The sequence below is a fragment of the Salmo trutta genome, chromosome 14 (assembly GCF_901001165.1).
Source record: "Salmo trutta chromosome 14, fSalTru1.1, whole genome shotgun sequence".
NCBI classification, from domain to species: domain Eukaryota; kingdom Metazoa; phylum Chordata; class Actinopteri; order Salmoniformes; family Salmonidae; genus Salmo; species Salmo trutta.
This window is the reverse complement of record NC_042970.1, coordinates 86180444-86252532: the sequence shown is the minus strand read 5'-3', so window position 1 is coordinate 86252532 and position 72089 is coordinate 86180444. Positions and strand designations below refer to the sequence as shown.

General features: G+C 42.7%; 4 protein-coding genes and 2 long non-coding RNA genes across 8 annotated transcripts in view; 2 read left to right on the top strand and 4 right to left on the bottom strand.

The window, feature by feature from the left end:
- LOC115147794 (mitochondrial dicarboxylate carrier) overlaps positions 1 to 12755 on the bottom strand; it is a gene marked incomplete at its 3' end in the record, with an annotated part of 13535 nt that extends 780 nt beyond the window's left edge. The window contains 4 exon segments of the mRNA XM_029690090.1: positions 113 to 161; positions 1259 to 1373; positions 4128 to 4247; positions 12350 to 12755. Of these exon segments, the coding sequence (XP_029545950.1) occupies positions 113 to 161; positions 1259 to 1373; positions 4128 to 4247; positions 12350 to 12439 (374 nt within the window).
- A 6513-nt stretch (positions 12756 to 19268) lies between these two features.
- On the bottom strand, positions 19269 to 21389 carry LOC115147795 (claudin-9-like). The gene is made up of 2 exons (XM_029690091.1): positions 21041 to 21389; positions 19269 to 20782 (listed from the first exon to the last, which is right to left on the bottom strand). Exon 2 carries the CDS (start codon positions 20383 to 20385, stop codon positions 19732 to 19734), a length of 654 nt encoding a protein of 217 aa, XP_029545951.1. The 5' UTR covers positions 20386 to 20782; positions 21041 to 21389; the 3' UTR covers positions 19269 to 19731.
- Positions 21390 to 28924: 7535 nt separating this feature from the next.
- LOC115147797 (uncharacterized) lies at positions 28925 to 30590 on the top strand. The gene is made up of 2 exons (XR_003866507.1): positions 28925 to 29173; positions 30021 to 30590. It is a non-coding gene; the product is annotated as an uncharacterized LOC115147797 (long non-coding RNA).
- Positions 30591 to 38855: 8265 nt separating this feature from the next.
- On the bottom strand, positions 38856 to 41612 carry LOC115147796 (uncharacterized). The gene is made up of 3 exons (XR_003866506.1): positions 41504 to 41612; positions 39983 to 40053; positions 38856 to 39186 (listed from the first exon to the last, which is right to left on the bottom strand). It is a non-coding gene; the product is annotated as an uncharacterized LOC115147796 (long non-coding RNA).
- A 1685-nt stretch (positions 41613 to 43297) lies between these two features.
- LOC115147792 (GTPase IMAP family member 7) lies at positions 43298 to 59458 on the top strand. Of its 3 annotated transcripts, XM_029690088.1 has the most exons (8): positions 43972 to 44033; positions 46606 to 46787; positions 47942 to 48105; positions 56811 to 57141; positions 57225 to 57373; positions 57447 to 57508; positions 57696 to 57851; positions 58406 to 59458. In XM_029690088.1, the coding sequence occupies exons 2-8, from the start codon at positions 46782 to 46784 to the stop codon at positions 59272 to 59274; spliced, it is 1737 nt and encodes a 578-aa protein (XP_029545948.1). In that variant the 5' UTR covers positions 43972 to 44033; positions 46606 to 46781; the 3' UTR covers positions 59275 to 59458. The 3 variants fall into 3 exon arrangements, with proteins under 3 accessions (XP_029545949.1, XP_029545948.1, XP_029545947.1); XM_029690089.1 differs by lacking the exons at positions 46606 to 46787; positions 47942 to 48105; positions 56811 to 57141 and adding exons at positions 43298 to 43478; positions 43648 to 43719 and having other exon boundaries at positions 43890 to 44033; XM_029690087.1 differs by lacking the exon at positions 43972 to 44033 and having other exon boundaries at positions 46223 to 46787.
- A 7551-nt stretch (positions 59459 to 67009) lies between these two features.
- LOC115147926 (GTPase IMAP family member 7-like) lies at positions 67010 to 69412 on the bottom strand. Its single transcript, XM_029690173.1, has 3 exons — positions 69030 to 69412; positions 68760 to 68831; positions 67010 to 67965 (listed from the first exon to the last, which is right to left on the bottom strand). Exons 1-3 carry the CDS (start codon positions 69037 to 69039, stop codon positions 67010 to 67012), a joined length of 1038 nt encoding a protein of 345 aa, XP_029546033.1. The 5' UTR covers positions 69040 to 69412.
- Between the last annotated feature and the right edge of the window lie 2677 nt (positions 69413 to 72089).

The window sequence follows — 72089 nt, the reverse complement described above, 5'->3', positions numbered from 1 at the left end:
TATATTAGTTAAAACATCACAATAATATACACCATACAACCTAACTATTACTATTGAATAACTATCATAAAATGCAAGAGAGTTGTGTGTGTTAACAAGGTGTTTCTCTCACCTGACGTTCACCATGTCTGCAGGAGTGCCAATGAACCCGCCAGTAAAACCTAGAAGCATGACAAAGTTTAGTGTGTGTGTGTGTGTGTGTGTGTGTGTGTGTGTGTGTGTGTGTGTGTGTGTGTGTAAGTGTTTAACCAGAAGTCCAAATGAGAATAATAAAATAACAAATATTTGACCAACTGGGGACATTTTGTTTGTCCCCACAAGGTCAAATGCCATTTCTAGGAGTTTGGGGTGAAGGTTAGAATTAATGTTAGAATTAAGTTAGGGTTAGGAGCAAGGGTTAGTTTTAGGTTTATAGTTACAGGCTGACTACACCGCTCGCGCCGCGTGCGTGAGCGTTGCAAAATACATTTAGAAATCTATATTATTCAATTATTGCACCCACACTGCTCGCGTGCGCCAACGAGCTCTGTGTTGCCAAGCGATAAAATACAAGTCAGTTCTATTGGTGACGCAGATCGCGCTGCAAGTCCTGCCTCTCCCATCTCCTCATTGGTTTATAGAAGCAGGTACCCACGTGCATTTCTTCATTGGTTATACCCATGTGGGTGATTGAAAGACAAACGAGGTCAGTGGCGGTAATGCACCTAATTTATGAAAGTTGACAATCGCAATATAAAGTCAAGAGAAGAAAAAGCCAGGAAGGAGGAGAGATTACTAGAAACGATTCAGTTGACCGTTTTATGTGTGGATGAATTGGCGGAGTAGAGGACCTTGTGCATTTCAGGTAAATAACAACTCAATGTTTATATCCCAGGACAAATTAGCTACCAACAGCTAGCTAGCTAGCTAAATTGCCATACATGTTTAATGCTTTTCGACCTTTCCCCAAATTAATGTAATTGGTTCAGAGTTTGTTTTGATATTTTAACATGCGTGTTGTGATCGCGTTTGGTGTGGGGGGACAAAATAAATGTATGCACGATGGCGCGCAGCCGGTTTGGGTTCCGTGTTAGGGGTAAGGCTAGGGAAAATAGGATTTTGAATGGGACTGAATTGTCTGTCCCCACAAGGTTTGCTGTACAAGACTGTGTGTGTGAACATTACCCTTAGACTGTGACAGCGTGTGTGTGTGTGTGTGTGTGTTCAGCATACATGCGTGTTTGAGCAAGCCTGTGTGTGTGTGTGTGTGTGTCCCTACCTCCGAAGGCCCCCAGCAGCACCTTCTGGTAGAAAGGCATGGGCCCCTGGTTACTGCTGCTCAACATGTCTCTGACTGTCTCATAGATAGCAAATCTAGTTAGAGAATAGGACATCTAGAGAGAGGAGGGAGGGAGGGAGGGAATAGTAGAGGGCAGAAGAGAGAGAGAAAAAGTACAACAAATTGAAAAAAGAGCTGACATTCTAGTTGTGTCATAGCTTCAATCCACCACTAGCCGAAACCCATCTGTCACAAACAGGAAACAGCTCCTCTCCCGAGTGAGATGTCAATAGAGGCGTTAACAGGACGTTTCAACACCCCAACCAGGTTCCCCTAGGTACAGATCTAGGATCAGCTTCCCCTCCCTCAATTCCAACCTTAACCATTAGTGTGGAAAATGCTAAACAGACCAAAGATCAGTGTCTATGGCCAACTTCACACTACACCAGCTTCCTCACTGTGTGTTACCATGGTAACCAACTGACATTCTTACTATCTTCATATAGAGAATTTTCTCTGATGCAATACTGCCAGAGGGGTTACTAACTTACACCAATGAAACAAACTGGATCCAGGTGAGGCATTGTGTGCATCCAAAATGGCACCCTACTCCCTATATAGACCACTGCTTTTAACCAGAGCACCGATTATCAGACCATTATCAATACAAACATTATCCTCTTAATGTGTGGATAAAACATGTATTTGTGCTAATACTCTTACTGTGAATGGATAAAACATGTATTTGTGCTAATACTCTTACTGTGAATGGATAAAACATATATTTGTGCTAATACTCTTACTGTGAATGGATAAAACATATATTTGTGCTAATACTCTTACTGTGAATGGATAAAACATATATTTCTGCTAAAAAATGCTTGATAGGACAAAAGCCAAAATCTAGTGTTTTCAATTGTTGATGGAGAGAAAAGCATACTGGAATATAATACTGATCCTTCTGCCTGGAACACTCAGGTTCTATATACCTATCTCTGGAATATAATACTGATCCTTCTGCCTGGAACACTCAGGTTCTATATACCTATCTCTGGAATAGAATACTGATCCTTCTGCCTGGAACACTCAGGTTCTATATACCTATCTCTGGAACAGAATACTGATCCTTCTGCCTGGAACACTCAGGTTCTATATACCTATCTCTGGAATATAATACTGATCCTTCTGCCCGGAACACTCAGGTTCTATATACCTATCTCTGGAACAGAATACTGATCATTCTGCCTGGAACACTCAGGTTCTATATACCCATCTCTGGAACAGAATACTGATCCTTCTGCCTGGAACACTCAGGTTCTATATACCTATCTCTGGAACAGAATACTGATCCTTCTGCCTGGAACACTCAGGTTCTATATACCTATCTCTGGAACAGAATACTGATCCTTCTACCTGGAACACTCAGGTTCTATATACCTATCTCTGGAACAGAATACTGATCCTTCTGCCTGGAACACTCAGGTTCTATATAGCTATCTCTGGAACAGAATACTGATCCTTCTGCCTGGAACACTCAGGTTCTATATACCTATCTCTGGAATAGAATACTGATCCTTCTGCCTGGAACACTCAGGTTCTATATACCTATCTCTGGAATAGAATACTGATCCTTCTGCCTGGAACACTCAGGTTCTATATAGCTATCTCTGGAACAGAATACTGATCCTTCTGCCTGGAACACTCAGGTTCTATATACCTATCTCTGGAATAGAATACTGATCCTTCTGCCTGGAACACTCAGGTTCTATATACCTATCTCTGGAATAGAATACTGATCATTCTGCCTGGAACACTCAGGTTCTATATAGCTATCTCTGGAACAGAATACTGATCCTTCTGCCTGGAACACTCAGGTTCTATATAGCTATCTCTGGAACAGAATACTGATCCTTCTGCCTGGAACACTCAGGTTCTATATACCTATCTCTGGAATAGAATACTGATCATTCTGCCTGGAACACTCAGGTTCTATATAGCTATCTCTGGAACAGAATACTGATCCTTCTGCCTGGAACACTCAGGTTCTATATAGCTATCTCTGGAACAGAATACTGATCCTTCTGCCTGGAACACTCAGGTTCTATATAGCTATCTCTGGAACAGAATACTGATCCTTCTGCCTGGAACACTCAGGTTCTATATACCTATCTCTGGAACAGAATACTGATCCTTCTGCCTGGAACACTCAGGTTCTATATACCTATCTCTGGAACAGAATACTGATCCTTCTGCCTGGAACACTCAGGTTCTATATACCTATCTCTGGAACAGAATACTGATCCTTCTGCCTGGAACACTCAGGTTCTATATACCTATCTCTGGAACAGAATACTGATCCTTCTGCCTGGAACACTCAGGTTCTATATACCTATCTCTGGAATAGAATACTGATCCTTCTGCCTGGTACACTCAGGTTCTATATACCTATCTCTGGAACAGAATACTGATCCTTCTGCCTGGAACACTCAGGTTCTATATACCTATCTCTGGAACAGAATACTGATCCTTCTGCCTGGAACACTCAGGTTCTATATACCTATCTCTGGAACAGAATACTGATCCTTCTGCCTGGAACACTCAGGTTCTATATACCTATCTCTGGAACAGAGTCCATACAGCACTAATGGAACTATCATTACACACTCCCTCTCTCTCTACCGCACACCCTCTCCTTCTCCCCCACCCACTCTCTCTCTCTCCCCACCACACACCCTCTCCTTCTCCCCCCCTCACAACCACACACCCTCTCCTTCTCCCCCACCCACTCTCTCTCTCTACAACACACCCTCTCCTTCTCCCCCCCCTCCCCCCTCCACCACACACCCTCTCCTTCTCTCCATCCTCCTACCTGTCTGCAGAGTGATGCGCTGAGTCCGTTGTACAGAGCCAGAGCTCCATCGTTCTTCACTACCTGCATGGCCATGCTCACCATCCCCATCTTCCCCTTCTGCTGGGTCTGCAAGTGGACCTACACACACACACACACTATTTCCTCATCATCATCATTACAAATACGATCAATATACTGTATCTTCATCATCATTACCATTATCAGTCAGTCATCAGTGTGTATATTTTTTAGTAACTGTGGAAATGTCTCTCTCTCTCTCTCTCTCAGACAGACAGACAGAGACAGACACTAGCGTGACAGACAGAAAGCCAGACAGAAAGCCAGACTGACAGAGACAGACACTAGCGTGACAGACAGAGACAGACACTAGCGTGACAGACAGAGACAGACACTAGCGTGACAGACAGAGACAGACACTAGCGTGACAGACAGACAGACACTAGCGTGACAGACAGACAGACAGACAGACAGACAGACAGACAGACAGACGCTGAGTGTTTATAGCTCAGCTGACCTGGTTGTGACTGTGGCGATCTGTGAGATGATACATGATGGCAGGAATGGGCGTGTCACTGTGACTTATGGTAGAGATAAATCTAGACACACCACACACACACACACACACACACACACACACACACACACACAAACACACACAGGAGCTGTCCTTGAGGTATATTATAGTTACTGTCTACAGAGCTAGTAGTATCATGTAGTATCATGTAGTAGTTACTGTCTACAGAGCTAGTAGTACCATGTAGTAGTTACTGTCTATAGAGCTAGTAGTATCATGTAGTAGTTACTGTCTACAGAGCTAGTAGTATCATGTAGTAGTTACTGTCTACAGAGCTAGTAGTATCATGTAGTAGTTACTGTCTACAGAGCTAGTAGTATCATGTAGTAGTTACTGTCTATAGAGCTAGTAGTATCATGTAGTAGTTACTGTCTACAGAGCTAGTAGTATCATGTAGTATCATGTAGTAGTTACTGTCTACAGAGCTAGTAGTACCATGTAGTAGTTACTGTCTATAGAGCTAGTAGTATCATGTAGTAGTTACTGTCTACAGAGCTAGTAGTATCATGTAGTAGTTACTGTCTACAGAGCTAGTAGTATCATGTAGTAGTTACTGTCTACAGAGCTAGTAGTATCATGTAGTAGTTACTGTCTACAGAGCTAGTAGTATCATGTAGTAGTTACTGTCTACAGAGCTAGTAGTATCATGTAGTAGTTACTGTCTACAGAGTTAGTAGTATCATGTAGTAGTTACTGTCTACAGAGCTAGTAGTACCATGTAGTAGTTACTGTCTACAGAGCTAGTAGTACCATGTAGTAGTTACTGTCTATAGAGCTAGTAGTATCATGTAGTAGTTACTGTCTATAGAGCTAGTAGTATCATGTAGTAGTTACTGTCTATGGAGATAGTAGTATTGGTAGTATTGGCCCTGTCCGGGGGTATCAGATAGTAGTATTGGCCCTGTCCGGGGGTATCATCGGATGGGGCCACAGTGTCTTCTGATCCCTCCCGTCTCAGCCTCCAGTATTTATGCTGCAGTAGTTTATGTGTCGGTGGGCTAGGGTCAGTCTGTTACATCTGGAGTATTTCTCTTGTCTTATCCGGTGTCCTGTGTGAATTTAAATATGCTCTCTCTTTCTTTCTTTCTTTCTCTCGGAGGACCTGAGCCCTAGGACCATGCCTCAGGACTACCTGGCATGATGACTCCTTGCTGTCCCCAGTCCACCTGGCCATGCTGCTGCTCCAGTTTCAACTGTTCTGCCTGCGGCTACGGAACCCTGACCTGTTCACCGGACGTGCTTGTTGCACCCTCGACAACTACTATGATTATTATTATTTGACCATGCTGGTCATTTATGAATATTTTAACATCTTGACCATGTTCTGTTATAATATCCACCCGGCACAGCCAGAAGAGGACTGGCCACCCCTCATAGCCTGGTTCCTCTCTAGGTTTCTTCCTATGTTTTTGGCCTTTCTAGGGAGTTTTTCCTAGGGAGTTTTTCCTAGCCACCGTGCTTCTTTCACATGCATTGCTTGCTGTTTGGGGTTTTAGGCTGGGTTTCTGTACAGCACTTGAGATTTCAGCTGATATACGAAGGGCTATATAAATAAATTTGATTTGATTTGATTTTTTGATTTGAGATAGTAGTATAATGTAGTAGTTGTGAGTCAGTGGAGATAGTAGTATAATGTAGTAGTTGTGAGTCAGTGGAGATAGTAGTATAATGTGGTAGTTGTGAGTCAGTGGAGATAGTAGTATAATGTAGTAGTTGTGAGTCAGTGGAGATAGTAGTATAATGTTGTAGTTGTGAGTCAGTGGAGATAGTAGTATAATGTAGTAGTTGTGAGTCCGTGGAGATAGTAGTATAATGTAGTAGTTGTGAGTCAGTGGAGATAGTAGTATAATGTAGTAGTTGTGAGTCAGTGGAGATAGTAGTATAATGTAGTAGTTGTGAGTCCGTGGAGATAGTAGTATAATGTAGTAGTTGTGAGTCCGTGGAGATAGTAGTATAATGTAGTAGTTGTGAGTCAGTGGAGATAGTAGTATAATGTAGTAGTTGTGAGTCCGTGGAGATAGTAGTATAATGTTGTAGTTGTGAGTCAGTGGAGATGGTAGTATAATGTAGTAGTTGTGAGTCAGTGAAGATAGTAGTATAATGTAGTAGTTGTGAGTCAGTGGAGATAGTAGTATAATGTTGTAGTTGTGAGTCAGTGGAGATAGCTGTAGATATGGTTGTGACAGTTATAGTGGTAGCAGTAGTTGGAAGGTCACAATTACTGACATTCTCGTGTGTGTACAGGGAACAGGTTTTTTGTAGGTAATTCTCAGACTTCCTTTGAACTCACTCTCCCTCCCTCCCTCCTTCCTTATGTTTCTCTCTGACAGTGTAATGTATTGTTCTTCTCAGAGGGCTTTTTATCGACTGGGCTCTGCTCCAAGTGTGGCCTCCATTCGGCCAATCACGTCTTTCGCTCCCACCGGCTTATCAGAACTGTTTGAGCTCAAAGGCCGCCGAGGCCTTCAACTATGGAACACAAACAATCTCTCTTTCTCGCTCTGTCGCTTTCTCTCTCCCTCTCCCTCGCTCTCTCTCACCGTCCATCGCTCTCTCATTCTCTATTTAATTATTTTTCCTTCCTTCCCTCTCCATTCCCTCTCGCTAACTGTAATTAACAGTCTCTCTCCCCCTCTCCCTCCTCCTCTCCCTCTCACCCTGGTGTGAGTAGATAATAATTCACACCCTGAGTACAGATACAGATAGCTGGTTGCTGCAGGACCTGGCTCGTACTCAATAACCTCTCCAGTCAGGACACAGTGCAATGAGTGAACGAATGACTGAACCAACAAATAAAACAAAAGTGCATGAATGACCGAAGGAATGAACAAACGAAATAACTAACAAATAAGTGAGTGAGTTTGCTGACTATCTTCTCTGATGACTAGAGAAGACAGAATATAGTAAGTATCTTCTCTAATGACACTGAAAGTCAAAACTGCAGAGCTGGGGCCTTTTCCAAAAAGAACAAGTTAGCATTTAACCTCTGACCTCCAGCTAGTCCTGAGTCACATCACCAACACACCGTTCCATTGTTACAGTCATGACTCAACAGCTTCTAATACTGATAGGAAGACAATGCCGTAACTTAGATGTGGGTGCTAAGTTGTTTCAAGTTAAACACACACATTAATGAGCATGTACACAAACACACGCAAGTGCGCACACACACACACACACACACACACACACACACACACACACGAGATCCAGATCCTCCCCTCAGGTAGCAGAGAGAGGTAGAGTGTTACTAGGGCAACGGACTTCATGCCAGACTAAACAGGCGTAGTAACAACAGCATGTCGTTGGAACTAGGTCAGAGAGGAGAGGCACGGCTAGCTTCAGGACAAGAGGAGACGCTAGGCAAGGCACGGCTAGCTTCAGGAGAAGAGGAGACGCTAGGCCAGGCACGGCTAGCTTCAGGACAAGAGGAGACGCTAGGCAAGGCACGGCTAGCTTCAGGAGAAGAGGAGACGCTAGGCCAGGCACGGCTAGCTTCAGGACAAGAGGAGACGCTAGGCAAGGCACGGCTAGCTTCAGGAGAAGAGGAGACGCTAGGCCAGGCACGGCTAGCTTCAGGACAAGAGGAGACGCTAGGCCAGGCATGGCTAGCTTCAGGACAAGAGGAGACGCTAGGCCAGGCATGGCTAGCTTCAGGACAAGAGGAGACGCTAGGCCAGGCTAGCTTCAGGACAAGAGGAGACGCTAGGTAAGGCACGGCTAGCTTCAGGACAAGAGGAGACGCTAGGCCAGGCACGGCTAGCTTTAGGACAAGAGGATACGCTAGGCCAGGCTAGCTTCAGAACAAGAGGATACGCTAGGCCAGGCTAGCTTCAGAACAAGAGGAGACGCTAGGCCAGGCTAGCTTCAGGACAAGAGGAGACGCTAGGTAAGGCACGGCTAGCTTCAGGACAAGAGGAGACGCTAGGCCAGGCACGGCTAGCTTTAGGACAAGAGGAGACGCTAGGCCAGGCTAGCTTCAGGACAAGAGGAGACGCTAGGCCAGGCACGGCTAGCTTCAGGACAAGAGGAGACGCTAGGCAAGGCACGGCTAGCTTCAGGACAAGAGGAGACGCTAGGCAAGGCACGGCTAGCTTCAGGACAAGAGGAGACGCTAGGCCGGGCATGGCTAGCTTCAGGACAAGAGGAGACGCTAGGCCAGGCATGGCTAGCTTCAGGACAAGAGGAGACGCTAGGCCAGGCACGGCTAGCTTCAGGACAAGAGGAGACGCTAGGCCAGGCTAGCTTCAGGACAAGAGGAGACGCTAGGCCAGGCATTTCTAGCTTCAGGACAAGAGGAGACGCTAGGCCAGGCATGGCTAACTTCAGGAGAAGAGGAGACGCTAGGCCAGGCTAGCTTCAGGACAAGAGGAGACGCTAGGCCAGGCATTTCTAGCTTCAGGACAAGAGGAGACGCTAGGCCAGGCATTTCTAGCTTCAGGACAAGAGGAGTCGCTAGGCAAGGTTATGGCTAGCTTCAGGACAAGAGGAGTCGCTAGGCAAGGTTATGGCTAGCTTCAGGACAAGAGGAGACGCTAGGCAAGGCATGGCTAGCTTCAGGACAAGAGGAGACGCTAGGCCAGGCTAGCTTCAGGAGAACAAACTGCTGCTGATTCTGAACGTTCTGATGGGCCTCCGCAGTACACACACGTAGCTTACAGTTGTTCATCCTTCTCACCTCCGTCAGAGACGACAGGGAAGGAACCACCATTTACCTACCTCTAGGATGCTATACATAGAATGACAAACCAAATAAATAGACTAGCGTTTTTCATGGAATATTTGTGCTAATTAAATAGAATTTATCAGAATTAATTTTCCAGAAATAGTTTGAGGTCTGTGTATTCTCAAATTGAAAAAAAGTGAGGGAGTGCCACTCTCCAGCACTCTGACAGCACTACAACCCAGTATGCTAGGATAGGCATGGCTAGCTTCAGGAGAAGAGGAGAAGCTAGGCCGGGCATGGCTAGCTTCAGGAGAAGAGGAGAAGCTAGGCCGGGCATGGCTAGCTTCAGGAGAAGAGGAGAAGCTAGGATAGGCATGGCTAGCTTTAGGACAAGAGGATACGCTAGGCCAGGCTAGCTTCAGAACAAGAGGAGACGCTAGGCCAGGCTAGCTTCAGGACAAGAGGAGACGCTAGGTAAGGCACGGCTAGCTTCAGGACAAGAGGAGACGCTAGGCCAGGCACGGCTAGCTTTAGGACAAGAGGAGACGCTAGGCCAGGCTAGCTTCAGGACAAGAGGAGACGCTAGGCCAGGCACGGCTAGCTTCAGGACAAGAGGAGACGCTAGGCAAGGCACGGCTAGCTTCAGGACAAGAGGAGACGCTAGGCAAGGCACGGCTAGCTTCAGGACAAGAGGAGACGCTAGGCCGGGCATGGCTAGCTTCAGGACAAGAGGAGACGCTAGGCCAGGCATGGCTAGCTTCAGGACAAGAGGAGACGCTAGGCCAGGCACGGCTAGCTTCAGGACAAGAGGAGACGCTAGGCCAGGCTAGCTTCAGGACAAGAGGAGACGCTAGGCCAGGCATTTCTAGCTTCAGGACAAGAGGAGACGCTAGGCCAGGCATGGCTAACTTCAGGAGAAGAGGAGACGCTAGGCCAGGCTAGCTTCAGGACAAGAGGAGACGCTAGGCCAGGCATTTCTAGCTTCAGGACAAGAGGAGACGCTAGGCCAGGCATTTCTAGCTTCAGGACAAGAGGAGTCGCTAGGCAAGGTTATGGCTAGCTTCAGGACAAGAGGAGTCGCTAGGCAAGGTTATGGCTAGCTTCAGGACAAGAGGAGACGCTAGGCAAGGCATGGCTACCCTCTGTCCAACACTAGCCCCTCCCACTACCCTCTGTCCAACACCGGCTCCTCCCACTACCCTCTGTCCAACACTGGCTCCTCCCACTACCCTCTGTCCAACACTGGCTCCTCCCACTACCCTCTGTCCAACACTAGCTCCTCCCACTACCCTCTGTCCAACACTGGCTCCTCCCACTACCCTCTGTCCAACACTGGCTCCTCCCACTACCCTCTGTCCAACACTAGCCCCTCCCACTACCCTCTGTCCAACACTGGCTCCTCCCACTACCCTCTGTCCAACACTGGCTCCTCCCACTACACTCTGTCCAACACTAGCCCCTCCCACTACCCTCTGTCCAACACTAGCTCCTCCCACTACCCTCTGTCCAACACTAGCTCCTCCCACTACACTCTGTCCAACACTAGCTCCTTCCACTACCCTATGTCCAACACTAGCTCCTCCCACTACCCTCTGTCCAACACTAGCTCCTCCCACTACCCTCTGTCCAACACTAGCTCCTCCCACTACCCTCTGTCCAACACTGGCTCCTCCCACTACCCTCTGTCCAACACTAGCTCCTCCCACTACCCTCTGTCCAACACTGGCTCCTCCCACTACCCTCTGTCCAACACTAGCTCCTCCCACTACCCTCTGTCCAACACTAGCTCCTCCCACTACCCTATCACCTCTGTCCAACACTAGCTCCTCCCAACACCCTCTGTCCAACACTAGCTCCTCCCACTCACTCTGTCCAACACTAGCTCCTCCCACTCACTCTGTCCAACACTAGCTCCTCCCACTACCCTCTGTCCAACACTGGCTCCTCCCACTACCCTCTGTCCAACACTGGCTCCTCCCACTACCCTCTCTCCAACACTAGCTCCTCCCACTACCCATACACATAAAGCGATCGAAGGGAAAGCATCTGGAGCAGGGTTTGAACCAGCAACCCTGCAGTTACAGGCCTGCCTGGTGGACTACCACCTGTGCCATAAAGGCCCAGACCTCTTAGTACACTCAAACACAGAGACGCTACACACAGGAAGCCCTAGAGTTAACAGCTGCTTTAAGACTGCTAGTTAGTCCTGTAATTCCATACCATGTCTATATAATTATACTACACACTGACCTACTTGTATGCATCTGTCATTATGTTGCCTGTTACACTACAGGACCACAGCCATACTGTGCTGGCTCTGGTATTGTGGATTTTTCTTCACTTTCCAGGACGGTTCCACAAGCTATGCTGGATGCATTAACAGGCCAGTCCAGTTCAGCTTGGACCTGCAGTGTTAATCAGGCTTGTTAATTAAGCCTACACACGCTATACCGCACACAGGCCTACTGTAGGGTTAGGATATGTCATTCTGTGTGTGCTATTCTTGACTTCAAGATGACCCTGGTCTGTACATGCTCAATGACAACAGTAGAGCATGTGGCTACTACTACTGTGAGTTATCCGTAATATGAGACGGCTATAACGCTACAGTTCGACTAGGCCAAACCCTGTTTACTCTGCACCGTAGCGGCGCGGTTAGCCGGTCAGTGAACCGGAGAGCTCCCGCGGGACACAGACTACACACACACACACACACACATGCGTGACTAGGCTAGACGAGAGAGGGAAAGAGAGAGAAAACGATTGACCAACTATTTTCTCTAATCATCAGCAGGGCGCTGTGTTCAGTTTGGATAGATCCCAGTAGCCCGTTTAGTCTTTTATAACATAGGATGAAATTAGGGCAGATGTTGTCCCTAGTTTCCCAGGTAAACAGCTGGCTGACTAGCGGGCCTGCAGCCTCCGTAGGTAGGCTATAATCCTGCTAGGGGGTTATAGGTTCCTCTCTCCAGCACTTACTTTGATGAGGTCCAGAGGATGGGTGCAACAGGCAGCCCCGCAGGAGGCGAGCCCCCCGAAATACCACCGCGACATCCGTTTATCTGTCATATTCCCCCCCTGGCTTTATATAGTCCTACTGCTCTTCACTGTCCAATTCGATCCAGTCCAACAACGCAGCTGGCCAGAGCCAAGCTCCCTTTCCGCCTCGACACGCAAGCAGGTCGGCGCAGCAGTCTGTGCTTTCTGGTCCTCTCTCTCTATCTCTCCGCGGGTCGAATGGAGGATAACCTCGTTAATCTTCAAATTTGCCGACGCCACCGACGGACTTTGAGTTCCGGTGCACGCATACACACGCAAACCACATCGTGCGTGTGTGTAGGCAATTTTACAGAACGCGTGATAGGAAATGGATCGACAGAGAGAAGAGGGGAGTCGCAGTGAGTGCACGCGCAGCCAATTGCTCCCCGGGGCTGAGGAACTGCCTCCTCGGGCTCGAGCTAGCCAGACGGTCGCCGCTCGACTATTTCTTTTCTGCAGGTTGTTTTTGCAAACGTCAAAAGTGAAAAAGTCACCGGTTTCTCTAGTCTACCGGTTGTTGAAGTCCCCTCGTTGTTCTTAAAGAGACAGGACACCCTCAAGTCGTCAGCTACCCAACCAGACACAGTGTACAAGGACTCTGTCGCTTTAAGGGAAACCTTCTCCAACATTCTCCAGCGAGGAAACGTTCTTTTTCAACGGAGTCAAGCGGCGAAACATTGTATCCGTGATAACGAATGGTTAGATGAAACCATTTGAAACTGGTTAAAAAAGTATCTATTCTGCTGTTATTGTTCCTCGCACTCTCTGGCATTGCTTTTGACCCGAGAGCTGTTCGTGTCATCCGTCACAGATGCAATAACATCCGCATTGACTGTAGCCTAAATGTAACCCATTACACGTGTCTCTTTCAATGCAGTCGTCACTTGGCAGCCTGTTGGCGAGCGTTAGACAATACCTAGAGCCATTTCTCAGAAGGCTACTAAAACAACACATAACCATGTAAAAGTACAACTGGACATCTTATGTCAAACACTTCAACGTGTTTAAAAGCCACCGTTGTTCCAAAATGCCTCCATGTAATGCTGACCTCGCGCCAGCTCGCCTCGCATGCCCCAGGACAAATACTCATCAGAACATTGTTAAAGAGTCACACAGAAGGCCACATGCCCTGTGTTTAAATATACACTTTCTATTAGTTGTTATTGTGTGTGGCATAGAGGTGGTGGTGCAAGTTGACCCAATCTGTGTGTGTGCACGCTCCTGACTTGGTTAGAATCTCTTTGCGCACTGTAACATTCCTGTCTGGTGCAAAGAGTTCTTTTCAAGCGCTGGAACTTTGGTCACTGGTCCAAATTAACATGCTCGCCCTTACACACAGATACTTGTATTGAGGTCACAACAAGCATTTAGCATTTGATAGGCTAGTCCAGGTTCATTGAATTTAACATTGCTTAACTGTGTCTGACCTTCTCAACCAAAAATGTAATGTCCATGTCTTGTGCTCATAAGGAGACTAGTTAACTGGTCTCTTCTTTGCTTCCCTGAACATAGAACAACTCATTACGGAATGTGACCCTTAGAATCCCCATGCTGTTTCAGTAACAATGGAGACGCTTGTCCAGTAGGGGATGCATCTCAATAGTCTGGCTTGGCTTCCTAACCTTTTCTGTCTCCTTTCCTTCATCTGCATAGAGCATGAGATAACTTGACAAATGCCCATTAGCCATCCTTCACATTGCTATCTGTATGCTATCCTATCTTGTATTTTGAGATCAGCACAAAGGCAAGCGGAGAGACAAGGAGAGTCAGCCACTAGACTATTGAGATACACCCGCTCTCTCTGCGTGAAAGAGGACTTTGTTCCTGTGAAAAAATACACATCTACTGCCCCCTTGTGGATATACAGGAGAACTGTAGCTTGGTTTAGGCCTAGAGGCCTTCCCTGTAAATATTGTCACAGAAATAGTCAAAGTGTAAAAGCGCAATTGTCTTTGCCATTTTATGAGGTGATTGCTAATAGTAGTTCCACAACATGGCTGTTGTTCATTTCTCAGATATACCACATTTTGGGCTCCCGAGTGGTGCAGCGGTCTAAGGCACTTCATCTGAGTGCTTGAGGTGTCACTACAGACACCCTGGTTTGATTCCAGGCTGTATCACAACCGGCCATGATTGGGAGTACCATAGGGCGGCGCACAATTGGCCCAGCGTCGACCATCATTGTCAATAAGAATTTGTTCTTAACTGACTTGCCTAGATAAATAAAAGGTTACATTGGTAGTGGATGGGGTTATGTTTTTTTAAAGCACTTTGAGACCCAGAGGAAAGCACCAGACCTTTTTCCCCAAAAATATATATATTCAAGCTTTATTTAAGTAGGCAAGTCAGTTAAGAACACATTCTTATTTACAATGACAGCCTACCAAAAGGGAAAAGGCCTCCTGCGGGGATGGGGGCTGGGAATAAAAATAAAAATATAGGACAAAACACACATCACAACAACAAGACACCACAACACTATATAAAGAGAGACCTAAGACAACAACATAGCATGGCAGCAACACATGACAACACAGCATGGTAGCAACACAACATTACAACAACATGGTAGCAACACAACATGGCAGCAGCACAACATGGTAGGAGCATAAAACATGGTACAAACATTATTTGGCACAGACAACAGCACAAAGGCAAGACGGTAGAGACAACAATACATCACGCGAAGCAGCCACAACTGTCAGTAAGAGTGTCCATGATTGATTCCTTGAATGAAGAGATGGAGGTTGGGGTAGAAGCTGTTTAGAAGCCTCTTGGACCAAGACTTGGCGCTCCGGTACCGCTTGCCGTTTGGTAGCAGAGAGAACAGTCTATGACAAGGGTGGCTGGGGTCTTTGATCATTTTTAGGGCCTTCCTCTGACACTGCCTGGTATAGAGGTCCTGGATGGCAGGAAGCTTGGCCCCGATGATGTACTGGGTCGTTCGCATTACCCTCTGTAGTGACTTGCGGTCTGAGGCCGAGCAGTTGCCATACCAGGCAGTGATGCAACCCGTCAGGATGCTCTCGATGGTGCAGCTGTAAAACCTTTTGAGGTATTTTCAGTCTCATGAGACGGAACAGGTTTTGTAGTGCCCTCTTCATGACTGTCTTGGTGTGCTTGGACTATGTTAGTTTGTTGGTGATGTGTACGCCAAGGAACTTGAAGCTCTCAACCTGCTCCACTACAGCCCCGTCGATGAGAATGGGGGTATGCTCGGTCCTCCTTTTCCTGTAGTCCACAATCATCTCCTTTGTCTTGATTACGTTGAGGGAGAGGTTGTTGTCCTTGCACCACACAGTCAGGTCTCTGACCTCCTCCCTATAGGCTGTCTCATCGTTGTCGGTGATCAGGCCGACCACTGTTGTGTCACCAGCAAACTTAATGATGGTTTTGGAGTTGTGCCTGGACGTGCAGTCGTGCGTGAACAGGGAGCACAGGAGGGGACTGAGCACGCACCCCTGAGGGGCCACCGTGTTGAGGATCAGCATGGTGGATGTGTTGTTACCTACCCTTACCACCTGGGGGCGGCCCGTCAGGAAGTCCAGGTTCCAGTTGCAGAGGGAGCTGTTTAGTCCCAGGGTCCTTAGCTTAGTGATGAGCTTTGAGGGCACTATGGTGTTGAATGCTGAGCTGCAGTCAATGAATAGCATTCTCACATAGGTGTTCCTTTTGTCCAGGTAGGAAAGGGCAGTATGGAGTGCAATAGAGATTGCTATTGCATTTGAGCCATGACCAGCCTTTCAAAGCATTTCATGGCTACAGACGTGAGTGCTACGGATCGGTAGTCATTTAGGCAGGTTACCTTAGTGTTCTTGGGCACAGGGACTATGGTGGTCTGCTTGAAACATGTTGGTATTACAGACTCAGACAGGGAGAGTTTGAAAATGTAAGTGAAGACACTTGCCATTTGGTCAGCGCATGCTCGGAGTACAGGTCCTGGTTATCCGTCTGGCCCATCAGCCTTGTGAATGTTGACCTGTTTAAAGATCTTACTCACATCGGTTGCGGAGAGCGTGATCACACAGTTGTCCGGAACAGCTGATGCTCTCATGCATGTTTCAGTGTTACTTGCCTTGAAGCGAGCATATAAGTTATTTAGCTCGTCTGGTATGCTCGTGTCACTGGGCAGCTCTCGGCTGTGCTTCCCTTTATAGTCTGTAATAGTTTGCAAGCCCTGCCACATCCGATGAGCGTCAGAGCCGGTGTATTATGATTCGATCTTATTCCTGTATTGACGCTTTGCCTGCTTGATGGTTCGTCGGAGGGCATAGTGGGATTTCTTATAAGCTTCCAGTTTAGAGTACCACTCCTTGAAAGCTGCAGCTCTACCCTTTAGCTCAGTGCGAATGTTGGCTGTAATCCATGGCTTCTGGTTGGGGTATGTTCGTACAGTCACTGTGGGGACAACGTCCTCGATGCACTTATTGATAAAGCCAGTGACTGATGTGGTGTACTCCTCAATGCCATCGGAAGAATCCCGGAACATATTCCAGTCTGTGCTTCATCTGACCATTTTTTTATAGACCGAGTCACTGGTGCTTCCTGTTTTAACTTTTGCTTGTAAGCAGGAATCAGGAGGATAGAGTTATGGTCAGATTTGACAAATGGAGGGCGAGGGAGAGCTTTGTACGCGTTTCTGTGTGTGGAGTAGAGGTGGTCTAGATTTTTTTGCCCTCTGGTTGCACATTTAACATGTTGATAGAAATGAGGTAAAACTGATTTAAGTTTCCCTGCATTAAAGTCACCTGCCACTAGAAACCTCTGGATGAGCATTTTCCTGTTTGCTTATGGGGGAATACAGCTCATTGAGTGTGGTTTTAGTGCCAGCCTCGGTCTGTTGTGGTATGTAGACAGCTACGACAAATACAGAAGAAAACTCTCTCTGTAGATAGTGTAGTCTACAGCTTATCATGAGATACTCTACCTCAGGCGAGCAACACCTTGAGACTTCCTTAGATATCGTGCACCAGCTGTTGTTTACGTAAATGCATAGCCCCCCACCCCGTGTCTTACCAGAGGCTGCTGTTCTGTCCTGCCGATAGAGTGTATAACCCACCAGCTGTATGTTCTTAATTTCGTCATACAGCCACGACTCAGTGAAACATAAGATATTACAGTTTTTAATGTCCCATTGGTAGGATATATTAGTACATGCTTTCAGTTTGTCCCAATTATTTTCCAGCGATTGAACGTTAGCTAGCAGAACGGAAGGTAATGGCAGATTAGCCACTCGTCACTTAATCCTCGCAAGGCATCCTGATCTTTTTCCGCGAAAACCTACGTTTCCTTTTCCAGCGAATCACGGGGATTGGGCCTGGTCAGGTGTCTGTAGTATATCCCTCGCGTCGACTCATTGAAGAAGAACTCCTCGTCCAGTTTGAGGTAAGTAATCCCCGTTCTGATGTCCAGAAGGTATTTTCGGTCATAAGAGATGGTAGCAGCAACATTATGTACAAAACAAGTTACGAACAACGCAAAAAGACAAACAAAATAGCATGATTGGTTAAGAGCCGATAAGATGGCAGCTCTCCCACCACACCAATCGCTAAATCGTTTTTGAAAGATTTCAGATAGTATTTTAACGCAGGTCTGGAAAGCCCTGTAATAACAGAGTCCATTGTTGTTGTATGGAAGTATCATAGAAATAGAATCTCTAGAAATGGCTTGGAACCTCTATCCCTGGAACTTTCATTGACTTGAATGGGGAGAGCCCGGTCTATAGATTCTGTTTCTATGCTGTCGTACGTGTTCACGTGACTTGGTTAATATGGTGGGGGGGACTCGTGTCCTGGCACATGTTATACAGATGGTCTTTGTCTGTGTCCTGTACTCTGCCTTTGTGCTACTGTATAACCACTCTGTATACAACACACAAATACACACACACACACACACACACAAACACTGCCTACATGTGGGCTCTCCAAAACATACACGCACATACACATGCACACACACTGCCCACACAAGGAGTCTGGCATACACACACATGTCAGACATAAGCACACACAGAGAGAGAGAAAGAAAGAGAGAGAGAGAGAGAGAGAGAGAGAGAGAGAGAGAAAGAGAGAGAGAGAGAGAGGGGGCAGAGTGGAATCTGAGCGATGCCAGTTATGTCCCATTAATAAACACTTAGTTATTAACACATCCCACAATGCATTTCACCTCCCACACTGACACAAGTGCATCACACATTGTCCTTCTACTCTGGCAAACAACTTGTAAATATATGAGTGCAGTAGCTAAACAAATAACTTGTAAATATATGAGTGCAGCAGCTAAACAAACAACTTGTAAATATATGAGTGCAGTAGCTAAAACAAATAACTTGTAAATATATGAGTGCAGTAGCTAAACAAACAACTTGTAAATATATGAGTGCAGTAGCTAAAACAAATAACTTGTAAATATATGAGTGCAGTAGCTAAACAAACAACTTGTAAATATATGAGTGCAGTAGCTAAAACAAATAACTTGTAAATATATGAGTGCAGTAGCTAAACAAATAACTTGTAAATATATGAGTGCAGTAGCTAAAACAAATAACTTGTAAATATATGAGTGCAGTAGTTAAAACAAATAACTTGTAAATATATGAGTGCAGTAGCTAAAACAAATAACTTGTAAATATATGAGTGCAGTAGCTAAACAAATAACTTGTAAATATATGAGTGCAGTAGCTAAACAAATAACTTGTAAATATATGAGTGCAGTAGCTAAAACAAATAACTTGTAAATATATGAGTGCAGTAGCTAAAACAAATAACTTGTAAATATATGAGTGCAGTAGCTAAAACAAATAACTTGTAAATATATGAGTGCAGTAGCTAAAACAAATAACTTGTAAATATATGAGTGTAGTAGCAATTACAAACATGTTGTAAAACACTTTATTATTTCATTTATAAATTACACTCACCAAGAAGAAGTTAACACAGAAAACTCAAATCAGAATGAAAACAACTAGAAGATAGTGTTATAATGAAAACAACTAGAAGATGGTGTTATAATGAAAACAACTAGAAGATGATGTCATAGCAAAATAACAAAGCTGTCTACAAATGGTCTTAAGAAATGGAGAATAATCATGCACATTTTCTGAAATGTAATCATAAGCATTTTCTTATTTACATTTTGACCTGTCTCTCCTTCACTGAGAGTTTAGTGACGAGGTTGTATTCATTAGGGCATAATGTTGCAAAATGTTTTACAATGGACAACGAAAATGAACATTTCTTATTGGACACGTTCAGGTAGTCCCTCCCTGTTTCAGTCCATTTTCTCTCAATGTAATGAACACAACCCTGGTGTGGCACGGTTCAGACATACTCCTTCTCCTCTACCACCACAGGCAGTGGGTTACTCCTCCCACCTCCCCCAAAAGTAGGCGTTGCCCTAACCGCTGGAGGGGAGGAGCCTGCGTTCAGCAGAGCCCCTCCCACCAGCAGCAGAACTCCCGCCCCCCAGCCTAGATACAAGGCGGGGCCTAACTCTCTCTTCAGCGGCGCGGCGACTTTTGGATCGTAAAAATCCCTGACCACAGCATAGGCCGTCCAGCAGATGGGTATCAGGTAGAGCAGCCCAGAGAAGAAGAACAGAGCCCCAGCCACGCGGGCTAGCCTAGCCTTGGACGAGTAGGCTCCTTCCCCTAGACACTTGGTGCACTTAGCCCCAGCCACGCCAAGCAGGAGTGCGAAGAGGCAGAGGAGGAGGGAGAGCACGGAGAGGGTACGGGACACCTGGGCGGAGATGGGGAGGGCCAGGGTAGAGTCGTAAGTCTTACACTGGATCTGTCCTGTACTCTGGGACAAACACGTCATCCATAGCCCCTCCCAGAGAACCTGGGCGATCACGATCTCCCCGCCCGCGAAGGCGGAGACTCGCCACAAGGGGGCGGCGCAGACGAGAGCCCCGCCCACCCAGCCCATCACGGCCAATAGGAGGCCAAGTAGCTGCAGACCTGTGGATGCCATGGCGACGTGCAAAAGTCCCAAACAGTTCTGTTCAAGAACTTTGCTTGCAACTGGGCCTGGTCTGAGCCTGGTCTGGTCTGAGCCTGGTCTGAGCCTGGTCTGAGGCTGGTCTGAGCCTGGTCTGGGCCTGGTGTGTTTTCCCTGGTTTTCACTAGATAATGAGTGTTGTCAAGATGGTTTCAAATCTCCTCTCTTCTCCAAAACAATGATTGCAGGTGACAGAAGTTCCCCTTGATAAAGTGTTCTTGTACGTTCCGGGATTATTGCAGGAATGTATGTCTCTTTCCTCTTGGTTGAATATCCACTCGTTCTGTGTCTTATGGTAGAAACAGTGATCGTCAACATAAACCCCTCCTCTTCCACATCCTCAGACGGGTCAACAGCAACAACAATATTCCTGCCAGGACATGATGAATAAATACATTGTAAATACTCTGAACCTATGTTTATGTTAATGTATACACACATAATAACAATTTCCAACATATTAAAATTATGTCCCAACATATTAGCCTGATAACATGCGATAACATGTTATTAAAATAACATAAAAACCAGTAACTTGTGACTCTTACACATTTCAGAAAGCAACAGAATCAACACAGTCATTCTGAAATGATAAAACAGTTAGAGAGATAATCATGATAATACTTACTATTTCAAACCCCAGAGGACTCTGCTGCTCTGCACCAGTGGACAGAATGAAGAGGTCTGTCCTGTGGAGTGTAACACTGTGGAGTAGTAGAGGTCTGTCCTGTGGAGTGTAACACTGTGGAGTAGTAGAGGTCTGTCCTGTGGAGTGTAACACTGTGGAGTAGTAAAGGTCTGTCCTGTGGAGTGTAACACTGTGGAGTAGTAGAGGTCTGTCCTGTGAAGTGTAACACTGTGGAGTAGTAGAGGTCTGTGATGGTGTGATCATTCCTCTGTCATACACACAGACTGACCAGACTGTCTCACTGGAGCACAGCTTAACACAGAGGAGTGGGAGGAGAGCAGCACTCAGCTGGGCTGGGCACGATGTCACACACACACGCACACACACACACACGCACACACACACACGCAAACACATACACATGCTTTACACAGCAGAGTGTAGGAGGGGAGCAACACCCGGCTGGCTGCTATGTCACACACAGGCACACACACACATCCATACACCCACACACACACACAGACACACACTACACACACTAGCATGCACACACATACGGGCAAACACACATGAGTAACAGATTAGCAACACAATGCAGCGCTATGTCCCACAGACTGACAAGGCTTCTACAAGAGTCAAGGGTTTGTGTGTTTTCCATGAACTATATGAAACTATCATTCTACATATGGTACTTCTCTGTATTACTGTCTGACTCAGTTCATGTCTTCCATCATGTATTTCAGCAGTTAAAGTGTTAACATTCTAGATTCAGTTCATGTCTTCCATCATGTATTTCAGCAGCTAAAGTGTTAACATTCTAGATTCAGTTCATGTCTTCCATCATGTATTTCAGCAGCTAAAGTGTTAATATTCTGTTGTTGCAGGAGTGGTAACAACTTTGAACCTTAGGTTTTATTGATGTTATCACGTCCGGGAAAAATCTTGATAACAACTTGGACTACAGTCTTGCCACAGATCACCTGAAACAGGTACTTAAAATCTGAAACTTTAAAAGTTAGTGTCTTTAAACCGATTTTATGTGAAATTTTACAAAGAAAAGCCTTAGAGATAACCTATTGCTTATAAACAATTTCCTAATGTATCTCTGCTGAAAAGATACGCGTAGGATCCGTGAGGCGAGGTAATGTTTTAAACTCCAAAGTTTTGAAAATGTATTGTTAACCCCCAAAAAAACTTTGTTGGATGTTTTAATAATTCTAAAGTGATTAAAATTTCAGTTGAGTCCATGTTCAGTGCAATATATTGTCTAAATCCTGCTGCTCTCAGGAGAAATCGGATGGCCTCAATTAAAGTGAATGTTAAAGATTAGCATCAGCTGATGAGAAAGCATAAAATGGCAGCAATTTCAAATAATGTAAATGCTCTTAGTGTACGAGTCATAAATTTGTTGCTCTTCCAATGTAGCGGATTGAAAATGTGTGATGTTTGATTTTTTTTGGGGGGGGGGATCTATTTCTGGGATGTGTGTAGACTACATGTGTTGGTTCACCTGATAGAGTCTAGGATGTGTGTAATCAAATCAAACTTTAATTGTCACATGCGCCGAATACAACAAGTGTAGACCTTACCGTGAAATGCTTACTTACAAGCCCGTCACCAACAGTGCAGTTCAATAAGAGTTAACTTTGTGGCAGGTGGGACGGTAGCGTCCCACCTGGCCAACATCCAGTGAAATTGCAGAGCGCCAAATTCAAATGACATTATTCGTAATATTAAACATTCAAGTGTCATCCATCAGTTAAAAGCTTAACTTCTTGTTAATCCAACGGCTTTGTCAGATTTCAAAAAGGCTTTACGGCAAAAGCATATCATGCGATTATCTGAGGACAGCGCCCAGCACACAAAAGTATTACTAGCATTTTCCAACAAAGCAGAAGCGTCACGAAAGTCAGAAATAGTGATAAAATAAATCACTTACCTTTGAAGATCTTCCTCTGGTGGCATTGCCAAGTGTCCCAGCTACACAATGAATGGTCGTTTTGTTCGATAAAGTCCCTCTTTATATCCCAAAAACTCAGTTATGTTGGCGCGTTTTGTTCAGTAATCCACTGGCTCAAAGGCGGTCAAAACATGCAGACGAATACATCCTAATAGTACCGGTAAAGTTTGTTGAAACATGTCAAACGATGTTTATAATTAATCCTCAGGTTGTCAATTATCTAAATAATCGATCATATTTCAATCGGACAATAGCGTATTCAATAGAAAGGAAAAACAACGAAGGGCGCGCACACGGTCACGTGGGCAAACCAGCAATGCATGATTGCCCAGTCCCCGGACAGAAAGGTCTCATTCTTCTTCATTTTTCAGAAAACAAGCCTGAAACAATGTCTAAAGACTGTTGACATCTAGTGGAAGCCATAGGAACTGTGGCTCAGTTCCCTGTGGCTCAGTTGGTAGAGCATGGTGTTTGCTACGCCAGCATGGTGTGTGCAACGCCAGGGTTGTGGGTCCGATTCCCACGGGGGGCCAGTACAAAAAAAAAAATGTATGAAATGAAATGAAATGTATGTATTCACTACTGTAAGTCGCTCTGGATAAGAGCGTCTGCTAAATGACTAAAATGTAAATGTAAAATGAACTGCAATCTGGGTCCTAACCCCTTATATGGCCGATAGGCTTTCAATTGAAAACCACCCACATTAAAAAACTCCCGCTTCTTGGATGGCTTTTCCTCAGGTTTTCACCTGCCATATCAGTTCTGTTATACTCACATACATTTTTTTAACAGTTTTGGAAAGTGTAGAGTGTTTTCAATCCAATACTACCATGCATATGCATATCCTAGCTTCTGGGCCTGAGCAACAGGCAGTTTACATTGGGAACCTCATTCATCCAAACTTCCGAATACTGCCCCCTACCCCGAAGAAGTTTTAAGAAAATATTGACCAAATAAACTAAAGTAAAAAATAATAAAAAGTAACACTATAACATAGCCTGTATATAGCCTCATTATTGTTATGTTATTGTGTTACTTTTTATTATTTTTTACTTTAGTTTATTTCCCACCTCATCAGCCAGTCTCACTAGGGAGAAGCCAGAGGACAATAGCGTAAAGGACCATGGGAGATAGAGTCCAGAGCCAAATGCAGCCACGCTACAAAAATGAACTGGTCAGAGCTGCACAGAGCGCTCCTGTTTTCCAGAAACCTACAGTGGGTGAGTGACTCAACATTAAACAACATACTACATTCTATATTGTCCACTGTATATCTGTTAGATGTGGTTTAGCGCTTTTAAGTTACAATATGTAACTTTTTGGACTAGACGACCAAATTCACATAGAAATGTGAGTTATAGATCTTTCATTCTCATTGAAAGCAAGTCTAAGAAGCGGTATGTCTGTTCTATGTGTGCTATTTCTATGCTTCCCGTTCTTAAAATGTTGTTTTTGCGTCTTTTACTTTCGGTTTTATACACCTGCTTCAAACAGGTGAAAATAAAATTATTTTTGGTTATGGAAAATATATTTAACACCGTTTTAGATGTTACAATGATTCTCTACACAGCGACTGCTTGTTTTGTCACATAAACTGAAATTAGGAGAACTATTAGAATTTTAGTATCCAGGAAATAGTAAAGTGTTTTCTGTACATTGCATCTTTAATGGTTCGTTTATTATTTAGTCAGAGTATTCTGATCCTAGGACAGCCATTAGGACTTGTATTAAAGCTGTACTGTAGTTCCACCTTACTCTTTAATGGTTAGTTTATTATTTAGTCAGGGTAATCTGATCCTAGGACAGCCATTAGGACCTGTATTAAAGTTGTACTGTAGTTCCACCTTACTCTTTAACGGTTTGGTTAGTATTTAGTCCGGGTAATCTGATCCTAGGACAGCCATAAGGACCTGTATTAAAGTTGTACTGTAGTTCCACCTTACTCTTTAATGGTTAGTTTATTATTTAGTCAGGGTAATCTGATCCTAGGGCAGCCATTAGGACCTGTATTATAGCTGTACTGTAGTTCAATCTTACTCTTTTAAGGGCTTTGTGGACATTTCTACACCTTGATTGCACCTATCCAATCCTGTCAGGGCCTACTTACAGGCCCAAAACACAAATATGACCTCAGATCAGTGTCTGGGGGCTACTTCATCTTTCGCCATAAAGAGAAATATCTATTTTAGAGAAAGCACTCTATCTAGCGGAGAATTGTGAAATTTGTTGATGAAACTATCTCTACCATATAATTATAATGTCTACTTATTAACAATAGTTGATAGTAAAAGTACAGTAAAATACAGTACAATACAATATAGTATTTATACGGTTATTTTTCATACACTTCCCTCAAAGAATTTAGATGTATTGCAGCTTGGTGACCGCTCTCCCCTGTGAGTAACGATGTGTGTGTCAAGACTGACTGATCTACAAATCACCTTGCATCATAAATATCTGCGCAATATCATTTGTAGATCAGTCAATCAGTCACAATTTACCCATGTGACATCACAGTTTTGGAACACGGCCAATGTCTATGGTTTTAAGCTGGTGTATGAAACTGAAACTAAAAGATGCAAAAGGTAAACTTAAGAAGGGAAGCATAGAAATAGCGCACATCAAACATATCTTCCGCTTCTTAAACTTGCTTTCAATAAGAATGAAAGATCTATAACTAACATTTCTATGTGAATTTGGTCGCCCAAAAAATGACATATTGCATTCCGTTGTTTCAATTGGAAGGAAACGTTAGTCTGATCAGTGTCTTGGGGCTACTTCATCTTTCTCCAACCTATCCAATCCTGTCAGGCCACCTTTATAGGACTAAAACACCAAGGCTGACCTCAGATCAGTGTCTAGGCTACTTCATCTTTCTCCAACCTATCCAATCCTGTCAGGCCACCTTTATAGGACTAAAACACCAAGGCTGACCTCAGATCAGTGTCTAGGCTACTTCATCTTTCTCCAACCTATCCAATCCTGTCAGGCCACCTTTATAGGACTAAAACACCAAGGCTGACCTCAGATCAGTGTCTAGGCTACTTCATCTTTCTCCAACCTATCCAATCCTGTCAGGCCACCTTTGTAGGACTAAAACACCAAGGCTGACCTCAGATCAGTGTCTAGGCTACTTCATCTTTCTCCAACCTATCCAATCCTGTCAGGCCACCTTTGTAGGACTAAAACACCAAGGCTGACCTCAGATCAATCTTTCTCCGTAAATAGAAATATCTCCTTTTCAGTCTTTTAGTGAAAGCTCTCCATCTAACGGTGATTTGTGAAATACGTTGAATAAATAATATGTGCCATTTACTTAATTATACTTATTCACAATAGTTATAATACAGTAAAACACAGTACAGTACAATACAAATAGGAATTTATGAGGTTCTTTTCATTAACTTCCCTCAAAGAACATAGATCTCTTCCACCTTGGTGACTGTTTCCCCCTGTGAGTAAAGAGGGGTGTGTCTTTCTCTTGGCAGTGCGGTCCAATGAGGTGGAGGAGAGGGAGCGCTACAGATACCAGTGGAGGAAGGAGGACAGGCAGAGAATCGTCAGCGACAGATTGGAGCTCATCGTCGCCATAGTGATGGGGTTGTTGATGGGGGTTCTGACAGGTGGTTTTGGGGGTGTTGTCATGGGAGGGTGGACAGGGGCGGTGATATGGTTTACAACAGGACTGGTCAGGAACAGGTGGAACCCCTGACTTACTGGGAGACACCATGTGTAGGATATGGATCTACTTTTATAAAGACATTTGGAGGATAAAACAGTGTATAGATGGAAGGGCTTAAGTGGTGTGTCTTGTTTCTTGATGCATTTATCCAACTTTAATTATGAATCATTTGGAAGTGAATAAAATCCCAATAAAGAGAGACAAGAAACAAAGAATATATAGATCATTTTTTAAAGAGAGATGAAACCCTCATATTCATCACCAGTGCTAACCTACTTCTGTTAAGTCAGTCCTGATATGGGTCTGAACCTGTTAGTCATGAAGGGATTAAAAGAGGCATTCATCCTGCTATATCTTTCCCTGATATCATCTGACCAAGTATTCAGATATTGTGTGACGAGAGTTACAGCCCAGGCCACTGAATTTAAGGCCTTTATCCTACCCTGTAAAATCCTTAAAAATAACATTAACAAGAACAATTGACTAGTTCACCAAAAGTACATGATCAGATAATTCTGATTCAACCCACTGGTTCAATCAACGTTGTTTCCACGTCATTTCAAGCAAAAAAACGATTGGTTTTGTAAAAAGTGGATGACGTGAAAGGCATTTCGTCGTGTTTTCACCCAACCTTTAACTTAAATCCAATTACATGGTGGCATTTGTTGTTGATTTCACTTTGAATTCACGGTTAGTTGACAACTCGATCAAACGTAAATCAAAACTAGACATTGAACTAACATAAGTCTGTGCCCAGTGGGTGATGACGATGCAAAGCATTCCGCAATGACAGTTGTGCTAAATGTGACCTTTGGGCACTCACAAAATGTTTTAATTATGTAACATTCTATTTCCTACTATCTCCATCATACACTAATCTTCCAACATTACCGTGGGTTGAAGAACTGAATGTGTCAGTTGTTTTGATGCCTACCTTTCATTGGTCTCCATTCTGAATGCATTCTCCATAAACTACATTCTAATATTGTGTTGTTTTGATGGCTACATTCTACAACTGTGTTGTTTTGATGGCTACATTCTACAACTGTGTTGTTTTGATGGCTACATTCTACAACTGTGTTGTTTTGATGGCTACATTCTAATATTGTGTTGTTTTGATTGCTACATTCTAATATTGTGTTGTTTTGATGGCTACATTCTACAACTGTGTTGTTTTGATGGCTACATTCTAATATTGTGTTGTTTTGATGGCTACATTCTAATATTGTTGGAACGGCTGTCGTAGGAGAGAGAGGACCAAGGCGCAGTGGGTTGCATGTTCATCATATTATTTTATTAACTAAATGTGAACATGAGAAAAACAAGAAAACAGAGAACGACAGTTTCACAGGCTAAATAATAACAGCAGTGCGAAATACAACTACCCACAAATCCCCAGGTGAAAACACGCAACTAATATATGACTCCCAATCAGGAACAACAACGTGCAGCTGTTCCTGATCGGGAGCCACACAGACCACACAGAAATAAACAAACTAGAAAACCAACCTAGAATACAAAACCCAGAATATACACCAAAACCCCGTAATACATAAATAAAACACCCCTCTGCAATACACATAACCCCCGAACCACATAAAACAAATACCCTCTGCCACGTCCTGACCAACCTACAAATACAAATAACCCCTATACTGGTCAGGACGTGACAATTGTGTTGTTTTGATGGCTATATTCTAATATTGTGTTGTTTTGATGGCTACATTCTAATATTGTGCCAATCAAATACTAATTAAATGTACACAGTATCTAAAGGGATTGCTTTAGATAAAAAAAACAGAACAACTCATTTAATAAAAATTCCCTCATCAAGTTGGTAGGCCATCCAGTGGGTGTGTTTTCTGGGAATTAATTAAATGTATTCAGTACACGCAAGTGAGCCACACCTGCAAACCTTGTTACGCACCTGGAATAGATTAGTCTGAATACCAATTACTGAGAAGTGCTTAATCAAAATGCGTAAAAAAGGGATACATTTCCTAAGTCTGAATCAGCCTCATGATGTATTTATGAGTTTGACTCTTCAAGACTGAATGACTGTATCACCAATAAAATAAAATAGATGTACCAACCCCTTTAAACCAGTTTAACACTAAGGTCACCACAAAGCACAGATGATTCATCAGGGCCATCACTGCTGTGTGCCAACTTCACCCAATTAGACACTGGCATGGCAGGAATGTACGTAACCCTATACTCTGGCCTCCTTCAGGTACAGGTCGCTATAGCTACAGGAAAAACACCTCATCTGCATAACTCCTCCTCTTCTTTTCTAGTCTGTGATTTCCCGGAATCGCTGTTGTGCTGTCATAGAGAGAGATGAGAGAGATGTGAGACACCTTTGTGTATAATACATTTGTTACCTCAGCAGTCCAAGACTGGCAATAATCAGATTCTACAGCGGAATTTGGACTTTTTTCAGCTATTCTCATCCGACCACAAGACAAGATGGCGGCAACATGCAGCGAAGGTAAGTGTTTGGTGTTAGTGTGCAGTTCATTTAAATGTTGCCTGTGAATAAACAAAAACCCTATATCGAGGTTATGTTTTCCAATTGACCTGTTTATAACTGTCACATTGACCTGTTTATACCGGTCACATTGACCTGTTTATACCCGTCACATTGACCTGTTTATACCCGTCACATTGACCTGTTTATACCCGTCACATTGACCTGTTTATACCCGTCACATTGACCTGTTCTTACCTGTCACATTGACCTGTTCTTACCTGTCACATTGACCTGTTTATACCTGTCACATTGACCTGTTTATACCCGTCACATTGACCTGTTTATACCCGTCACATTGACCTGTTTATACCCGTCACATTGACCTGTTCATACCCGTCACATTGACCTGTTCATACCCGTCACATTGACCTGTTTATACCCGTCACATTGACCTGTTTATACCCGTCACATTGACCTGTTTATACCCGTCACTTTGACCTGTTTATACCCGTCACATTGACCTGTTTATACCCGTCACATTGACCTGTTTATACCCGTCACATTGACCTGTTTATACCCGTCACATTGACCTGTTTATACCCGTCACATTGACCTGTTTATACCCGTCACATTGACCTGTTTATACCCGTCACATTGACCTGTTTATACCTGTCACATTGACCTGTTTATACCTGTCACATTGACCTGTTTATACCCGTCACATTTACCTGTTCATACCTGTCACATTGCCTTAGAGTATTATAGTATTATAGTATAGTATTGCATTGTGAACGTCTACTGATCAATCAGGAGGTTTGATTACATAACTTTGTTTATGTCCTTTGATAAACTGGTCCTACAACAGATTCCACCAACATGAGGATAGTTCTGCTGGGTACGCCTGGATCAGGGAAGAGTGCAACAGGAAACACCATCCTGGGGAGAGAGGTGTTTAGAGAGGAGACTGGATCAGGGAAGTGTGTGTTGGGGAAAAGAGAGGTGGAGAGGAGGAGTGATTGACACTGTGATTGACACTCCTGGGATTTACAGCACAACACTGACTGAAGAACAACTGAATGAGGAAATGAAAAGGTGCATCTCTCTCTCTCTTCTCCGGGCCCCCATGTGTTCCTTCTGGTTATCAGGCTGGAGAGATTCACACAGGAAGACAGGAACGCTTCACCGTGGATCCAGGAAAACTTTGGCGAGGAGGCCTTGAGATACACCATTGTGTTATTTACCGGAAGAGAAAAACTAACCAGGAAGCAATGGGAGGACTTTGAGAGGACTGAAACAACTAAACAACCAATCAGTGTGTGTGGAGGAGGGTATTATGCTCTCAACAGTAAGTCAGAGGTCCACACCACTCAGGTCACAGAGCTGCTGAAGAAGATAGAAGAGATGGAGGAGGACACTACCTAGAGGAGAGGTACCAGGAGAGAAGGAAGAGAAAGGAGGAGATGAATGAGAGGGAGAGGGAATTAGAGAGGAGAGAGGAAGTGGAGTGGAGGATGGAGGACGAGTTATTAAGGAATGCACAGAGAGAGGAGAAGGGGAACTTTTCTTATTAGCAACGATTGCAGGTGGGTTAGCAATACTAGCTGCAGCGTTTTTTTTGGCCAAACAATAGATTGAATAAGGTGTTTTTGGTTGAATGTTGAATGTTGAATGCTGATTGAGTGTTTCATCTCCTGACCACAGAAGTTACAGCTACTAATGAAATGTTTTGTTCCCATCAATAAGTTCTTTATATAGAAATGAGATGTTATGACATATAAAAGTATGGATATTTAAGGTATTGTGATATGAGGGTGACATGTTGCCTAGCGGTTAAATGTTGGGCCAGTAACTAAAAGGTCGCCGGTTGGAATCCCCATGCCGACTAGGTGAAAAATCTGTCGATATGCCCTTGATCAAGGCACTTAACCCAAAACTCTCCTGTAAATTGCTCTGGAAAAGAGCATCTGCTAAATGACTCAAATGTAGTATGATATGAATTTATGTCAGATTAACGATTTGATGTTCTACCAACACTTTTGTTCATCTTAGTTGAACTGGAATCCCCTTTGTTTGACCCACAACACAACATGTATTTCTTCAATAGAAAATTTGTAGTACTGCATCTCCTTAGTCATTGAAATTGGATATCATGTCAAATAAAATAAAATAGGCATAATTGTTTTGTAATTTTAACAAAATCAGCCCAGAAACATTTGACACGTTTGTAGCAAACTTAAAGGCAACACAAATGAGTATGTGACAAATGTATTAGTTTGTTTCTCTTGAAATGCTGCTGTCATACCTAACAATTACTCTACAGGTAGATACCACAAGATTATTAATAAGGCAGAGCTAGGAGTTTTCCAAAACTGTGTGTGTGAGTGTGTGTCAAGCCGGCAGCTCAGTAATGTGAGAGTTGTTGGCCACCTCTGCATCATAAAACCAGTTCCTCCAGCAACATGCAAACCACACTTCTATAGTTCCTCCTATTCTTTTCTGATCTCTCAGAATTTACATTTTTACATTTTAGTCATTTAGCATACGCTCTTATCCAGAGCGACTTACAGTAGTGAATGCATACATTTCATACATTTTTTCCATACTGGTCCCCCGTGGGAATCGAACCCACAACCCTGGCGTTGCAAACACCATGCTCTACCAACTGAGCCACATGGGACCACTAGAATCATTCACATGTTCTAATACAGAGGATAGTGGTTTTTAATTAAACCAGTGTACCATTTGAAACATGGTTTACTTTGAGAATTTAATTATGTACAGATATAGGATCTTAATTTGATCACTCTTTTGTTGCAAATTTGTAGTGTATTTTTAAATACAGTTTTAAAAAGGCTTCTAGAGTTTGTATTTTCCACTTAGAAACTTCAGACTTTCTCTTTCTCACATTTTACTTTAATCTTCTCTTAACTTCTCCTCTTCCTCTTATCTAGCTTCCTCCTCCTCTTTCCTCTCCTCCTCCTGTTATCTAGCTTCCTCCTCCTATTTCCTCTCCTCCTCCTGTTATCTAGCTTCCTCCTCCTATTTCCTCTCCTCCTCCTGTTATCTAGCTTCCTCCTCCTATTTCCTCTCCTCCTCCTGTTATCTAGCTTCCTCCTCCTCCTCCTCCTCTCTGATCTTCCTCTGAGCCTCCTGGTACATCTCCTTGGTGTAATAGTGTCCATTCTGCTTCACCATCTCCTCTATCTTCCTCAGCTGGGAACTCATCTATAAACCGTGGGCACATACAAAATAGACCCTAAAAATGTGCGTGCGCCAGTTTTCATGCAAAAGTTATAATTTGTAATATCTGAACATGACGTGAGAATGTGCTTTCCTCCCCGCAAACTTTACACCATGTACATGCACAGTTGCTAGTGGTTGAAGTATTTCATTGGAAGAAGGCAAAAGTAGCCTAGTAGCCTTGTAGCCTGGTTGCCTGGTAGCCTAGTGGCCTAGTAGCCTAGTAGCCTGGTTGCCTGGTAGCCTAGTGGCCTGGTAGCCTGGTTGCCTAGTAGCCTAGTAGCCTTGTAGCCTAGTGGCCTAGTAGCCTAGTAGCCTTGTAGCCTAGTAGCCTTGTCAAAATGTGGAATACAGTACCTTCAGAAAGTATTCTACATTTTGTTTTATTGAAAACTGATTTTAAAATTCGATCACCCATCTACACACTATACCCCACAATGACAAAGTGAAAACTTGTTTTTAGAAATCTTTGCAAATGTATTAAAAAACGAAATACAGAAAAATTACATGTACTTAAGTTTTCAGCACCCTGAGTCAATATATTTTAGAATCATTGGCAGTTTCTAGGTAAGTCTCTAAGAGCTTTATAGACCTGGATTGCACACATGATTCGTTTTTTAAATTCTTCAAGCTCTGTCAAGTTGGTTGTTGTAGACAGCCATTTTCAAGTCTTGCCGTAGATTTTCAAGCCTATTTAAGTCAAAACTGTAACTAGGCCACTCAAGAACATTCAATGTCCTCTTGGTAAGCAACTCCAGGGTATATTTGGCCTTTTGTTTTAGGTGAATGTCTCCTAGTATCTGTTGGAAAGCAGACAACCAGGTTTTCCTCTAGGATTTTGACCTATTCTGTTTCTTTATCATAAAAAAACTCCCTAGTCCTTGTCAATGACAAGCATTCCCATAACATGATGCTGCTACCACCATGCTTGAAAACATTAAGAGTGGTACTCAGGGATGTGTTGTGTTGGATTTAGAAGAAACATCGGCTCATGTAGGATGAGTCACAAATGGCACCATATTCCCTTAGTAGTGCACTACTTTCTACCAGGACCCTAGTGCACTACGTTCTTCCAGGACCCTAGTGCACTACTTTCTACCAGCACCCTAGAGCACTACTTTCTACCAGGACCCTAGTGCACTACGTTCTTCCAGGACCCTAGTGCACTACTTTCTACCAGCACCCTAGAGCACTACTTTCTACCAGGACCCTAGTGCACTACTTTCTACCAGGACCCTAGTGCACTACTTTCTACCAGGACCCTAGTGCACTACTTTCTACCAGGACCCTAGTACACTACTTTCTACCAGGACCCTAGTGCACTACTTTCTACCAGGACCATAGTACACTACTTTCTACCAGGACCCTAGTGCACTACTTTCTACCAGGACCCTAGTGCACTACTTTCTACCAGGACCCTAGTGCACTACTTTCTACCAGGACCCTAGAGCACTACTTTCTACCAGGACCCTAGTGCACTACTTTCTACCAGGACCCTAGTGCACTACTTTCTACCAGGACCCTAGTGCACTACTTTCTACCAGGACCCTAGTGCACTACTTTCTACCAGGACCCTAGTGCACTACTTTCTACCAGGACCCTAGTGCACTACTTTCTACCAGGACCCTAGTGCACTACTTTCTACCAGGACCCTAGTGCACTACTTTCTACCAGGACCCTAGTGCACTATAAAGGGAATAGGGTGCCTTTTGGGAAGAAACCCACATGTACCTCCACAACACAAACATCCTTCTGAAAGTCAACTTCACCTGGGTACCTGTGAGACAGACAAAGGAGCTGAAAGAGGCCGGTTTATAATCCGTGTCATTTTTACAACAGTGTAATGTTAACTAAACAGAATGGATTTATGTGTGTAATTTTTACAACAGTGTAATGTTAACTAAACAGAACGGGTTTTAATCTGTGTCATTGCCAAACATACTGGCTTTTCCGTAACCTTCACATATGTTCAACAGATTGTGTTTGTGTCCGGTTGCTAAGCAAATGTTTTGTAAGCTAAATTGACTTTTACACAGGTACAGTGCCTTCGGAAAGTATTCAGACCCCTTGACAATTTCCACATTTTGTTACGTTACAGCCTTATTCTAAAATGGATTAAATAAAAACATGTCCTCAGCAATCTACACACAATACCCCCCTTTTTACCCCATAATGAGATCCCAATACCCCATAATGACATCACAATACCCCATGATAACAAAGCGAAAACAGGTTCTTAAGACATTTTTGCTCATAAAATAAAATAAATGTAAAAAAAGTTTCTATGAGACTCAAAATTGAGCTCCGGTGCATCCTATTTCCATGTATCTTCCTCTACAACTTGATTGGAGTCCACTTGTGGTAAATTCAATTGATTGGACATGATTTGGAAAGGCACACACCTGTCTATATAAGGTCCCACAGTTGATCGTGTATGTCAGAGCAAAAACCAAGCCATGAGGTTGAAGGAATTGTCCATAGAGCTCAGAGACAGGATTGTGTCGAGGCACAGATCTGGGGAAGGGTACCAACAATTGCCTGCATCGTGGAATGTCCCACAGTGGCCTCCATCATTCTTAAATGGAAAAAGTTTAGAAACACCAAGACTCTTCCTAGAGCTGGCAGCCAGGCCAAACTGAGCAATCGGGGGAGAAGGGCCTTGGTCAAGGAGGTGACCAAGAATCTGATGGTCACTCTGACAGAGCTCTAGAGCTCTTCTGTGGAGATGGGAGAACCTTCCAGAAGGACAACCATCTCTATAGTACTCCACCAATCAGGCCTTTATGGTAGAGTGGCCAGACGGAAGCCACTCCTCAGTAAAAGGCACATGTCAGCTTGGAGTTTGCCAAAAGGCACCGTAAGACTCTCAGACCATGAGTAACAAGATTCTCTGGCCTGATTGCCAAGCCTCACTTCTGGAAGAAACCTGGCACCATCCCTACTGTGAAGCATGGAGAAAATGGGGATCTGAAGTGAAAAATGTGATAAACTCCCCAAATACAGGTGTGCCAAGCTTGTAGCGTCATACGATAGAAGACTCAAGGCTGTAATTGCTGAATACTTATGTAAATGTGAAATTTCTGTTTATTATTTTTAATAAATTAGCAAAAATACTTTAAAAAAACTGGTTTTGCTCTGTCATTATTGGGTATTATGTGTAGATTGATGAGGGGGAAAAACTATTTAATACATTTTAGAATAAAGGCTTTAACCTCACAAATTCTGGAAAAAGTCAAGGGGTCTGAATACTTTCCCAAGGCACTGTACAGTCGTGGCCAAATGTTTTGAGAATGACACAAATATTCATTTTCACAAAGTTTGCTGCTTCAGTGTCTTTAGATATTTTTGTCAGATGCTACTATGGAATACTGAAGTATAATTACAAGCATTTCATAAGTGTCAAAGGCTTTTATTGACAATTACATGAAGTTGATGCAAAGAATCAATATTTGCAGTGTTAACCCTTCTTTTTCAAGACCTCTGCAATCTGCCCTGGCATGCTGTCAATTAACTTCTGGACCACATCCTGACTGATTGCAGCCCATACTTGCATAATCAATGCGTGGAGTTTGTGGGTTTTTGTTTGTCCACCCGCCTCTTGAGGATTGACCACAAGTTCTCAATGGGATTAAGGTCTGGGGAGTTTCCTGGCCATGGACCCAAAATATCGATGTTTTGTTCCCCGAGCCACTTAGTTATCACTTTTGCCTTATGGCAAGGTGCTCCATCATGCTGGAAAAGGCACTGTTCGTCACCAAACTGTTCCTGGATAGTTGAGAGAAGTTGCTCCCGGAGGATGTGTTGGTACCATTCTTTATTCATGGTTGTGTTCTTAGGCAGAATTGTGAGTGAGCCCACTCCCTTGGCTGAGAAGCAACCCCACACATGAATGGTCTCAGGATGCTTTACTGATGGCATGACACAGGACTGATGGTAGCACTCACCTTGTCTTCTCCGGACAAGCTTTTTTCCGGATGCCCCAAACAATCGGAAAGGGGATTCATCAGAGAAAATTACTTTACCCCAGTCCAATCCCTGTACCTTTTGCAGAATATCAGTCTGTCCCTAATGTTTTTCCTTGAGAGAAGTGGCTTCTTTGCTGCCCTTCTTGACACCAGGCCATCCTCCAAAAGTATTTGCCTCACTGTGTGTGCAGATGCACTCACACCTGCCTGCTGCCATTCCTGAACAAGCTCTGTACTGGTGGTGCCCCGATCCCGCAGCTGAATCAACTTTAGGAGACTGTTCTGGCACTTGCTGGACTTTCTTGGGCACCCTGAAGCCTCCTTTTGTGGCAGAGCTGAAATGCAGTGGAAATGTTTTTGTAGGATTCAGTTCATTTGCATGGTAAAGAGGGATTTTGCAATTAATTGCAATTCATCTGATCACTCTTCATAACATTTTGGAGTATATGCAAATTGCCATCATACAAACTGAGGCAGCAGACTGAAAATTAATATTTGTGTCATTCTCAAAACTTTTGGCCACGACTGTATATGATGCCATCTGCTGTAGTTGATGGGACTGGATCATCTTTCAAACCAGTCCTCAACCTTCCTTGTATATGTTTATTTTCTTTGTTTAATTTACAACTTTTCAAATATATTTCTATTTTCTGAAACAAATAATCTAGTGTGTGTGCTGACAAATCATCAACAACTCTTGTCAGAGTAATGCAACATGTGTTTATTATGTTCAAACTATGATACACATTCTACATGTTATTGTTGTACTTGCGTTTGTGTTTTTCTAAATGAAATACGTTTTTTTAGTATATCCCTTTAGTCACTGGGTCAAAGTTTAAAGGTCAATATTTAAAATAATAGACCACGTTAGTTAAAATCTGTTTTATTATTTGGTTTAAACTTTATGGGAACGGGGGCAGTATTGAGAAGTTTGGATGAAAGCGTGCCCAAAGTAAACTGCCTGTTACTCAGGCCCAGAAGCTAGGATATGCATGGTAGTATTGGATAGAAAACACTCTAAAGTTTCCAAAACTGTTATAATGTCTGTGAGCATAACAGAACTAATATGGCGGGCGAAAACCTGAGGAAAATCCATCCAGGAAGTGGGATTCTTTTGATGTGAGTGTTTTTCCATTGAAAGCCTATTGACCATATGTGGATAGGACCCAGGTTGCAGTTCCTATGGCTTCCACTAGATGTCAACAGTCTTTACACATTGTTTCAGGCTTGTATTCTGAGAAATTAAGAATGACAGCATTTCATGAGTGGTCGGTCGAATGAACTAGAGCTTTTTGCACGCACAACTGGGAGCGCACCCTCCATTCTTTTTCCTTTGTATTGAATATGCTATTGTCCGTTTGAAATATTATCGATTATAAAGACAATAGACAACCTGAGGATTAATAAAAAACATTGTTTGACATGTTTCGACAAACTTTCCCGGTAATATTAGGATTTCAAAAAGACTTTACGGCGAAAGCATACCATGCGATTATCTGAGGACAGCGCCCAGCACACAAAAGTATTACTAGCATTTTCCAACAAAGCAGAAGCGTCACGAAAGTCAGAAATAGTGATAAAATAAATCACTTACCTTTGAAGATCTTCCTCTGGCGGCATTGCCAAGTGTCCCAGCTACACAATGAATGGTGGTTTTGTTCGATAAAGCATACAAACGTTTAGCAGCCAAGTAGAGGAGTCACGAAAGTCAGAAATAGCGATTAAATTAATCACTTACCTTTGATGATCTTCATATGGTTGCACTCACAAGACTCCATGTTACACAATAAATGTTTGTTTTGTTCGATAAAGTTCCCTCTTTATGTCCAAAAAACTTTGTTTTGTTGGCGCGTTTTGTTCAGTAATCCACTGGCTCAAAGGCGGTCACAACAGGCAGAAGAATACATCCTAATAGTACCGGTAACGTTCGTCGAAATATGTCAAACGATGTTTATAATCAATCCTCAGTATGTCTTTTGACTAAATAATCAATAATATGTCAACCGGACAAAAGCGTCTTCAATAGAAAGGAAAAACAAGGAACGGCACACTCGCGGCATCGCGCGGAATCAGCTCCACATACTTCCCCTGTCTTCTCACCAAAATGGCTTTTGAAATACAAGCCTGAAAGCATGTCTAAAGACTGTTGACATCTAGTGGAAGCCATAGGAACTGCAATCGGGGCCCTAACCAAATAGATACTGTATCGGCATTCAATGGAAAACCAGCCACATAAAAAAACACTTCCTGGATGGATTTTTCTCAGGTTTTCGCCTGCCGTATCAGTTCTGTTATACTCACAGACATTATTTTAACAGTTTTGGAAACTTTAGAGTGTTTTCTATCCAATACTACTATTATATCCTAGCTTCTGGGCCTGAGTAACAGGCAATCTACTTTAGGCACATTTGTCATCCAAACTTCAGAATACTGCCCCCTACCCCAAAGAGGCTAGGTTACCTGCTGCCTCTTTTCATCAACAATGGACACATGCATTTTGGAAAAGTATTTTATTGCTATGTATAACAAATGTACATAACTTACAAATCAATCATTCATTCAATAGTTTTGTGTGACTGACAGAAGTGTTTGCTTATTGTATGAGTCATTCTTTAATATCCCTCTATACTTCATGTTTCTTCAAGTTCAGAACCACCATGATAGAAACAACAACAAAAACAGTGACAAAGGCAATGACCTTGCATTGATGTTGTTGAATGAACTGGTCTATGGCCTCCTTCAGTTTCACTCCAACAACGATTCCAATGATTAACGCCAGGAATCCAACAATAACCACCATCGGCCCACAATCTGGCATATCAGCAGCTGTGACACACATACACACAGAGTATTAATCATTTAGATTCTGCTGCATTTAACAGTATTCAGCAGATCTGTCATTTATTGATACTTTAAAGAATAAAAACGAAACAAGTGGTTATCTTTTACTTTGGCATCCCTATCAGTTTTATGTCCCCCATTCTGTTGGACTACAATAGTAGAGTATCACTACTGAACTGTCCTCTCCTATAGGATAGGGAAGCTGTTACACTACCATAGTACAGCATCACTACTGAACTGTCCTCTCCTATAGGATAGGGAAGCTGTTACACTACAATAGTACAGCATCACTACTGAACTGTCCTCTCCTATAGGATAGGGAAGCTGTTACACTACCATAGTACAGCATCACTACTGAACTGTCCTCTCCTATAGGATAGGGAAGCTGTTACACCACAATAGTACAGCATCACTACTGAACTGTCCTTTCCTATAGGATAGGGAAGCTGTTACACCACAATAGTACAGCATCACTACTTAACTGTCCTCTCCTATAGGATAGGGAAGCTGTTACACTACCATAGTACAGCATCACTACTGAACTGTCCTCTCCTATAGGATAGGGAAGCTGTTACACTACAATAGTACAGCATCACTACTGAACTGTCCTCTCCTATAGGATAGGGAAGCTGTTACACTACCATAGTACAGCATCACTACTGAACTGTCCTCTCCTATAGGATAGGGAAGCTGTTACACTACCATAGTACAGCATCACTACTGAACTGTCCTCTTCCATATGAAAGGGAAGTTTGGGTTTTAATCATGGTAAAGCACTCACCTGAAGACATAATGTTGTACTTTTCCTCTGTTGTCATTCCTGATCTCAATTCAACTCAATGAAGAGGGTGTCTACAATACAGCATTGAAATTAGACAATGAAGTGATGTGTTTACTGGTTAAACAATGAACATAGAACAGAATAAACAATGAACATAGGAAAGAATAAACATAGAACACAATGAACATAGATCATAAAGAAGAAATAACACAGAACAGAAGAGAATTAACATAGAACAGAATAAACACAGAACAGAATTAACATAGAACAGAATTAACACAGAACAGAAGAGAATAAACATAGAACAGAATAAACAATGAACATAGATCATAAAGAAGAAATAACACAGAACAGAAGAGAATAAACATAGAACAGAATAAACACAGAACAGAAGAGAATTAACATAGGACAGAATAAACAGAACAGAAGAGAATTAACACAGAACAGAAGAGAATAAACATAGAACAGAATAAACACAGAACAGAATTAACACAGAACAGAAGAGAATTAACATAGGACAGAATAAACACAGAACAGAAGAGAATTAACATAGGACAGAATAAACACAGAACATGGAACATAATAAACACAGAACAGAAGAGAATTAACATAGGACAGAATAAACACAGAACATGGAACATAATAAACACAGAACAGAAGAGAATTAACATAGGACAGAATAAACACAGAACATGGAACATAAACATAGAACACAATAACAGATTAAACAGAACAAACTGTTTCACAATAAACAACGAGTCTATTGATTCACCCTTGCTTCAATCTACATTACATAATAAAAAAATCCCCATTAAAATCCATCACTTTAAGTTAAAGATACTGTATGTGTTGGTTTGCATGGGCTGCTTCTCAATCTCAAAACTGAAGAACATACGCACGTCCATGCACTTTCCGCAGGTGCTGGAGATGTAGGCAAAGTCATGGAAAAGTGTGCAGCGTTTTCACTGCTTCTCAATCTACCAAATCCGCCTATATCGGACTTCTGCATCTGCGGTGGAGGAAGGTGGTCGAGATACAGCGCTGTTTGTCAGACCATGAGGCATCGCGAAAATCGGTCTTCTCACTAAAACGACTGTAGCGTCTGAACGGTTTGGCCTACAAACGATGTTCTTCGTTTTTCTCTACGAACCCCAGACGTGTTAACAGACTCGCCTGAAGTCAGTACCGCCGATGTACCAACTTCTGTCTGTAGCGTCTGAACGGTTTGGGCTACACACTAGTATGACCCCACTATGGAAAGGGGAGATTCTCACAAGCACGATGGTATGTGACGGGACTCATCTAAAGTAACTGGTACCATTTAAAAAAATGAATGGAGGTATGTAGGTAGTTTTGTGGTAGTTATGCTGGTAGTTTTAATGTGTCCATATCTCCTGGATATAGGAATGTCCCCATGTTTTCCTCATTTACAAAGCAGTACTTGGGACGTTAGCGTGTATCCTATCATACACATTGTTCAGGTATCCTTGATTTCATAAAACTAAACAATTCAACACCTACCTGTTACTTTGTCCCGTCTGTCTTTGCTGCCTCAGGTAGTTGATGATGATATTGTGATGGTGAGGATTTAAGTTTCATTTTCCCTGAACTGAAACCAAGTTGAGAGGAACCACACCCCCATTCATAGTTCACTACTGCTTCGTGCCAGATACAAACCATTACTATGACAGGATAATAATACAAGCAGTACAGCTATGACTACACCAATCTGGAAGTGCCCTTCAGTCACAATTCTTGCTCTAAAATTAAGGAATGTCCATTAGAACGTTATTTTCACTTTGTTGCTTTTCTCATGTACTCACTATCTCCTCTTGTATTTGTTTAGAGATCTGTAGTCACATGGTATATCGATATCATTCTGTTAGATCTGTAGTCACATGGCATATTAATATCATTCTGAGAGACCTGTAGTCACATGGTGTATTAATATCATTCTGTTAGAGGGATCTGTAGTCACATGGTATATCGATATCATTCTGAGAGACCTGTAGTCACATGGTGTATTAATATCATTCTGTTAGATCTGTAGTCACATGGTGTATTAATATCATTCTGTTAGATCTGTAGTCACATGGTGTATTAATATCATTCTGTCAGAGAGATCTGTAGTCACATGGTATATTAATATCATTCTGTTAGATCTGTAGTCACATGGTATATTAATATCATTCTGTTAGAGAGATCTGTAGTCACATGGTATATTAATATCATTCTGTTAGAGAGATCTGTAGTCACATGGTATATTAATATCATTCTGTTAGAGAGATCTGTAGTCACATGGTATATTCATATCATTCTGTTAGATCTGTAGTCACATGGTATATTAATATCATTCTGTTAGATCTGTAGTCACATGGTATATTAATATCATTCTGTTAGATCTGTAGTCACATGGTATATTAATATCATTCTGTTAGAGAGATCTGTAGTCACATGGTATATTCATATCATTCTGTTAGATCTGTAGTCACATGGTATATTAATATCATTCTGTTAGATCTGTAGTCACATGGTATATTAATATCATTCTGTTAGATCTGTAGTCACATGGCATATTAATATCATTCTGTTAGAGAGATCTGTAGTCACATGGTATATTAATATCATTCTGTTAGAGAGATCTGTAGTCACATGGTATATTAATATCATTCTGTTAGAGAGATCTGGTGTCACATGGTATATTAATATCATTCTGTTAGATCTGTAGTCACATGGTATATTAATATCATTCTGTTAGATCTGTAGTCACATGGTATATTAATATCATTCTGTTAGAGAGATCTGTAGTCACATGGTATATTAATATCATTCTGTTAGATCTGTAGTCACATGGTATATTAATATCATTCTGAGAGACCTGTAGTCACATGGTATATTAATATCATTCTGTTAGAGAGACCTGTAGTCACATGGTATATTAATATCATTCTGTTAGAGAGATCTGTAGTCACATGGTATATTAATATCATTCTGTTAGAGAGACCTGTAGTCACATGGTATATTAATATCATTCTGTTAGATCTGTAGTCACATGGTATATTAATATCATTCTGTTAGAGAGATCTGTAGTCACATGGTATATTAATATCATTCTGTTAGATCTGTAGTCACATGGTATATTAATATCATTCTGTTAGAGGGATCTGTAGTCACATGGTATATTAATATCATTCTGTTAGAGAGATCTGTAGTCACATGGTATATTAATATCATTCTGTTAGAGATCTGTAGTCACATGGTATATTAATATCATTCTGGAGCATTAGAGGGGCGTGTCCTTACAGGTGTTGTCTCGACAACTGGCACCGGTAATTTGAGATAATACAGCGTTTAGATTGCTTGAGGTAAGAGACCCAGAAGGGAGGGAGGGTGACCTCATACTTACTACAGCACCAGTCCAGAATGTGTGTAGTCTACAAGTGTTGGTTCACCTGATAGAGAGAAGGACTGGAGCACACAGCAATAGGAATATTAGGTGAGTGTTTAGTTGACTTGCTGCATGGCTTGTTGATTTACACACACACACACACACACACACACACACACACACACACACACACACACACACACACACAAACACAAACCCTAAAACACCACAGTTTGTGATTTCCTCATTCAGTAAGTGTTTTCCATAACTTACTCAGTGTGGTGTGATAACATTACTTGTTGTGAGAGTCTCCTTATCCCCGGCTGAGCTGAGATGGAAGTGTGTCAGAGTAAGTTCTGAACTATTCTTGACTTTCTTATCTCCTAATATTAAACAATACTAAAGATTGAGAAATCACTAAATATCCTGTTGTAGAGCCTTGCTCAGGCCAAACTCCAATGTGGAGAATGTTACATAGCAGAAAAAAAACTCCAATGACTACATTTCCCACCTCACCAGTCAGTTCCACTGGGGGAGAACCCAGAGGAGTATCAGCAAAGGATCATGGGCGATAGAGTCCAGAGCCAACTGACTTCCTTCAAAGAGGAGCTGGTCAGAGCTGCACAGAGTACTCTACTCCTGTGTTTCAGAGACCTACAGTGGGTGAGTGACTCAGCATAAAGCAACATACTACATTCCATATTGGCCCCTATATATCTGATATGATTGAGCTCTTTAATGGTTTGGTTAGTATTTAGTCAGGGTAATCTGATCCTAGGACAGCCATTAGGACCTGTATTATAGCTGTACTGTAGTTCCACCTTACTCTTTAATGGTTTGGTTAGTATTTAGTCAGGGTAATCTGATCCTAGGACAGCCATTAGGACCTGTATTAAAGTTGTACTGTAGTTCCACCTTACTCTTTAATGGTTTGGTTAGTATTTAGTCAGGGTAATCTGATCCTAGGACAGCCATTAGGACCTGTATTATAGCTGTACTGTAGTTCCACCTTTCTCTTTTAAAGGATACAGTATGTGGACATTTCCACACCTTGATTATTGCCCCTATCCATTTCTGCCAGGCCCCCTTCATAGGTCAAAAACACAAAACGGACCTATTCTGATGTATATAGATGGAAGGACTTTGGTGATGGATCATGTTTCTTGATGCAATTATCAAACTATAATTATTAATAATTTGGGAATGAATAAAAGCCCAATAAAGAGAGACAAGAAACAGAGAATATATAGATAATTTTTTAAAGAGAGATGAAACCCTCATATTCATCACCAGTGCTAACCTACTTCTGTTAAGTCAGTCCTGATATGGGTCTGAACCTGTTAGTCATGAAGTCATGAAGGGATTAAAAGAGACATTCATCCTGCTATATCTTTCCCTGATATCATCTGACCAAGTATTCAGATATTGTGTGACAGGACTTATGGCCAGGCCAATGATAAGACTCTATCCTACCCTGTAAAACCATAAAAATAACAATAACAACAACAACATGACCGGTGTTTAAGTTGTAAATCGGGAGGTGCCAGAACAAAAACATGACCTGAGAGGCTCCGAGGTACCGGAACATATATATTTTTTCTTTATAATAAAGCATTGCATCCACATCATAGCATTTGCGTAGTGGCATAGAGCATTAGAGTAGAGGCGTAGAGCATTAGAGTAGAGGCGTAGAGCATTAGAGTAGAGACATAGAGCAGTAGAGTAGAGACATAGAGCAGTAGAGTAGAGACAGAGCAGTAGAGTAGAGACATAGAGCAGTAGAGTAGAGACATAGAGCAGTAGAGTGTAGAGAGAGCAGTAGAGTAGAGACATAGAGCAGTAGAGTAGAGACATAGAGCAGTAGAGTAGAGACATAGAGCAGTAGAGTAGAGACATAGAGCAGTAGAGTAGAGACATACAGCTTTAGAGTAGAGACATACAGCTTTAGAGTGTAGAGAGAGCAGTAGAGTAGAGACAGAGCAGGGGAGGACGGCTTATAATAATGGCTGGAACGGAGCAAATGGAATGGCAACAAACACTTGGAAACCATGTGTTTGATATATTTGATACCATTCCACTGATTCCGCTGCAGCCATTAATACAAGCCCGTCCTCCCCAATTTAAGGTGCCACCAACCTCCTGTGCTAGAAAAGCTTTCCACTTTCACTGACTCACCCAATGATGCACAGCTCACTCATTGGAGATGGCCAATACTCTCTTGCCAAAAGCCTCGCTCTTTTGTATTACTTTGTAAAACAATGTTTGCCCATTAGGCCTACTTGGAAGTTTATACAATATTTTGTTAGCCTACAGTCAGATTAGTCTTCTATTTAAACCAGGAGACATTTGCTTTCCAACCTGTGTTTTCCTGCGATTGTAGCCTATTTGTAATATTGGGAAAGGTTTGTTCTGGCTGCATGCTGTTCACTGACAGATTTGCCGTGCGTTCCTGGGTTAGGTCTATATGCCTTATGATTGGGCTACATAAACACAATCCACAGCTAGGCAATTTTTAAAAGAAGCTATTGTTCCTCTGTGGCTAAATTATAGACCTACTCCTGGTGTAGTATTCAGAATAATAAAACAAATTCTGAACAGACAGCAGTAAAACCTCGGCAAAAGTATTTCAATTAAACAGGGGTGCTGCAGCTCCTCCAGCACCCTTCCCGCGGCTATGATTCTATAAGTAAATAAATGATGAAGTGGAACCGTTAAGATATGAGAGTTGCATGTCTATTAGAGCAGAGCACTGTGCCATCTTACACCCATAACAAGCACCGCAGCAACGGCCACGCGTTGGTCTCAAAAACAGTCTATAATATTGAGCAAACCATAACACCGGGCCGGCCCAACACAAATTAATTCTAAGAATATCAGGTGGGGGCTGAAAATCTACGTTTTACAATCACGTTTTTTTTAGGGGGCAGGAGAGTTAGGTAATGAGGAGACTCAAATGAACTCGAATCGCTTTTATTATAATTGTTACATTGCAAACAGTGATTTTCTTCATAAGCACTGCACATGACTACATCAACCAAATATACATGATTAAATAAGCATTTATGTACCCAAAAAATAGTGAGCCCCAACTGGGGCTCGAACCCAGGTCCAGCGACTGTCAACCCATCACCTATAGGCTAATATCAGGTCACTACAAATCTCAACAATGTTGTTATTGTTGTTGTCTTAATATCTAACAGAATCAGTAAATCCTGCATGAATTATATTTCACCAGAAATGACGTGAAAGCAAATGGCATAAGAGTGGAAATCCCCACTACTCCCAGATAAAGAGCAGCCAGACTCATTTCCTATAAACTATCAGCGAGTAATTCATGCTTCGCTAAACTGAACCAAGAAGCCTTCATCGATTTTCACACGATTGGCCAACAGTTTCAATAAATCACACCAAATGCAGGTACGTGGTTGTTTCATAATGATTGCTAATAACATTTTCTATTCAATAACATTTACATTATTTACGTCGAAGAAACTGTCAGATCCTGAAATGTAACTGCCGTATCATTATTTTGTACGCTAAAAATGAGTCCAAAAGTTTGCATTGTCAAAGACATGAATACGCGATCATATAAGATAAATATTAAAACGTGTAAGTGTTTCCGGGTGAATTTACTTACCATTTGCCGGTTTTCAAAGTATTTGACAAAGACCGTTCAGTATGAAGCTATTCAAAAACTGATGACTTAATCTAGTCTAACGCGAAATGCGCATGTGCAGACCGTCAACTCAAAGGCACTCCTTCGATATAAAGTTTTTTACGAAAATGAAAACGTGTCAGTTTTCACTATCAGAGGTTGGAGTAATACCATGTTCAACTACTTAAGACATTGGCTCCAATCTAGTTTGTGCCTTTAGATTTCGAGAAAGTTAACAACTTCGAAAGAATCTTTCACTTCTGTCTGTTGGTGTGTTTCGCAGTCTTTCCCGGAAGTCTAGCGATATTGCACCTCTGGGTTTCGAAGCTCTGTATTTGACTGCCAATAAGAAGCGCGAAGCCGAAAAGTTACATCCGTTTATTTAGAACTACAATTCCCACCATCTGTATAATGTCTCTTTCGACAGTTTGCCGGTCTAAAACAACTTTCTTTTTGCATTTTCTAAATTTACATTAATTCAGAACCCCCCCACCCAATATGAATGTAATATATATATATATATTAAATGACTGCATTTTAAATAAATTATGGTCATGCTCCATTGGTCAGACATTACTACTGCATGCCAGATCTTACAACGGCTGGATAGCTATTTTATATATCAGCTAACCACATCATATGTTATAGCAATCTGGTGCCTAACGGCACAGTTGGTGATATGCCCCTCAACCATTGGTTGATTAATGCAACCGCTGAGCAGGGGAACACAACCTTTGGGACGCAATATAGAAGTAAAGCGAAAACTAATTTGGCCAAATAACTGAGTTGCGATAGTCTGTTATCTACTTTTTGTGTCAACTCCATATCTTGACTGTAAATGTCTTCATGCTATTTTGATAAGTCTGAGTTAAAGTATTTAACATCAGTGTTTTTTAATATTTTTTTTTTATTAAAGTTGGCGCTGCCGCTGCCCAGCAGCCCGGCACTGGACTTGATCGGTAATGACAGCCTGCAGGACTGGGAAGTGATTGGTGGAGGGGGATTTGGACAGATCCACAAGGCCAGGCATATAAAGTGGAGGTTTGATGTGGCCATCAAGTTGCTGCATCATGATGATGGGTAAATATGACCATCCCACAGCCGTGCATAAGACAATACTTGAGAGTATGCATGTTAATTCTGTTTGCTCCGGTGCATTCACAATCTCTAAATAAGGGCCCTGGCCAATATGAAAGGAAAACTAATTGAACTGCATTACATTTTTTTTTAAATTATATATACTACCGTTCAAAAGTTTGGGGTCACTTAGAAATGTCTTTGTTTTTGAAAGAACAGCACATTTTTTTGTCCATTAAAATAACATCAAATTGATCAGAAATACAGTGTAGACATCGTTAATGTTGTAAATGACTATTGTAGCTGGAAACGTACAGAGGCCCATTATCAGCAACCATCACTCCTGTGTTCCAATGAAACGTTGTGTTAGCAAATCCAAGTTTATCATTTTAAAAGGCTAATTGATAATTAGAAAACCCTTTTGCAATTATGTTAACACAGCTACAACTGGCCTTCCTTAGACTAGTTGAGTATCTGGATCATCAGCATTTGTGGGTTTGATTAGTCATTTACAACATTAACAATGTCTACACTGTATTTCTGATCAATTTGATGTTATTTTAATTGACCAAAAATGTGCTTTTCTTTAAAAAACAAGGACATTTCTAAGTGACCCCAAACTTTTGAATGGTAGCGTATATGTTTTAATGATGTCAACAATTTTGATTAAAGGTGCAATCTGTAACTTATTTCTGGTCTAAAGTGCTGCCCCTACAGTCTTTGTTAAATATTTTTGTTGTTGTTGCTCTTAGGTCAAATGTATTTACGTCAAGGTACCACTAGGGGAAGTAAAGGTTTCGTTAAGGCTCTAGTCCATGTCTCAAACTCATTCCAGAGGGCTGAGTGTCTGCGGGTTTTCGCTCCTCCCTTTTATTTGATTGATGAATTACGGTCACTGATTAGTAAAGCACTCCCCTCACCTGTTTGTCTAGGTCTTAATTGAAACGAAAAAACAAAAACCTGCAGACACTAGGCCCTCCATGGAATGAGTTTGACACCCCTGATCTAGTTCATGAGCCAGGGGGGTCGGACCAGCTCACTTCGGGTGACGATGTCTCAGAGATTTTTGTTGAAGGTCTATTTCCCTAAAGTTTGAAAATGTGTGACAGCAGTGTAGCAATGGGAGCTTTTCTCTGTGTTATCACTCTTTTATTCATCCATCCCATCCATTTTTCCCATCGGGATTTTACCCTATGACAAACAATGCCAGTATACAAGAAGTTACTGATCACGTATTCCCTCATCATTAGAAAGCTAAGATTCACCGCTATCCGTCAGACACATTTTCGGAATGTTCAGGTCAACAGAAATGTTACCTTTGACCTCTAGGGTACACATCAGAATTACCTCTATACATTTTTTTAACAAGAAAACCCTCATACAAGTAGTTCTAAAAGATAATGAAATTACCTTTCAACTTATATGTAATATAACCTACTTTGAAAATACCAGCTACAACTATTAAAACATTGCGAAAATTGTACCATTGACATTCCACGAAGAGAGGAAGCTATGTTTTTGTATTGTAACTTTGGTGATAGAGGCACCACATTTCACACACACAGCTAGAACAGGGTTTAAAAAACATTTGTAGATACAGGACTGAAGGGTTAGTTTAGAATATGTGGAAGGGGTGAACCTACACTCTTAGAAATAAGGTTACGGTTAGGGTACAGTATTTTTTCCTTGGGTACAAAAAGATATCAGGGACTCTGTTTTACATAATCATGGCTCTCTCCGGATATACCGTCCCCATCCATTCAGCCAGTGGGGTTCTCCGTCCGTCACACGGACAGGAAGAAAAAACCCTCTGGGGAAAAAGAAAAGGTGTTTGTTTCATGATTAAGTCACCGTGGTAACGTACATGAAGTCAAGTCCTTTTGTTCTCTCGATCTGGAATACCTCACCATCAAACGACGCCTGTATTACCTCCCGACCTTCTTCGGTCATTGTCACTGTTGTGTAAACCCCCCTCCCACCACACACCCCACTGCGACGGCTCTCAATGAACTACACTGGACTTTGTGCAAACTGGAATCCGCATATCCTGAGGCCTTATTTATTGTAGCTGGGGACTTTAATAAAGGAAATGTAACGAAAATGCTACCAAAGTTTTATAAACACCTCTGCTAGTCTTGGACCGAGCACTCTTAACTATTGCTACTCCCCCTTCCAGGAAGGCTACAAGGCCCTTCCCTGCCCTCCTTTCAGCAAATCCCAGTTTGCTCCTCCCTTCCTATAGGCAGAAACTTAAAAAGTAAGTACCTGTGGTAAGGACTGTTCAACGTTGGTCTGACCTATCGGAATCTATGCTAAGAATGTTGTCCATCGACTACAGCTCAGCCTTCAACACCATAGTGCCCTCCAAGCTCATCACTAAACTCGGCACTCTGGGTCCGAACCCCGTCCTGTGAAACTGGGTCCTGGAAGTAAGTAACAACACCTCTGCCACACTGATCCTCAACATGGGGGCCCCACAAGGGTGCATGCTCAGCCCCTTCCTGTACTCCCTGTTCACCCATGACTATGTGGCCACGTACGACTCCAACTCAATCATCAAGTTTGCTGACATCACAACAGTGGTAGGCCTGATAACCACCAATGAGTACACAGCCTACAGGGAAGAGGTGAGTGTCCTGGCAGAGAGGTGCCAGGAAAATAACCTTTCCCTAAACTTCAACAAAACGAAGGAGGTGATCGTGGACTTCAGGAGACAACAGAGATCATCCACATTGACAGGGCCACAGTAGAGAGGATGAAAGCTTAAAGTTCCTCAGCGTGCACATCACTGACAACCTGCTGTGTGACTTAAAATCAATAATGCTGTGTGACTTAAAATCGATAATGCTGTGTGACTTAAAATCTAGAATGCTGTGTGACTTAAAATCTAGAATGCAATGTGACTTAAAATCGATAATGCTGTGTGGCTTAAAATCTAGAATGCTGTGTGGCTTAAAATCTAGAATGCAGTGTGACTTAAAATCTAAATGCAGTGTGACTTAAAATCTAGAATGTTGTGTGACTTAAAATCTAGAATGCCGTGTGACTTAAAATCTAGAATGCAATGTGACTTAAAAACAGTGGTTCCTGATTTTTTTTGTGTGCTTTTCTATAACTGTCATTTATGTAAATGATGCAGACAGCTTATGAAAAATGAGTTTGTGAATCCTTAAGAGTCTATTGACTCACCCCTGGAGCCCTTTTCTAATATTGCCGCCTAACAACTCAATGTGGTTTTATTTGATCACCCACATGAAACACTAGGGTAAACTGGTCCCGTGTAGCTCAGTGAAACACTAGGGTAAACTGGTCCCGTGTAGCTCAGTGAAACACTAGGGTAAACTGGTCCCGTGTAGCTCAGTGAAATACTAGGGTAAACTGGTCCCGTGTAGCTCAGTGAAATACTAGGGTAAACTGGTCCCATGTATTTTAGGGTTCTAGACAGAAAAAAAGGTGCTAAGAGTATAAACACTGTAGTGAAAGAAAATGTAGTATATACCATAGTAATTAATGTGGTGTTTTTGCTAATTGTAGTATACTGTAGTATTTTTTTATTTTTATATATATTTTTTGCGGACATTACCGTAGCTTTTACCAAAGTGTTTTAGTTGTTGTTATATTTTTTGTTACATAGAAGTGCAGGCTTTCCACTTGAGGAAACCGACTGGTGCAATATTAAAGTAGCACATTTTCCATAACTGGTACAGTGGGGGAAAAAAGTATTTGATCCCATGCTGATTTTGTACGTTTGCCCACTGACAAAGAAAGGATCAGTCTATAATTTTAATGGTAGGTTTATTTGAACAGTGAGAGACAGAATAACAACAAAAATATCCAGAAAACGCATGTCAGAAATGTTATAAATTGATTTGCATTTTAATGAGGGAAATAAGTATTTGACCCCCTCTCAATCAGAAAGATTTCTGGCTCCCAGGTGTCTTTTATACAGGTAACGAGCTGAGATTAGGAGCACACTCTTAAAGGGAGTGCTCCTAACCGCAGCTTGTTACCTGTAAAAAAGACACCTGTCCACAGAAGCAATCAATCAGATTCCAAACTCTCCACCATGGCCAAGACCAAAAAGCTCTCCAAGGATGTCAGGGACAAGATTGTAGACCTACACAAGGCTGGAATGGGCCACAAGACCATCGCCAAGCAGCTTGGTGAGAAGGTGACAACATTTGGTGCGATTATTCGCAAATGGAAGAAACACAAAAGAACTGTCAATATCCCTCGGCCTGGGGCTCCATGCAAGATCTCACCTTGTGGAGTTGCAATGATCATGAGAACGGTGAGGAATCTGCCCAGAACTACACGGGAGGATCTTGTAAATGATCTCAAGGCAGCTGGGACCATAGTCACCAAGAAAACAATTGGTAACACACTACACCGTGAAGGACTGAAATCCTGCAGCGCGCACAAGGTCCCCCTGCTCAAGAAAGCACATATACATGCCTGTCTGAAGTTTGCCAATGAACATCTGAATGACTCAGAGGACAACTGGTGAAAGTGTTGTGGTCAGATGAGACCAAAATGGAGCTCTTTGACATCAACTCAACTCGCCGTGTTTGGAGGAGGAGGAATGCTGCCTATGACCCCAAGAACACCATCTCCACCGTCAAACATGGAGGTGGAAACATTATGCTTTGGGGGTGTTTTTCTGCTAAGGGGACAGGACAACTTCACCGCATCATTTGATGGGGCAATGTACTGTCAAATCTTGGGTGTGAACCTCCTTCCCTCAGCCAGGGCATTGAAAATGGGTCGTGGATGGGTATTCCAGCATGACAATGACCCAAAACACACGGCCAAGGCAACAAAGGAGTGGCTCAAGAAGAAGCACATTAAGGTCCTGGAGTGGCCTAGCCAGTCTCCAGACCTTAATCCCATTGAAAATCTGTGGAGGGAGCTGAAGGTTCGAGTTGCCAAACGTCAGCCTCGAAACCTTAATGACTTGGAGAAGATCTGCAAAGAGGAGTGGGACAAAATCCCTCCTGAGATGTGTGCAAACCTGGTGGCCAACTACAAGAAATATCTGACCTCTGTGATTGCCAACAAGTGTTTTGCCACCAAGTACTAAGTCATGTTTTGCAGAGGGGTCAAATACTTATTTCCCTCATTAAAATGCAAATCCTTTTATAACATTTTGGACATGCGTTTTTCTTGATGTTTTGCAGGGGATCAAATACTTTTTTCCCCAAATGTAGGTCGATAGAACTGGAGTCTGAATGGATAATTCAGAGCTTCTGCTCTTTTCTTTAACCTTTTATGAAAAGTTAATAGGATAACATTGTATGTCATTTGAATAAGCTCACGTCCATGACTATTCACTTGTACATATCCATTTTAAAATGTTTGAAGGTAAAATATTCAGAAGTCATCAATTCGCATAGCTTTTAAGACACCTTGTTACCACAATTCTGTGAATAATGTGACATCATAATGTGACATCATAATGTGACATCATAATGTGACATCATAATCTTTATATATCTGGGGCATGTGGTTGTGTGTTCTACATCACTATGGACATTTTAAGACAATATTGGGCGTATTACAATTATATTTCATGTTCGTCATAATAATGATCGGACCAAGGCGCAGCGTGAGTAGCGTTCCACATAATTTATTAGAAAGTAAAACTTTAGAAAAATACAAAACAAGTAAATAATAAAGGAACCGTGACTACAATGCAACTACACATAAACAATATCCCATAACCCCCAAGAGAAAAACAAGCTACTTAAGAATGATCCCCAATTAGAGACAACGATTACCAGCTGCCTCTAATTGGGAATCATACAAATCAACCAAACATAGAAAAACTAAACTAGAACCCCACATAGAAAATACTAACTAGAAAAACACCAGTTACGCCCTGACCTACTCTATCATAGAAAATAAGAGCTTTCTATGGTCAGGACGTGACAGTACACCCCCCCCCCCCCCCCCAAAGGTGTGGACTACGACCGCAAAACCTGAAACCAAAAGGGAGGGTTAGGGGGCTGTCTAGTGTCGGTGGCAGCTCTGGTGCAAGACGAAGAACCCTCTCATCCTGCAGATCCGCCAGCATTGGAGGCGGCTCTGGTGCAGGACGAAGAACCTGCTCATCCCGCGGATCCGCCAGCTTTGGTGGCAGCTCTGGTGCGGGCCGAAGAACCCGCTCATCTTGCGGGTCCAGCCATGGACCCAGGCTGAACACTGTGCCTGGACTGAGCATCAACGCAGAAGAAGACTCTGGCCTTGGAGCTGGAGGTTCCGAACCGTGGGCCGTCTCTGGAGGTTCCGGGCCGTGGGCCGTCTCTGGAGGTTCTGGGCCGTGGGCCGTCTCTGGAGGTTCCGGACTTTGAAACGTCGCCGGAAGCTCTGGACTGGGAACCGTCGCCGGAAGCTCTGGACTGGGGACCGTCGCCGGAAGCTCTGGACTGGGGACCGTCGCCGGAAGCTCTGGAACGGGAAGGCACACTGGAGGAGTGATGCGTGGGACCGGCACAGGTGGCGCCAGACTGGTAACACGCACCTCAGGGCGAGTGCGGGGAGCAGGCACAGGACGTACCTGACTGAGGACACGCACTTCAGGAAGAGTGCGAGGAGGAGGCACAGGACGTACTGGACTGGGAATGCTCACTGGAGACCTAGTGCGTGGAGCCGGCACAGGTGGTGCCAAACTGGTGACACGCACTTCAGGGTGAGTGCGGGGAGCAGACACAGGACGCACTGGGCTGTGGAGGGGTACTGGAGACCTGGTGCGTATAACCGGTGCAGGATATACTGGACCGTGGAGGCGCACTGGAGGTCTGGAGCGTAGAGCTGGCACAACCTGTCCTGGCTGAATGCTCACTTTAGCCCGGCAAGTGCGGGGCACTGGCACAGGACGCACTGGGCTGTGAAGGCGCACTGGCGACTCAGTGCGTAGAGCTGGCGCATGATATCCTGGACTGTGAAGGCGCACTGGATGCCTGATGCGTGAGGCCGATACAGGTAGCACCGGACTGGTGACACGCACTTCAGGGCGAGTGCGGGGAGCAGACACAGGATGCACCGAACTGGGAAGGCGCACTTGAGGGAGAGTGCGAGGAGTAGGCACATGACGTACCGGACTGGGGACACGAACTTCAGGGAGAGTACGAGGAGGTGACACAGGACGTACTGGGCTGTGAAGGCGCACTGGAGACCTGGTGCGTATAGCCGGCCTCAATTGTACCGGAACTTTAACACACTTCTCAGGATGAGTACGGGGAGCTGACACAGGTGGCATTGGACGACTAACACGCTCCTCAGGGCGAATGCCGTGCATACAATGCCAAACCAACAGCTCTCTCTTCACTCTCCTCCAATTTATCCAACAATTCCTCGAAAGTCTCTAAATCTCCCCTCCGTTCACTCTCCTCCAGTTTATCCAATAACTCCTCAACGGACTCTGACTCGCCCCAATATACCTCTTCACTTTCCGACTCGCCCCTCGGCCTTGCCGACCAACCCATGTGCCCCCCCCCCCCAAAAAAAAATATTTTGTGGTTGCTTCTTGGGCTTGTGTCGTGGCCGCGAACCCTGTCGTCGTCGCTGTCCTTCCTTCACCGCTTGCGTCTCCCGCCATGGAAGGCGATCCTGTCCTGCCAGGATTTCTTCCCAAGTCCAGGATCCCTTCCCATCCAGAATTTCTTCCCTAGACCAGGACTCCTTCAACTGGTCACGCTGCTTGGTCCTGGTCGGATGGGATATTCTGTCACGTTCGTCATAATAATGATCGGACCAAGGCTCAGCTTGAGTAGCGTTCCACATAATTTATTAGAAAGTGAAACTTCAGAAAAATACAAAACAAATAAAGAATAAACGAACCATGACTACAATGCAACTACACATAAACAATACACCATAACCCCCAAGTGAAAAACAAGCTACTTAAGTATGATCCCCAATTAGAGACAACGATTACCAGCTGCCTCTAATTGGGAATCATACAAATCAACCAAACATAGAAAAACTAAACTAGAACCCTACATAGAAAATAATAACTAGAAGAAAAAAACAGTCACGCCCTGACCTAGTCTATCATAGAAAATAAGAGCTTTCTATGGTCAGGACGTGACAGTCATACAAGTATGGTCATGCAAAATGAATCCAATAAGACCCCATTGAGTTGTTTGGCGGCCATATTGGAATAAGTCTTCTGTGGGGTTATTGTGTGAGTCCTGTGATGGCCCTGTATCTACAAATCTTTTTTTAAACCCTGTTGTTCTAGCTGTGTGTGTGAAATGTGGTGCCTCTATCAACAAAGTGTATAATCCAAAAACATAGCTTCCCCTCTTCGTGGAATTCTATGGCAACGCTTCCAACATTCTAATGTCAATGGCACAATATGGCTGATTCTTAAACAATAGTTGTATCTGGTGCTTTCAAAGTGGGTTATGTTATATATCATTTGAAAGGTAATTTCATGACCTTTCAGTACCACTTGTCAAACAAAGTTGAAAGAAGAAAGTTTATTTTTTAAAGCAATTTATACAGGTAATTCTAATATGTAACCTAAAGTTATGTTGACCTGAACATTTCCCGAAAATGAGTCTGATGGATAGCTGTGACTAATCTTTCAAATGGAATATGATTAAAGGGTGTACAGTATGTGATCAATAATTTGTTGGTCTGGCTCATGGACTATATCCCTGTCTTTATTCCCCCCCCACACACACACACACTCCTCATTCCAGCTCTAGCACTTCCCTGCTTAAGGAGGTAAAAAATATGCAGAAGGGAGGGAGCCCCCATGTGGTGAGGATTCTGGGGGTGTACCAGAGGTGCCCTCCATCTCCAGGTAGAGGCCTCTCCACCCAGCTGGGTATTGTGATGGAGTTAATGAAGATAGGCTCACTGGCCACCCTCCAGGCCAGCCTCTCTGGCCCCCCACCCTGGCCCCTGGCCTTCCGCCTGGCCCACCAGATCGCTCTGGGAATTAACTTCCTTCACCACCTCCCTCAGCCACTTTTGCATCGCGACCTAAAGCCCAATAACGTGCTGCTGGATGACAACCTTAATGCAAAGGCAAGTCCCAAGATCCTGAGTCTCTCTCTCTATCTCTCTCTCACGCTCACTCTCTTTCTGTTTCTCGCTGTCTCTCTCTCTAGCTTACAGATTTTGGCCTTGCTGAAGTCTCCCATAGTGTTTTGAAGACGTCCAGAGAGGAGCCTGGGACGGAAGGAGGCACTCTAAGCTACATGCCCCCTGAGGCTTTTGAATCATCGTATGAACCAACTCGAGCCACTGACATCTACAGGTACACCACAGAGAGACAACACTCAGAAAGTACCACGGACATTTGATAACTCTCTCTATTTCCTCTGTCTCAGTTACGGCATACTGCTGTGGTCCATCTTCACTGGAAAAGAGCCCTATTATGCAGAAAACCCTCGTAAGTGGTAGTTCAGTGTCACTGTTAAGCACACACACATTAACACACACATTAACACACACGTCTTCCTCTCCATCTCTCCTCCATCTCACCCGTCACTACTCACTATTATTTAGACTTTCTTGTTCTCCTATTTCACTCACTTTCTCACTCCCTCCCAAATTCCTCACCTTTGTGTCTCCTGTAGATCTCCAGTCCAGTATGGTGAGGTTCCGGGTCCCCAAAGGCGACATGCCTCCTCTGGAGGCAGTGGACAGGGACCAGGCTGGTGGGCTGGGGGAGATGATGGACCTCATGGTGAATTGCTGGGACCAACAGCCTTCTAATAGACCCCATTTCCTGGGTGAGACTACAGGAAGGTTGTTTATACTTTGTCCTGTCACTTGATGAGTAACAGATGTCATTAATCATGATAATTAACCTTTTTGTATACCTTGGTATGTTGTTTGGTTGTTCGTATTGGAACCCAGGACCAAATACTGATTGGACATTTATGTCAGCGGTCTGTCACAAGAGACTATTTGGTTGTTAACTCTTATTGCTTATTATTCAGATTGCCTCACTGTGACAGAGAGAACATATGAGAGGCACAAGCAATCAATAAACGACATTGTCCATCAAGTGCTCCTTAAACTGGTACTGTACAAGACACTCTGATTCAAAGCCTCCAGTTCTATATGTGTAACATTCACTTATAGCAACATAACTGAACAACTCCTCATTTTAGCTCCACCTTTCTCTCTCTCTTTCCCCTCTCTCTCTCTCTCTCTCTCTCTCCTCTCTGTCTCTCTCAGGAGGAGGAGAGGATGAGGAGACAGGAGGAAGAGGAGAGAGAGAGATAGGAGGATGAGGATCAGCATATAATGGTGCCTCTATGTTCTTTTTTTTAATTCACAGAAACTGGTCTAGTTCATCTGAGGATAGTTCTGGTGGGGAAGACTGGAGCAAGGAAGAGCGCAACAGGAAATACCATCCTGGGTGGGGAGGGGTTTAAAGAAGACTCCTCCCCTGAGTCTGTGACTGTTCAGTGTGAGAAACAGAGTGGAGAGGTGGATGGAAGGAAGATTGATGTGATTGACACGCCAGGACTCTTTGACACATCAGTCACTATAGAGAAAATGAAATGTGAACTAGAACGTTGCTTCTATATGTCAGTCCCAGGACCCCATGTGTTTCTGCTGGTGATCAGACTGGGGAGGTTCACACCCGAAGAGCAGAACACTGTGAAGTGGATCCAGGAGAACTTTGGAGAAGAAGCCTCAAAGTACACCATGGTGCTGTTCACTGGAGGAGACCAGCTGAGAAAAAAATCTGTTGAGCAGTTTGTAGGAGAAAGTGTTAACCTCCAGAATCTCATCAGCAAATGTGGAGGTGGATATCACTCTGTCATCAATGACAGTGACAGTAGTGCCAACCCTGACCAAGTCCCAGAGCTGCTGAAGAAGATAGATGAGATGGTGATGAAGAATGGAGGACAACACTACACCAACGAGATGTACCAGGAGGTCCAGAGGAAGATCGAAGAGGAGGAGGAGAGGAAGAAAGAGGAGGAGAGGAAGAAAAAAGAGGAAGAAATTAAGAAACAAGAGGAGGCGATCAGGAAACGGGAAGAGGAGGAAATGAAGAGAGAGGAGGAGTTGAGGAAGATAGAAGAGGAGAGAAGGAAGATGGAAGAGGAGAGACAGGAGGAGAGAAGGAAGAGGAGAGGGGGAAGATGGAAGAAGAGGAGCAGGAGAAATTGGTTCAAGCGGGTTTTTAACCTTTAACCTTGTTGTGGCCAGCACCATGCTCTAACCCACTGAGCGGAACTGTGTGTACTTTCATCTTTATACAAACATTAACCAGACTTTTAATGTCATAACATGACATAATCATACCAATCTTCAACTTTCCTTTCACATTAAATCCCTATTCTTCAATAAATATAAAAACATGCTGATTATTACTTAACTGGGTCTTTGTTTGTAGACTTTACTATCTGTAGGAAGGTAATTCACTCATATGCTGTCTGTTTCTATGACTGTATATGGCTCAGCTAATGATAAATGTACCCTAACCCCCCTTTGAGCTTCAGTCACCAGGACCATCTCCCACCTAAATTCATGTTTTTTTCTGGTCGTTAGTGTCCACTGTCCAGCAATGTTATTTAAGCAATAACACACGAGGGGGTTGTGGTAGCCTAGTGGTTAGAGCGTTGAGCCATTAACCGAAAGGTTGCTAGATTAAATCCTCGAGCTGACAAGGTAAAAATCTGTCGTTCTGCCCCTAAATAAGACAGTTAACCCACTGTTCCTAGGCCGTCATTGTAAATAAGAATTTGTTCTTAACTGACTTGCCCAGTTAAAAAAAATATATATACCACGGCTAAGGGCTGTTCTTAGGCACAATGCAGCGCCATATACCACAAACCCCTGAGGTGCCTTATTGCTATTATAAACTGGTTACCAATGTAATTAGTAGTAAAAATATTTTTTTTGTCATACCCATGGAATACGGTCTGCTATACCACGGCTGTCAGCCAATCAGTATTCACGGCTCCAACCACCCAGTTTATAATAAAGAAGGATTCTGGAAAATATGCTGTCTGTTTCTATGACTGTGTCATGACTCTCCTGTGACGATCTGAAGGATCAGGTTACAGTGGATCCGCTTTACAGCATGCTCTCTCTCGTAGAGGGGGAGAGCGGGAAGTCGGCTGTTTTATGGTCGGTCATAAAATACGCTGCCCCTATGTTCTGTAGTGTTCAAGTTTGGAATGTAAACTGGAATACAGAGAGGCACTTGGACATCAAAAGTTTGATTAATTAAACAATATTTCTACTTTTGAGAATGTGGGAATGGACCGTGGACACTAAGGGACAGTCATTACGAGTGGGTTTTATTTGGTGATCTCATGAAGGACAGGAAACACACATTACTGTATCTCTGTTTGTGGACACTTTTCAATTATCAGGTTTACATCTCCATTTTGTGAAACGTATGTGATTAAACATGAAACTATTTGTGAAAAGATGTAATGTGATGTTAACCTTCTAAATGAGAAAATATGGGTTTTCATATAAAGTTAACCAAATATGTGGCCACGCCAACGTGAGCATAGACATTACGTCGGCGTCATGGACCATTTTCTCAGAAGTGTATAAAACCCACTCCTGACAAAATTTACATTGGACCAGACAGCATGCAGCAGTGGCAACACAGCTGACAAATGGTTTAAGACTTCAAGACCAGAAAATATGGAACTGATGCTACATGTTTAAATGGTTAAGAACTACAACTCTATAGGCCCAGGAGACCAGACAGCGTGTAGTGTTGGCTACACGGCTGGAAATTGTTAAACTCTGAGACTAGCGATGACTACAGAATAAGAGCAAATGCTAGATGTAGTCTGCAGCTGGAAATTACATAAGTCTAGTACGAGAATACCGACAACCGTGGAAGCATCTGTTTTATGCAACGACCATCTGTACACCTGACGTATCCATTACAACCTACACTATCCAGAGCCACTGAGGAAGCTACAACCACAGAAAAAACATTGTGACTTCTGGGGAAGTTAACCAGAGAGTGATGAACTGACTCTCCAGCAGACGGACCGGATTCCAACAGAGAAGACAACAACGACATACGGGCGTAAATATATACATTGCAATTTTTCTCGAATGAGCGGCCGTTCATGTGCAAACGATTAGCATTTCAATTAATTAATTATCAACTGTGTGTAGTGAATCCATTTAGTCTTTCCCGCTCTTTTATCTGTCCCCACCCTTTTCCATTATCTACCAAGCTGTCATACCGGCTTAGCCCACAAGGGACTTATCAATGCATTGTGTTAGTAACCAATATCTACTGTTTGTTATGTATTTCTGTGCTTATTTAGTTAGTTAGTAAATAAATAATTAAGCCAATTTGTATATCGCTGGTTCATCATTTATGCTAGGGTTCATGCAGACATCCAAGGGTTTGCGACATACAATAATGAGAACTGATGAGGTAATAATAATACATTAATGCAAGACTGTACTCGATAAGATATGAAAATATCTGAAGAGTCGATTAGGGAAATAGAGACTCTATAAAAATTTCACGTGGTGCCCCGACTTCCTAGTTAATTCAAGTTTGCATGATTAGTTTAATCACATAATAATAATTACACAGAGAATTTATTTGATAAAAAAGCAGTCTTCACATTTAATGATAGTCACAGACACGACAACTTTTTTATGGCTCAGCTATGTTAAAAAGTACCCTAACCCTCCTTTGAGCTTCAGTCACCAGCACCATCTCCCACCTAAACGAATGTTTTTCTGTTCATTAGTGTCCACTGTCCACCAATGTTATTAAAGAATGGTTCCCACCTTCTGGTTGATTTCCTGGTTTCATGGCTACTTGTGCTTGTCTCATCCTGTTTGTTTGCCAACATCAGACTTGTTTTGTTTGTATTTACATGTGAGATGTAATTCACTCTTTACTTGCTGATGTAAAAACAAATAAAATCATCCTTCATTCTAATGAGTTTTCCCCTCTGGTATTTTATTGAGACTCAGAGAACTACAGATGTACTAGCGATTCAGGACAGTTATACCCTTTTATACACTGGGTGGGTCTAATCCTGAATGCTGATTGGTTAAAACCGCATTCTAGTTCGTGTCTATTCCACAAGTAACCAGCTCTGAATACTGTCTGTGATTTAAGGAATGATGATGCAGGAACATCACAGACAGCCTTTGAGTTTGAATTCATCTCACACACAAATTTAAGGTAGGTTTGACTTGATTGATTGTATTATTAAGGGTCTTCATAATGCCCAGCCCACATGGCTTTATATGACACTGTATTCATCATTCCTAATTGCATTTACAGTGTTATTAATCTTGAAAATCCAGAATTAAAATATTGGCTGCTTTTATTTATTTATGACTTATTTTATCAGGTAAATTGACTGAGAACACATTGTCATTTACAGCAACAACCTGGGGAATAGTTAGAGGGATGAATGAGACAATTGTAAACTGGAGATGATCAGGTGGCCATGAAGACCAGATTGGGATTTTAGCCAGGACACCAGGGTTAACACCCCTACTCTTACGATAAGTGCCCTGGGATCTTTAGTGACCACAGAGAGTCAGAAGCCCCATTTAACATCCCATCCAAAAGACAGCACCCTACACAGGACAATGTCCCCAATCACTGCCCTGGGGATTGGGATATTTTTATAGACCAGAGGAAAGGCTGCCTCCTACTGGCTCACCAACACCAGTTTCAGCAGGAGCTAGTCTCCCATCCAGGGACTGACCAGGACCAACTCTGCTTAGCGTCAGAAGCAAGCCAGCTGTGGGACGCAGGGTGGTTTGCTGCTGGTTGAATGGATGAAGTTCTGGAGGGAGAGGTATGAAAAAAGATAGAAGAAATAGACCTGTGAGCTCCAATGGGGTTTCAAATTTCCCCTCAAAAAGGATCCACTTTTCATTACGTTCAGGCTGTATAATAGGGAAACAATATGTGATTATACAGACATACTAAACACAATATTTCACATTGTATATTGTGATAGAAAGGGCAATAGAGGAGAAAATGTATCTCTCCGAGGTGATATACTTATCTTTACTGACTTCATTGTCCCCGTGGGGAAACGTTGCAGTATCACGTACTGTGCCGTGCAGTAGAAAACAAATTGACAATACAACATTCACAACAGTTACACAGTTACATCGTCTTTCCTCTTCCATTTCACCAAAATAGCGACCTGTTTCACATGTATTAGTCCATTCCATGCCTCTCTGCTTTATAACTTATGTGTTCATCCCTCCTCCTGTACTCATAGCAGCTGTAACGTTCATCTGTCACGTCCTGGCCAGTATATAAGGTTAATTGTTTTGTAGTTTGGTCAGGGCGTGACAGAGGGTGTTTGTTTTAGTAATTCCGGGTGTTGGTTTATGTTTAAGTATTTCTATGTGGAGTCTAGTGAATGTATGTCTATGTTTGGTTAATTGGGGTTGGGACTCTCAGTTGAAGGCAGGTGTTGTCTATCTGCCTTTGATTGAGAGTCCCATATAGTAGGGTGTGTTTGTGTTTGGTATTTGTGGGTGATTGTTCTGTGTTCAGCCCTAGGCTTTGCCAGACTGTTTGTGGTTGAGTGCTCATAATTAAACTTTTAATGTGAACACTTATAACCAACAAAACAAGGAAACGACAAAAACCAGTCTTGAAGGCAACATACAGCAATACAAGAACAACCTCCCACAAAACCCCCATGAAAACAAACTCCTAATTATAGGACCTTCAATCAGAAGCAACGATTACCAGCTGCTTCCAATTGAAGGTCCAACCCCAATAAACTAAACATAGAACTACAATAGACTAGACAGAACATAGAACTATACTAACATAGAACAATACAAAAAACCCCGGAATACATAAACCAAACACCCCTCTACATACACATACAACCCGAACCATATAAAACAAATACCCTCTGCCACGTCCTGACCAAACTACAATAACAAAATAACCCCTATACTGGTCAGGACGTGACAGCAGCCTATATATGTTGCGATATCCATTCATTCCTCCTGCTGTTCTCATAACAGGCTATATATGTTGTGATATCTGATATCCCCTCTCTCCACTGGGATTCTCTGCCTCAAACCCTATTACAGGGGCTGAGTCACTGGCTTACTGGTGCTCTTCCATGCCGTCCCTAGGAGGGGTGCATCACTTGACTGGGTTGAGTCACTGATGTGATTTTCCTGTCCGGGTTGGCACCCGCCCTTGGGTTGTGCCGTGGCGGAGATCTTTGTGGGCTATACTCGGCCTTGTCTCAGTATGGTAAGTTGGTGGTTGAAGATATCCCTCTAGTGGTGTGGGGGCTGTGCTTTGGCAAAGTGGGTGGGGTTATATCCTGCCTGTTTGGCCCTGTCCGGGGGTATCTTTGGACGGGGCCACAGTGTCTCCCGACACCTCCTGTCTCAGCCTCTAGTATTTATGCTGCAATAGTTTATGTGTCGTGGGGCTAGGGTCAGTCTGTTATATCTGCAGTATTTCTCCTGTCTTATCCGGTGTGAATTTAACTTTTTAAGGTATAGGGGGCAGTATTTTCATTTTCGGATGAAAAGCGTGCCCAGAGTAAACTGCCTAATACTCGGGCCAGAGTCAAATATTTGCATATTATTAGTAGATTTGGATAGAAAACACTCTGAAGTTTCTAAAACAGTTTGAATGATGTCTGTGAGTATAACAGAACTCATATGGCAGGCAAAAACCTGAGAAAAATTCAACCAGGAAGTGGGAAATCTGAGAATTGTAGTTCTTCTTTTGAATCCCTATCAAAACGACAGTGTCTGTGGGGTCACGTTGCACTTCCTAAGGCTTCCATTGGCTGTCAACAGCCTTTAGAAACGTGTTTCATCCTTCTCCTGTTACTGGGAAGAAAATAGGAGCTCAGTCAATGAGTGGACTGCCTGAGGACAAAGGACTTGGTGATGCGCGAGCCCGCCAGCGCGCCCCTCCTTCTTTTTCCTCTGTAATGAATACGCTGTTGTTCGGTTGGAATATTATCTACGTTTTATGTTAAAAAGACCCTAAGGATTGATTGTAAACAACGTTTGACATGTTTCTACGAACGGTAATGGAACTTTTTGACTTTTCCTGTCTGGATTTACGCTCGCGCGTTATGCCTTTGGATAGTGATCTGAACGCACAAACAAAACGGAGGTATTTGGACATAAATATGGAGTATTTCGAACAAAAAGAACATTTCTTGTGGAAGTAGCAGTCCTGGGAGTGCATTCTGACGAAGATCAGCAAAGGTAAGAGAATATTTATAATACTAATTCTGAGTTTAGTTGACCTCAGAACTTGGCGGGTATCTGTATAGCTGGCTTTGATGGTGAGCTATGTACTCAGAATATTGAAAAATGTGCTTTCTCCGTAAAGCTATTTTAAAATCTGACACAGCAGTTGTATTAAGGAGAAGTATATCTATAATTCTTTCAATAACTGTTGTAAATTTTATCAATGTTTATGATGAGGTTTGGTAGGAATACATTTTCTGAACATCACGCGCCAATGTAAAATGGGGATTTTGGATATAAATATGAACTTTATCGAGCAAAACATACATGTATTGTGTAACATGAAGTCCTATGAGTGCCATCTGATGAAGATCATCAAAGGTTAGTGAATATTTTAGCTCTATTTTTGTTTTTGTGATGCATGTCCTTGCTTGGAAAATGTCTGTGTGGTTTTTCTTGTGACGTTTATGTCCTAACATAATCTAATTTTATGCTTTCGCCATAAAGCCTTTTTGAAATCGGACAATGTGGTTAGATTAACGAGAAGTTTATCTTTAAAATGGTGTAAAATAGTTGATTGTTTGAGAAAATGAAATTATGAGGTTTTTGCTGTTTTGTATTTCGCGCCATGCTATTCCACTGGCTGTTGAATAGTGTGTCGTGACCGTCCCACCTAGCCCAGAGAAGTTAAGTACGCGCTCTCTAATTCTCTCTCTCTTTTTCTCTCTTTCTCTCTTTCTTTCTTTCTTTCTTTCTCTCTCTCAGAGGACATGAGCCCTAGGATCATGCCTCAGGACTACCTGGCCTGATGACTTGCTGTCCCCAGTCCACCTGGTCGTGCTGCTGCTCCAGTTTCAACTGTTCTGCCTGTGGCTATGGAATCCTGACCTGTTCACCGGACGTGCTACCTGTCCCAGACCTGCTGTTTTCAACTCTCTAGAAATACCAGGAGCGGTAGAGATACTCTGAATGATCTGCTATGAAAAGCCAACTGATATTTACTCCTGAGGTGCTGACCTGTTGCACCCTCTACAACCACTGTGATTATTATTATTTGACCCTGCTGGTCATCTATGAACATTTGAACATCTTGGCTATGTTCTGTTATAATCTCCACCCAGCACAGCCAGAAGAGGACTGGCCACCCCTCATAGCCTGGTTCCTCTCTAGGTTTGAAACCTAGATAGTGAAACTATAAGACAGACAGTCACTCTGACATAATACAGGAAGGAAACGTGTTCTAAAACATAGATATGTAATAAAAACATTAGTTATCAGTCAGACTCTTTACTTCTCTTTATTAAGTGTTCATAAATGTTATCCCTGAACACATGATTAAATAAATAGATCACTGGACACCCAGAGAAATAATTAAGGGAATAGATTTAAGACCATTTTTATAGCAGTTTCCACATATAAGGTAACAAGTGTGAAAAAGGCCAAACAATCAATCAATCAATCAATCAATCTATCATTCAATCTATGTTTTTGTTGTTTGGTCTTGTTTGGCTGCGTTTACACAGGCAGCCCAATTCTGATCTTTACACAAGCAGACAAATTTGAATCTTTACACAGGCAGACAAATTCTGATATTTTGCCCAATTATTGACAAGAGATCAGATTGGTCAAAAGACCAATTAGTGGCAAAAGATCAGAATTGGGTTGCCTGTGTAAAAACAGCCTTAATGAGGTATACAGTATGTGATTGTTATACAGCTACGGAGACAGGTGTTTTAGCTCCACACCTTCCATTCTTTAGGCAGATAGCCGTTATTCCACTGGCTACTCCCAGCACCAGTAAGAGTGGAGCTAGAGCCAGGGCCACTGTGGTATCAGCAGCAGTTGCTATGATCACCCCTACTACTACACACACTACTGTTACTGCTAGAGCGATGTGGAGATTCCTCTTTTTATCTACCTTCTCCCTTTTCTCTTCCTCCTTTCCTTTCTCTATCTCTACCTTTACCTCTTCTTTTAATTTTCTCTCCTCCTCCTCCTTCCTTCTTTTCTCCTCCTCCCTCCTCCTCCCCTCCTCCTCTCTGATCTTCCTCTGAGCCTTCTGGTACATCTCGTTGGTGTAGTGCTCTCCTCCGTTCAGCTCCACCATCTCTTTGATCTTCTCCAGCAGCTCTGGGACCTGAGCGGGGTCGTCTTTGGCGTCGTTGTTGAACGAGTGATACCCGCCGCCTAAAGTGATGGAGAGTCTCCGTAGCTCTTTACACATCTTCAGAGAATCTGTCACCTGTTTCCCCTTCAGCTGGTCTTTACAGGTGAACAGTAAGATGGTGTACATGGAGGCGTCCTCTCCAAAGTTCTCCTGGATCCACCTCACGGCGTTCCTCTCCTCCTCTGTGAACCTCACCCCCAGCCTGATCACCAGCAGGAAGGCGTGGGGGCCCGGGACGGACATGTTAACGCACTCCTCTATTTTCTCTTTCACTTCTTCGTCCGACCTGGCTGTGTCGAAGAGGCCTGGTGTGTCAACCACATGAACTGTCGTCCCGTTGACCTCTCCACTCTGTCTCTCACACTGTCCGGTCACTGACGCAGGGGAAGAGTCGACTTTAAATACATTCTTCCCCAGGATGGTGTTTCCTGTTGCACTCTTCCCTGCTCCAGTCTTCCCTAGCAACACAATCCTCAGGTCAGCGGTCAAACCAGACCCTGTAGAAACCACACAGATAAAGTCAATGTAGCTCCCAGTAACCATCAAAACAACAACAAAACATTTAAAGTAATTCAACTATCACACTGTAAAATAGAGATAATGTATGTTGATTCATTTAATTCATTAAATTGATTCAATGATTGATTCAATGTTTATTTGAACCATAACCATCCTGCTCAAAGTTACTAGTAGAGTTAGTATTATAAGTTACTAGTAGAGTTAGTATTATAAGTTACTAGTAGAGTTAGTATTATAATTTACTAGTAGAGTCAGTTTTATAAGTTACTAGTAGAGTTAGTATTATAAGTTACTAGTAGAGTTAGTATTATACGTTACTAGTAGAGTTAGTATTATAAGTTACTAGTTGAGTTAGTATTATAAGTTACTAGTAGAGTTAGTATTATAAGTTACTAATAGAGTTAGTATTATAAGTTACTAGTAGAGTTAGTATTATAAGTTACTAGTAGAGTCAGTATTATAAGTTACTAGTAGAGTTAGTATTATAAGTTACTAGTAGAGTTAGTATTATAAGTTACTAGTAGAGTTAGTATTATAAGTTACTAGTTGAGTTAGAATTATAAGTTACTAGTAGAGTCAGTATTATAAGTTACTAGTAGAGTTAGTATTATAAGTTACTAGTAGAGTTAGTATTATAAGTTACTAGTCGAGTTAGTATTATAAGTTACTAGTAGAGTTAGAATTATAAGTTGCCCATCTCTAATGTGAGGTGTGTCATGATTTGACTAAACCATTAGAGACCATAACCTCACAGTCCAAACAGAGTACATACCATCATGTTTTGTTGAGCCACACCCATCAGACTCAGGCAGCCGTTTCAGCTCCATCTCTCTGAGTGATATAGCTGGTAGGGTAACATAACAAGTATATTTCAGTTAAATGTAAAACAGTCTTGTATTAGCTGACCTACAGAATCATTGTGATAGCTACACGTGTTCCAGGTTGAATGAACAGTTCAGTCTGCTACATCCTTCTCAAACAGTAAATGAATATGATATTTCATTATATAATATAAGATATTAAACCAAGTATTGAGTTTTACCTTCAGCCATGGTTCTGTCCCTCTTTGCCAATATATTGTCAAATGTCACCAGCTCTTTCAGCTCCCCTGCCTGCGTTGAACCAGCTCTTTCAGCTCCCCTGCCTGCGTTGAACCAGCTCTTTCAGCTCCCCTGCCTGCGTTGAACCAGCTCTTTCAGCTCCCCTGCCTGCGTTGAACCAGCTCTTTCAGCTCCCCTGCCTGCGTTGAACCAGCTCTTTCAGCTCCCCTGCCTGCGTTGAACCATCTCTTTCAGCTCCCCTGCCTGCGTTGAACCAGCTCTTTCAGCTCCCCTGCCTGCGTTGAACCAGCTCTTTCAGGTCCTCTGGCTCCACTGAACCAGCTCTTTCAGCTCCCCTGCCTGCGTTGAACCAGCTCTTTCAGCTCCCCTGCCTGCGTTGAACCAGCGGTCTGAGTACTGAAGTTTTCTCACAAACAAAGAAAGGAATATCCTGTGCATCTGGCAGAATGGAGGGGAGGTTCCTGCTTCCCTGGATTGTCTACAGTTCTGACAAACATGGCCTGTGTCCCAAACGGCACCCTATTCCCTTTATTGTCTGCTACTGTAGAGCAGGGCCCTGGTCAAAAGTAGTGCACTATATAGGAAACAGAGTGCCGTTTGGGATGAACACGTGGACTGTTTCTCGAAACATCCCCTACCCTCTGCATCCCTTAGCCCCAATCCCCCAGGGACTGGAGTACATCTGAAAGGCTTGGGTAGGTATCAGCAGTATGGAAGTTCGACCTAACCTATCAGAAGGCAAGGTAGAGTCACTACCATGTTGCTTATTCCTGTCCAACTCCTCCAGATCTACAGGAAGTATTTAGGCTGTAGTAATGAGGCTAGGGGTTGGTTGTACGGGGCCAGGTTGTAGGGGGCAGGCAGGGGCCAGGCTAGGGGTTGGTTGTAAGGGGCCAGGCTCTAGGGGCCAGGCTAAGGGGCCATGCCAAGGCCAGGCTAGGGGGCAGGCTGTAGAGGGCAGGCAGTGGCCAGGCTAGGGGTTGGTTGAATCTGGACTGGGCCTGGAGACCCAAAAGGGTGGGTAGTGACAATGTAGGCCAAGTTTTGAAGAATGACGAAAAGAATGAAAGAATGAATTCATTTTATTTGACAGATTTTAATATATATAGAGTTGATTCAGCCACGTACAACAAATCATATAGGTGTAGGATCTTAATTTAATCATTGTTTTGTTGCTGAGAATTTTCCTGCTATGTGATTAACATAAATTAACTGAAAACCCACACTAACACATGGTTATATTAACACAACTGCACAGTACTACAGTACTTTTGTCCAGCTAATACCCTAACCACCGATCAAGCAACATTATGGACAAAACTTTTAAATCCTGTTGCCGCAGTGTTATTTTGCTACAACAATATTGGTCAAATTAAGATTTTACATCTGTACATAAAAAAATTATGATTCAAACTTCTCTGACTTTCTGGTGTAGGTGTTGCTGAAACTGTAAGGGAAGTAGCTATACATGTTATTCTACAACTCTCTCTCTCTCTCTCTCTCCCAGCTTCACACAACAACTGTAACAAAATGTACAACTACATTTTAAAAACTGAAATATAATTACTGCACGTTGACTAGAAACGTATTCAGAACTAAATTAGTGTGGTAAAACATGAGTATACATACTCACCCTACAGATGCACCATGTCCCGTCCTCTAATAACGATTCTGTACACAATAATACACATCATAGAGATATAATGAACTATTAGCAATGTGCACTTCCTGTACGGCAGACAGTTGATTCCTACATTAACTATTAGCAATGTGCACTTCCTGTACGGCAGACAGTTGATTCCTACATGAACTATTAGCAATGTGCACTTCCTGTACGGCAGACAGTTGATTCCTACATTAACTATTAGCAATATGCACTTCCTGTACGGCAGACAGTTGATTCCTATATTAACTATTAGCAATGTGCACTTCCTGTATGGCAGACAGTTGATTCCTGCATTAACTATTAGCAATATGCACTTCCTGTACGGCAGACAGTTGATTCCTACATTAACTATTAGCAATATGCACTTCCTGTACGGCAGACAGTTGATTCCTACATTAACTATTAGCAATATGCACTTCCTGTACGGCAGACAGTTGATTCCTACATTAACTATTAGCAATGTGCACTTCCTGTATGGCAGGCAGTTGATGTCTACATTTTCCTAAATTCATTCCACTTTATTTCCATTTGAGAACTTAACTCCCTAAGGTCAATGCCCCACGCAAATATAATTAGCATAATACCAAAATCCCCATAAAAATCTCCCAATTTAAGCTAGAGATATGTTTTTGTGTTGCTTTGGATGCGCGTCTAAATCCACTGCATTCTCCTATGTCACGTTTAAAGCTAGAGGTGCTTTTATAAGATCTAGAAAACAGTGGTTAGAAAAGAACAGCAGGTATTTATTTAATTTGTAAAAGAGAAGAGGTGATCTGAATATGGTTAGGAGACTCAACATTGATGAGAAGAGGTGATCTGAATATGGTTAGGAGACTCAACACTGATGAGAAGAGGTGATCTGAATATGGTTAGGAGACTCAACATTGATGAGAAGAGGTGAACTGAATATGGTTAGGAGACTCAACATTGATGAGAAGAGGTGAACTGAATATGGTTAGGAGACTCAACATTGATGAGAAGAGGTGAAATGAATATGGTTAGGAGACTCAACATTGATGAGAAGAGGTGATCTGAATATGGTTAGGAGACTCAACATTGATGAGAAGAGGTGAACTGAATATGGTTAGGAGACTCAACATTGATGAGAAGAGGTGAACTGAATATGGTTAGGAGACTCAACATTGATGAGAAGAGGTGATCTGAATATGGTTAGGAGACTCAACATTGATGAGAAGAGGTGAACTGAATATGGTTAGGAGACTCAACATTGATGAGGAGAGGTGAACTGAATATGGTTGGGAGACTCAACATTGATGAGAAGAGGTGAACTGAATATGGTTAGGAGACTCAACATTGATGAGAAGAGGTGAACTGAATATGGTTAGGAGACTCAACATTGATGAGAAGAGGTGAA

What these genes read in the sequence shown, in the direction of transcription:
- LOC115147795 (XM_029690091.1), bottom strand. Translation starts at nt 20,385, where the DNA reads ATGGCATCCACAGGTCTGCAGCTACTTGGCCTCCTATTGGCCGTGATG.
- LOC115147792 (XM_029690088.1), top strand. An exon ending in ATGACAACCTTAATGCAAAG is followed by an intron (nt 57,142 to 57,224) that starts GCAAGTCCCAAG and finishes CTCTCTCTCTAG; the next exon opens with CTTACAGATTTTGGCCTTGC. An exon ending in CGAGCCACTGACATCTACAG is followed by an intron (nt 57,374 to 57,446) that starts GTACACCACAGA and finishes CCTCTGTCTCAG; the next exon opens with TTACGGCATACTGCTGTGGT.
- LOC115147926 (XM_029690173.1), bottom strand. An exon ending in TGGCTCAACAAAACATGATG is followed by an intron (nt 67,966 to 68,759) that starts GTATGTACTCTG and finishes TGGTTTCTACAG; the next exon opens with GGTCTGGTTTGACCGCTGAC.